General features: G+C 38.6%; 1 protein-coding gene across 2 annotated transcripts; it reads right to left on the reverse strand.

The window, feature by feature from the left end:
- Positions 1 to 24869: 24869 nt before the first annotated feature.
- HERPUD2 (HERPUD family member 2) lies at positions 24870 to 60353 on the reverse strand. Of its 2 annotated transcripts, XM_047849368.1 has the most exons (9): positions 59983 to 60353; positions 59385 to 59806; positions 49859 to 49936; positions 46213 to 46326; positions 44035 to 44189; positions 31290 to 31412; positions 27056 to 27379; positions 26221 to 26338; positions 24870 to 25736 (listed from the first exon to the last, which is right to left on the reverse strand). In XM_047849368.1, exons 2-9 carry the CDS (start codon positions 59529 to 59531, stop codon positions 25575 to 25577), a joined length of 1221 nt encoding a protein of 406 aa, XP_047705324.1. In that variant the 5' UTR covers positions 59532 to 59806; positions 59983 to 60353; the 3' UTR covers positions 24870 to 25574. The 2 variants fall into 2 exon arrangements, with proteins under 2 accessions (XP_047705324.1, XP_047705325.1); XM_047849369.1 differs by lacking the exon at positions 59385 to 59806 and having other exon boundaries at positions 59983 to 60352.
- Between the last annotated feature and the right edge of the window lie 595 nt (positions 60354 to 60948).

The following is a 60948-nucleotide window of genomic DNA, read 5'->3' on the forward strand; positions in this document are numbered from 1 at the left end:
AATAATGATGAAAATCTCAGTATTGTGAATTAATGTCCTATGGCCTCATTTTATCCACCCTTGACCAGAATGAGAATTTCGAAAAATAAATCTCTGAAAGTCCACAGCCGGCACTAACAGAAAGACCATGAGGTCCTACTGAAGATAAACGATTTCACAGAACGCCACCATCAGATGAGGTCATGCTGGGATCATGTCAGTGAGATAAAAGTGAGACTCCTTTGAAATTTTTTCTGCGTGCAGACAAAAACAAGGATACTGGCAAAACCATGAAAATAATCAAATATCTCCCTCCCTCAGCTACCATGAGTGACCACTGCCTTTTTGCCAATTTCATCTACAGCTTCACTCCATTTCTCCCACCTCCTAGATAAAAAGCATTAAGTTACCCAAGCATAGATTTAATTGTACTTCCTTACAGTATCCAATCCAGAAGAGAACTCGGCTTCTTTAAACACTCCACGAAATCACCTAACACAGGCTTACATCCTGAGTCGCTTCCTGGTGTGGTCTGCTTTGCTGAAGCAAGCAACAGGCAAATCTGTTCCACTACAGATGTGTTCTCAGGGAACTCTGGCTCTCAGGGAACTCAAGAGCTACACTGAGTCCTCCGACCCCAAAATAATCCAAAGACAGGGGAAACAGAAGAAATTAGAAACAGAAAGAGCAATGATCACTCACTAGATACGTGTCAGAAGGAATTTGCACAAGGTTGTCTTTGACACACCAACTCCGTGAGTTTTTTCCTTCCCTGACAGCCTCTGAGCAATCCCTCAGCAGGCCTTGTTAGCTGCACCTCACAGGACGTCCCAAACCTGACCCTTCCACACCTCCACTGCATATACCAAGCCCAGCCATCCTCAGGCACCACCTGCTCTATTGTCCCAGCCCGTGGACCTCAGCTGTGGCCCCCAGCCCCCTCCCACAGTCCCTTTGTCTCACCACAGCCAGGGGGCACTTTACAAACAGGAAATACATATGTATACACAATACTGAGTTTATGAAAAAGTGTTCAGTATCAACAAGCAACTCCACATTTTCAAATTAAAGTAACATGTTGCTCACAGGGTAGTGCTTGGCACAGAGTGACTCTGCAATGAATATTTATTATATACATGAGAAGCGATTTTTCATCTAACAATTGGCAAAGATTTAAAAATAGAAATTCACAGTACTGGCAAGGGCTCACAGAAGTAGCACTCCACACACTTCTGGAGAGATTGTGCATTTTATTAGAACAATTGTGTCAAAAGTCTCAAACGTCCATACACTTTGAGAAAGGACTTTCATATTTAAACTTTTGAGTTACGGATTTAATTAAGGACGTGCACAAAGCTGTATTTATATTCAGTAGTCCAGGCATTTTAACTGGCATTTTTTAACCTTACATGTCCAAGAATGGATATTTTTTAGGTTATAAAAACTCATCATGAAATTAAAAGATGTTTTTCTGTATTCATTCCCTATTGCTCCCATAATCGTTTACCACAAACTGTGGCCTAAAACACACAAACTTATGATCTTAAGTAAATGGAGGATAGAAGTCAGAAGTGGATCTCACTGGACCAAAATCAAGATGTCAGCAGGGCTGTGTTCCATCTTGAGACTCTGGGAAAAAATCCACTTCCTTGTCTTTTCTAGCTTCTACAGAGTCCAACATGTAAGATACCTACCTACATTTCTACATTTCTTGACTCATGGCCTCTCCCCCCCATCGTCAAAGCCAATAGCTCATCATTTTCAAATCTCTCTCCGGTTCCCACCTCCTTCTCTGCCTCCCTCTTCCCTTTAAGAGTGTATCAAGTTCACTTCCATAACCCAGAATAACGTCCTAATTTTAAGGTCAGCTGATTGGCAACTTAATTCTTTCTGCAACCTTAATTCTCCCTTGCTATGTAACATAACATAGTCAGAGGTTCTGGCGATTCAGCAGTGGACATTTTTGGAGAGCCACTATTCTGCCTACCACAGGGGGTAAGAAAATTTTGATCTCACTTCTAAGCAAATGATGACCCTTCCAACCAACAGGTTGGTTTTCAAACTTCAAAAGAAGTCTGGAATCTGCAGCCTCAGACTGCAGACAAGGAAGAAAACTTCTCAGCATGCAGTGTATCTTCTTGATGACCATAGTCATGGTGGCTGGGAATCAGCATTGCTCTTGTTGCTTGAAATCTAAATATTCAGGCAACTAAGGTGGCCTGACCAGAGACCTGGTGGGTATTTGATCCTCAGCCTGTAGGTTCAGTCTACTCGAAGCAATCAGGAGAGGAAGAAGTTCAGAAGTTGAGTTCCTAGGCCATCTGAGAGTCAAAACTGAGGAAATAAAATTCAAACACAAAATCCATGCAGCAAAAGTAGGGTTGATGCCATGAGGCCAAGCCAGTGGCAGAAGCCAAGTATAACTGGGATGGAACTGGAATTTAGTATCCAAAAAATGGGCACATTCAGCCCACTGTGCGCCTACTTGCCAACTGCTGTCATGGTGTTTTGGCAGGTCAGCCTGGCTTCACCTTTAGTGCAAGTTTGGCTGACATCATTTTTCTTAGGGCAGAAATGAAAACGGCACCATTGTTTTGGTTTATTTTCCTTTTTCTCCCACAGATTAAAGAACCCCAGAGTTAGAAGATGGAACTTTGGCCCCATGCCTCATAGTAACCCTAAAGTGAAAGTAGCATTTAGAGCCCCTGGCAGAGGCCTCCTCCCCCAGCACTTCTGCAAGTGACTTACTTACAGTGCATACAAACAAAAGGGACATGAGATGGAAACCAGCATCTAATGCACACCACTCACACATTTCCAAAGAATCCATATCGCACTGATCCCCTTTCCATCCAGGTATCACCATGCATTTTCTTTCTGGCAATAATGGAATGACATTGGTGAAGGAAACAAGCATGAAACTTCTAGCTTATTCTGTTGTGGTTCAGAGAAAAGAGATTTTGTGTTCAGCCCTCTGACTATCTGACTAATGTGTTCCCTTGATTTGAATGAATAAAGAAGCGGGGGGGGGGGGGGGGGAACTACAGCTAACTTCATACTAAAACACAAAAAGTGGGAAGGATTGTATGGGGTAGAGACGAAGGAAGAAAGGCAGCTCAGCTAATTCGGTTTTTCCCAAACAAAGGATCAAGAAAACAAAAGCCCAAATCTTTACTGTAAACTACTGGGTACCAGAATCCTAAAATTCTTAGGACTTTTGCAGCAAGTTACTAATAAGCGAAAAGAAACCAGGTCAGTGTAGAACAGTCTTGAGACTCCATCACAAACACTGGTCTCCCTTCCCATACCGTCTGTTGTGACTGGCTGGTGGGAAAACAAATTCTCTCCTTTTGGCTGTGAACTAAGCTGACAAAAGAAACATTTCCTTCTATCCCGGCCTCTGCTTTGTCCCAGTGCTCAGGCTCAGGGCCCTGGGGCCAAGCTCAGGGGTGAGACTTCTCTTCACCGCATGAAGGAAGCAGTGTTGAAAGCAAAGTATTTGATTTCAAGAGAGGAAGGCCTGTTCTCAAGGCCCAAACATTTAACTGCAAAATGTGTAAATGGTGCCATGGAATTCTGGCTGTGGTATGTGTCAAGCTAAGAAGGCAACATGCCATCTTGCCACTCTATGTGACACAGAGGTACAGAGAGGCTGAGATAGATAAACACATACACAAGGTTGTTCGTTGTGATATTAAAATAAGGGAGCCGCTCAGAGAATTTCCCTGCTGTTGAAAAATTAGAACCACCATTGTATAAAAGCCATGGACATTTTGGCTTGATATCATCATCAACTAAGCAGCGGTTATAATAATTTGTTGCTGGAAATGCATAAAGATAAGGGAATATCTTGGTTTTCCATTTAACGGGTTTCTGAAAATGTGGAAAGAAGGGTTTTGTACGTGAAATCATATTAGGCATAGCCCTACTTAATTTTTTCTGTAGCACATATGACCTTCTAGTATTTAATCCACTTATCTGTTGCATTTATTGTTTATTGATTTTTCCCTCCTATTGCAACATGAAGATCTTTGCATCTGGCGGCTACAGCCACTGCTGTGGTTGTCAGCCCAGGACCCAGCTAACACCTCAACCCCAGGGCTTCCTACTCCACATCTGCATATTTACCACTCTACCCCCAAAAGCCTGGGGTGCTCAACTCTAACACTTTATTATCCTAAAGGTGTTACAGGGATATTTAGTCCCCAAACAGGGAGAAGGTTATTGCTTTTACCAGCCCTTCTCTGCAACTGTGATCCTTCATTGACATGACGTTACCCACACGGACATGCCCTGATTTACTATTTCGACCTCAGAATTTTTCAACAACTAATGCTTATTGAGCACCTACTATGTGCAAGATACTGTCCTGGGTGCTGGGGATACAAATAGACAAAACAGACAAAAACTTCTGAATTCATTCAACTTATATTTCTTAAGTACCCATTGAAATTGATCCCATATGCAATACCCCTCTATAAATTTACCCTATGTCTAACTCCATGCTTACAATCAATCCCACATTAAAGTCTCAACCTGACACTAAGTTCTCATGTTTGCCTTTAACATAAGCAGACAACAGGACCTATAATACTCCAGATCTCTAGGGTTTTTGTTAAAGTATCTTACTTCACACTTAGCGTAAATGAACAGGTGCTCGCCTCCCATAAAGCCCTGGGGAAGGAATCATTGAATGTGAATATCACAGATTGCACAAACCTCATTTTTACTTCAGGGAGACTCCTCACACTCCCAAAGTAACCACCAAAAGGCCAAATTGAACTATTATGGAATTCTGGAATGTTTCCTAATCCTTTGAGAAAGCTCTGTCAATCTGCTTCCATCTGACCATACTGGTCCATGATCCACCCATGCAGACACCCTTACCCAGGCAAACCACTGGAGGTTTTTAGTTGGAGTGTCATTTATATGCCAAGTCATAGTAACTATCTCGAAAATATTAGGAAAAGTCAATACAATGAAAAGCTTTCCCTTGTCTCATTCTTGAAATTCTTCTCCAGCTTAACCCAATTGCGTAAGTCACTTAGAGGCCTTTAAACAAAATGAAATCCTAATGACGTCTCTGCCATGAATAATTAATTGTTCATGTACAATCTTCTCAATAAAATCCATTCTCATTAGATTAGAGGTTTCCTCAAGATGTGTGGGTTCATTATGGACATTTTTACCTCCTTCTTGTATCTTTCTTTCTTTGTCCATCTGGCAGCCTTCCAAAGAGGAAGAATTGGAAGGCATTTGAAGACCTTTGAGAAGTGGTCAAATGTCTTACTATTTCAGAACATAGTGGCTTAACTGACAGAGTAAACAACAGATAGTGAAGGACTAAACTTACCACAGTACTGAAGGGTAGTTTGGCCTTTGGGTGGGAAAGAGGGAGTAGGGAAGGCATGCTTAGCCGTCTTCTTAGAAACTGACTTTTTCGTCCATGAGTCTTCTGCCTTCATGAGAAAACCTTAGCGACCGGAAAGCCTTGGGAAGAAAGAAACATAATAAGATCTTGTGATTTCTTTTCAGATTATGGAATGTAAGGTCATAAACACAATGGCAGAAACATTAGAGGTCATCTTCCACTCATTTGACAAAGTGCTGAATGCTGTCATCTGTTACAGTTCTAACCCCTGGACAATAGTGAACCTTGTCTCTATCCCCTTCACAACCCTGCCTTTCCATTCTTCCCTCCTTCAGCCTCACACACAGATGTGTTCAATTCTTCCAACTGTATTGCCAAATTAAGTCAGGCTTATTAAATCTATGTTTGAATTTTTAAAACTACTCTAGGGGCGCCTAGGTAGCTCAGTCAGTTAAGCATCCAACACTTGATTTCAACTCAGGTCATAATCCCATGATTCATGAGATCGAGCCCTGCATCTGTGCATTCAGCACAGAGCCTGCTTGGGATTTTCTCTCTCCCTCTCTCTCTGCCCCTCCCCCACTCACACATGCATGCACACATGGTGCTCTCTCTGAAAATAAATATTTAAATCAATACAAGTAAAACTACTCTAGAAGAAGAAAGGATCTCATCTCTAACTTGAAACACACTTTCTATTTTTCTCCTAAACATTGGATGAGGCCTAATTATCATTCCTGCTCATAGTCATGGTCTAAAAGAACACTTAGGCATAAAACACACTTGGCAGATACTAGACACAGATTTTTCTTTCACAACTTTTTTACATAATTATATTCATCCGATAGACAAGATTTCATATTCTGTTCTGTCTTCTCTAGCGTGTCATACGCCATTTTTGAGGGTAACAACCACCATTTAGAAAAGCTGCATAATATTCTTCTGGGCGGACACACTCTAACAAACCATACTCTTTTCTTCCCATTTTTCATTACTATCAATTATACTGCAATAAGCAATGTCTTTCTGTATAAAACTTTTCCACTATTTAGTATTATTTCTATAGGTCCAACTCTTAGAAGTATAACTACTGGATTAAAGGATAACATTTAGGTTGTTGAGATATATTGTGAAAAACTTTCCCAAAACACTACTCCAATGTATCCTCCTACATTTCCTATTAAAATTAACTTTCAATTTAAGGTGTGTCAACAGAAGAGGCAGACTTTAAATGTTTATTGTGAAAGGTATCTTACATACAGAAAAATATATAACATACACAGTTTAAGGAATAATAATAAACACTTGTGTACCCATCACCCAGTGTAATAGAATATTTTGAAAACCTTAGAAGCCCCCTTCGTATATTGTAGCACCCACAGACATATCTCATAATCTCATTAGCTTAAAATACGTATACAGACACATACATTTATATTCCATTCACATCACAGCCTATGCAGCCTAAGAAACACTCTTTGATATAATTTTGGGGCATTTCCATCTTACAATTTTACCCTCTGAGATCTTTTTTTCTGCCTGTAGTCAAGTGTGACAAGTAAGAGAGAGGGCACAGAGAACTGACATCCACTTTTAACTGCCTTTCTCAAGAAATGACACATCTCTGCTTTCTTTGTGAGAACTGCCACATGCCCTCAACTTCACCATAAAGGAGGCTGGCAGACAAGGTCTTTCTTTACACCCAAACGGTGCTGTCTGATGCCTCTAGCTTCTGCAACAGCACCCTTCCCCAAGACAGAACCCCTTCCTGACTTTTGTTAATCACTCCCTTGCCTTTCTTTAGTGTTAAAAAAAATTGCCTAGGAAGCACAAACCTAATTGTGTGAGGGAAACACAGAAAATCATATTCATTCCAGACAAACAGCTATTGTTGATGGAATTCTCAGATGCATTCCTTCTGTCATCATTCTTTAAATTACTGCCTTCTATATGCAAAATCTATAAGGAAAGATGCAATTAATTTTCATGATGCCACATAGTGGCATCCATCGGTCCATCAGCAAAATTCCCTCATGAGAAAATTCTAACTGCAATCAAGGAAGCAAATATCTCCCAAGAGCTCCTGGGAGAAATAGCTGATTCTAGGGCTGGGGCAGGACATATACAAGATGAGCCTGGAACACCTTGTTTTGCCAGGAAGGCATAAGGAAATGTTCAAAGGGAAAATCTCAGTGATGAGAGAATGTCAAAGGGACACCGGAGCCAACTAAAAGCATTCCCAATGGCCAAAGCTGGAATAATATGAGCAACAAAATAAAGTAGTATTGGATTAAAACCCAATGTATAAGATAGGTAAAGGTCCATGAGTCCAACTGATGTAAGTAAATGATTGGAAAAATAAATGGGAAAGAAGAGACAAATATTTCATGTAGAAGAACTCTAAATAATTTATGTAGAGACTCATCTATAAAATGGTAGAGCAGACCCTACTATTTAAGTACAGGATGTACATGGTGACTTCCTTCCAAAGAGCAGAGTATGGAAAGGGAGTAACTCTACAGTGGAGAAATCTGACAAACACTGCCTCAACCAGGTGACCATGGTTAACATCAAGAGGGATAAGTCGTGTTGATAGTGTGTACTCTTGATGTGATGTGAGGAAAAGGGCAATTTACCTCTGTGCTCATCCCCCTAAACACACACAACCCTACTAAAATGAGAAAAACATCAGACAAGTCCTAAACGAGAGACATCCTAATAAACACCTGACCAGTACTCCTCCGACTGTCAAGGTCATCCAAAAGAAGCAAAGTCTGAGACACTGTCACAGCCTAGAGTAGTAGGCAGACATGAATAGAAAAGGGACATTAAATAACTATTAAGGAAATTTGAATCAAGTATGGACTTAGTTGATAACGACGTATCAGTATTGGCTTCTTAACTGCAATAAATGTACCACACTAGTGTCAGCTGTTAATAACAGGGGAAACTGGGTACAAGCTGTATGGGAACTCTCTGAACTATTGTTGCAATTTTTTTCTATAAATCTAAAATTTCTAAAATTACAAGTTTATTTTTTCAAGTTAAAGAAGTTCAACAAAAAGATCAACAGAAACATCAAGCAATTGAGGCCGCTTTTATCTATATGTTTGAGCTTTAGACAGTAATAATTAAACCCCTGTAATAAAAGATGAGGACTAAAGAAGTTTCTCCCAAGACAGCTGCTAAATAAGTCATGCAGCATAGATTGTTATCTCATTACCAAAAACGGTGGTCTTATTGGTGGATTTTCTGTGAATTTACCCAAAGTAGAGGCTGTCAGATTCAACCAAGAGCCAACTCTGAACATAGAAAGTGGGACACCAGCGCTTACTTAACTCCTTTGGGAACCACTCCTCTCTCTCTGGCGCCACCTAGTGCACATTAGAGTCACCTGCACAAGTGGTTATTACTCTTGGAAATTTTCTGTATGTTTGAAATGTTCCGTAATAATATTAGGTCGTGTTTTGCTAAATTTTTTTCCACTAAACTTTCAATTTTGAAATAATTGCAGACAACAAGTTGCAAAAACCGTGCACCCTTCACCCAGCTTCCCAAAACGTTAACATTTTACGTAGCCATAGGACAATGATCAAAACCAAGAAACTAACAGCAATGCTATTAACTAATCTACAGACTATCTTCAAATGTCACCAGCTGTCCCACTAATGTCCTTTCTCTGGTCCAGGACCACACACTGCATTTTTACCATGTCTCCAATCTGGGGCAATTCCTCAGTCTTTGTCTTTCAAATCCTTAACATTTTTGAACGGTCAAAGTAAAACAGGTAAACTATGGAGTTTATGGCAATCTCCCCAAAACAGTTTTATTGAAGGTAGCCCTTCAGATAACTGCCAGCGAATCAGGGAAGAGCCGTGATATGGGTTCTTAGCCGAGATGACTCTGTCATCTCTAGCAAGACCCCAGAAGCAATAGGAGGATAGGGAAGTGGCCGACAGGAGCAGGACTGTACCACACCAGGATTACAGAAAAACCAAGCTTTTATTTATTTTTTGTTTGTTTTTAATGTTTATTTATTTTTGAGAGAGACAGGGCACGAGTTGGGGAGCGGCAGAGAGAGAGAGAGAGGGAGAGACACACAATCTGAAGCAGCCTCCAGGTTCTGAGCTGTCAGCACAGAGCCCGTTGAGGGGGCTCAAAGTCGTGGACTGCGAGATCATGACCTGAGCCAAAGTTGATGCTTAACCAACTGAGCCACCCAGGCGCCCCAGACAAACCAGGTTTTTAAATCTAAGGTCCCCTGAGCATCTACCATAGTACCAAGTTCCTAGAAACCAGGAAACCTCACCTCATTTGCAGGAACTTCTGAGGTAAGGGGCCCCAGTGTTGACAAGTCCACTCAGCCGAGCTTGGTGAAGGAGTTCAACACCAAGCTGTGAGACAGACCCAGGCCGTCAGTACAGTGCACCCTGGAGCTGGCAGGGGTCCCAGTCTGCAGCCTTCCCAGAATTTAGCATCAAAGACTCTCTGGGCCAGGAGAGGGGTTCCTCTCTTGCATGCTTCCACATGCTACTGTAAAGTAGCATCCTGCCCTCCCCTGGGGCACCCAAACTCTGAGGAACCTAACTCCAGGACTCACCGCCATAGAGATATGTGGTGTCACAGCACCATCTAGTGCTGATGTAAGAAAGTGCACTAATGCTGCCCCTGCCTCTCTAGTCACCGTTCCTGGGGGGCCATAACACAAGGTATTTAGCAGAGGTTGACAACCTTGAAGAAGCAACATGACAAGATTTCATGAGTTTACTAATTTCATACTATGACAAGCCAGTGAGGTTTGTTAGGAAGAGAGACTTTGGATCAGATGGACCAGGAGAGAATCCCTTCTCTGTTCTTATTCAATGTGACTTGTTCAGTCTCTGAACATCCCTGAACTTCCTTTCCCTCATATTTAAAATGAGGCTAATAATAGTTACATTTAAGATTGTTATAACATACCTGGGTGAGCACTGGGTTCACATTAGGCCCCAATAGACACGTATTCCCTCTCACACTCCTCTAGCTCCTTGTGCATAATTTCCATGGCAACCAAGGTTGTCATTGAAATGGAAGAGGCAGTTCATGAGAGGTATGATAACATTTATCCAACAAGTCAGACACACTGTGAAATCCAGCAGCCACACTGCGGAGTGCTTAGAACAGAGACTCTGGCACCCGCTCTTTCACAGCAGCTCTGCCAACTGCTGGGCTTTCCAGCTGTAAAATAGAAATGGTAATAAACACATCTGCGTCCTAGGCTTGTTGTGAGAATTAAATAAATGAATACCTGCAAGGCACTTAGGAGAGTAAACATTCAATGAGCGTGGTCAATTATTGATCACAGTTCTTAATGTTGTTGACTCAAAAATGCAGCGGTGGGGGTGGGGAGACTCAGGGCCAGCATTTATTTGATTTAAGAAAAGAAAATGTTACATGTTAGGTTTCTTGTCCTTTTGAATGCTGCTACTCCAACCAGACTTGTGTTTTTCCCTAAACACACACACACACACACACACACACACACACACATATGCACACACTCTGTCTTCAAAGAGTCTGAGTCTAGAGCTTTTTGACTGTTGGCTTCCTGGGCCATGACCAAAGCATGGGGGGGCCTGGGCAGCCAACCTGGGCTTCATAAAGAGCCCAAATCCTTCAGCAAGCTGCGTATTCCTGGTAAAGGGGATCTTTTATCATTATGAAATATCCCTCTTATTCCAGCTATGCTTCTTACCTGAAAGTCCACTTTGGATACTAGATACACCAGCTTCCTGTTGGTTCATAATTGCATGGAAAGACTCTTTCCGCCCTTTTACTTTTCAACCTTCCCATATCCTTACACTGAAAGTATGTTGTTTTTAAGTCTCACAGAATTGGGCTTCATTTTTTATCCAGGCTGGCAATATTGTCTTTAATTGTGATATTTAGTCCATTTATGCTTGACGCAGATAGTGATGCATTCAGGTTTAAATCTATCTCCTTACTGTTTTCTCTATTGGTTCCCATGCTATGCTCCTTTTTTCTCCTTTCTTGCCTTCTTTTGAATTTTTGAATTTCATATTCCCCTTCTATTCTCATGTTTAACATTTTTATTATTCTTTTAGCAAATACTGTACAAATGAAATGTGCACCCTGCTTTATTTCTAATATAAATTAGTGCCTTCACCATTTCCATTTCTAAGACAATTTAAGGACCTCAAAATATTCAATTCCATCTACCTCCCGTCAGACTATTGGCTACTTACTCTGTCATGTATTTTAGTTCATTATACATGTACGACCCCATAAAGCATCAAATTACTGTTTTATGGCATTACCTTTTTAGATTTATACATGTATGTATCTTTCCTTTGCTTTTCAATTCCTTTCTGCACCTCCAAGTGATCTGTGATCATTTCCCTTATGTTCAAACACCCATTGGTAATTTTGGTACTTTCAAATGGTGACAAAGTCTGTTTTCACTTGCCTGAAAATGTCTCCTGAGGGATATTTTTGGCGCATATAGGCTCCCGGGTTGGCTATTGTTTTGTTTTTTTTTTTAAGTTCTTTGAAAATATTATCTATTAGGCTTACTATTGCTTCTTTGAAAGTTTTCCTCTGGCTACTTTTATTTTTTTAATTTTTTTTCAACTTTTTTAATTTATTTTTGGGACAGAGAGAGACAGAGCATGAACGGGGGTGGGGCAGAGAGAGAGGGAGACACAGAATCGGAAACAGGCTCCAGGCTCCGAGCCATCAGCCCAGAGCCTGACGCGGGGCTCGAACTCACGGACCACGAGATCGTGACCTGGCTGAAGTCAGATGCTTAACCGACTGCGCCACCCAGGCGCCCCGGCCTCTGGCTACTTTTAAAACTGGTCTGTTTTTCAGCTGTTTTACTAGGAAGTAATTGGTGTGATTTTCTTTACATTTATCTTGCTTGGAGGTCAACAGCATTTCTTACATCTGTGGCTGAATATCTTTCATCAATTTTGGAAAATTCTTAACCACTGTCCCTTCAAATATTGTGTCTGCTCTATTCTTCCCTTGTTCTCTCTCCATCAGTCACGATATTTGCTTACCTTTCAGTTCACCAATTCTCTCTTAAACTGTGACCATCAAAGCCATCTCCTGGTTTTTAAATTTCAGCTATATTATGTTTCAATTCTAGAATTTCCTTTTTATTTTTACTTTTTTTAATGTTTATTTATTTTTGAGACACAGAGAGAGACAGAAACAGAGCGTGAGTCGAGGAGGGGCAGAGAGAAGAAGACAGAACTCGAAGCAGGCTCCAAGCTCTGGGCTGTCAGCACAAGAACCCACATGGGGCTCGAACTCATGAACTGCGAGATCATGACCTGAGCCGAAGTCAGATGCTTAACCGACTGAGCCACCCAGGTGCCCCTAGAATTTCCTTTTTATATGATTTCCAGGTCTCTGCTGAAATATCTCCATCTTGTCATTTAAACCCTTGAACATTTTTTAATTTATTTTAAAATGTTTTTAGTTGAGTTTAGTTGGCACACGATGTTACATCAGTTTCAGGTGTACAAAATAGTGATTCAACCGCTCTATACATTACGCTCTGCTCACCTCACCTCAAGTGGAGCTACCATCTGTCACCATACACTGCTATTGCAATATCAGTGACTATATTCCCTATGCTATACCTTTCATCCTCATGATGTATTCATTCCATAAGTGGAAGCCTGTAACTCCCACTCCCCTTCATCCATTTTGCCCATGCCTGCCCCCTCTACTCCGGCAACCATCAGTTTGTCCTCTGTATTTATAGGTCTGATTCTGCTCTTTGTTTATTCATGTTTTTTTTTTTAGATTCCACATATGAGGGAAATCATATGACTTATTTCACTTAGCATAATACCCTCCAGGTCCATCCATGTTGTCACAAATGGCAAGATCTCATCATCCTTTTTATGGCTGTGTAATATTCCTGTAGGGTGTGTGTGTGTGTGTGTGTGTGTGTGTGTGTGTGTGTGTGTGTTCCATATTCTTTTGTCTATCAAAGGACACTTAGGTTGCTTCCATATCTTGGCTATTATAAATAATGCTGTGTATAGGGGTGCATATATTTTTTCAAATTAGTGTTTCCATTTTCTTTGGATAAATACTCAATAGTGAAATTATTGGATCATTTGGTATTTCTTCTTTAATTTTTTAAGGAAGGCTCCACAGTCTTCCACAGTAGCTGCACCAATTTGCATTCCCCACCAATAGTGTACCAGAGTTCCTTTTTCTCCACATCCTCACCAACAGTTGGTGTTTCTTGTGTTTTTCTATTTTAGCCATCCTGACAGGTGTGAGGTGATATTTCAGTGTCGTTTTGATTTGCATTTCCCTGATGATGAGTGATGTTGAACATCTTTTCATGTGTCTGTTTGCCATCTGGATGTCTTCTTTGGAAATATGTCTATTCGAGTCCTCTACCCATTTTTTAACTGGATTGTTTTTTTCATGTTGAATTGTATAAGTTCTTTATATATTTAAGATATTAACCCCTTATCAGATATATCATTTGCAAATATCTTCTCCACTTTAATAGATTTTCTTTTGTTTTATTGATGGTTTCCTTCCTAGGTTAAGGAAGTTTTCAGCTGTTATTCCTTCAAATAAGTTTTCTGCCCTTTTTTCTTTCTTCTACTCCTGCGACCTCCATAATGTGAACACTTGTTCACTTGATGTTGTCTAAGAGACCTCTTAACCTATCCCCATGTTTTTATTCTTTTTTTTCTTTTTGATGTTTAGCCTGAGTGGTTTTCATTACTGTGTCTTCCAGATTGCTGATATGTTCTTCCACATCTGCTAATCTGCTATTGATTTCCTCCAGTGTATTTTTTATTTCAGTTTTGTATTCTTCAACTTTGGATCTTTTTTACATTTTGTATCTCTCTAGGGAAAGTCTCATTGAGTTCTTCCACTCTTCTCTCCAGCCCAGTAAGCATCTTTACAATCATTACTTTAAATTCTTTATCAGGCATATTGCTTATCTCTGTTTCATTTAGCTCTTTTTTCTGAGGTTTTGTCTTGTTCTTTCTTTTGGAGCATATTCTTATGTCTCCCCATTTTGCTTGACTTTCTGTGCTCGTTTCTGTGGATAAGGCAGAACAGCTACTTCTCCTAAACTTGAAGGAACGGTGTTGGGTGTGGTCATCCCCTATGTAGACTGTGTGTGCTTGGTGACTTTTGTTGGCTGGCTGGAGCCATGGCTGGCACGGGCTAGGGGCCCCAGGGCTTTCCACATAGCAGGTGCCCTGGAAGAGCAGCTAAGGCTAAAGTGGGTACAAGCCAGGGTGTCCTGAAGCTGTACACACAGAGGGCACCTTGGCAGGATAACTGAAGCTGAAGTGGGTGTTATCTGGGGTGCCCTAGCAGGATGGCTGGAACAGAGCCAGGGTAGTCGGGAGGTCCCAGGGCTTTCTACACAGTGGGAACCCTGCCTGGAAAAACAGCCAAAGCTGAAGTGGGTGCAGGCAGGGGAGGGGGTCCTGGAGTTCTAAGTGCTGAGGGCACCTTGGTGGGAGAACTGAAGCTAAAGCAGGTGCAAGCCAGGTGCTCTGGGGCACTCTGTGCAGGGGGCACCCTGGTGGGGCAGCTGGAGCTGAGGCAGTGTGCAGACTGGGAGATCCCTGGGCCTTCTGCACAGAGGGTGCCTCAGGAAAATAGCTAAAACTAAAGTGGGTACAAGCCCGGGGGATCCAGGGCTCTATGCACAGTGGGCACTTTGGCAGAATAGCTGAAGCTGATATGAGGGTAAACTGGGGAATTCCAGGACTCTTCACACACAGGTGGCCTGGAGCCAAGGCAGGGCACAGGCCAGAGGGTCGTGGGGCACTTGGCTCAGGGGAAGCCCTGAAAGGACAGCTAAGGCTACAGTGGGCACAGGCCAACGTGCCTGTGTTTGCACAGGCTCTCTGTGCAAATTGTGTCCTGGCAAGACAGCCGAAGTGGTTACAAAGGGGTTGTTCCACTGCTCTCCACACTGACAGTGACCTGATGAGACAGCTAATGCCGAATTAGGTACAAGCAGGATGTCCCAGGGCGTCCCAGGGTGCTCAGCTCAGGGGGTACCCTGGCCTGATGACTGGAGCCAAGACCAGTGCAGGTGGGGGTGTTCTGGGGTGCTCTGCACAGGGGGGGCCCAGGAGAGGTGGCTGGAATTGACATGGGTGTGAGTCGGGAGGGAGGTTCTCGCCGCTAGGGGGCACCCTGGCAGGGCGGCTGGATCTGAAGGGTCCCGAACGCTCTACACAGGGGGTGCTCTAACAAGCCAGCGGAAGTCGAAGTGGTGTGCGGTGGAGTATTCTGGGGTGGCCAGCACCTCTGTTATCTCGGCAAGGAGGCTGGGGCTGTAGTGGGCGCTACTCAGGGGCGCCCCGGTGCGCAGCGCCCTGGGGCCACCTTGGAGGAAGGCTGAGGCTGGTGTGGGCTGGGGCCCGGGGCTCACGGAGGCGGCAGGCCCATCAGGGCGCCCAGCCTGTGCGCACCGGGCTGCATTTTCAAGGTGGGGGAGGGAAGGCTGACCCGGAGGACAGCCCCTCCCATCCGAGCACTCCAGCAGCTCCCCCCACCGGTTGGCGGCATTCAACGACTGACTTTTTTATACTAGTCGCTTTTTTTTTTTCCAATACAATTTATCAAGTTAGCTAACTTACAGTGTATACAGTGTGCTCTTGGCTTCGAGAGTAGATTCCCATGATTCATCGTTTACGTACCGCACCCAGGGCTCATCCCAACAAGTGCCCGTCACCCCATCAGCTAGTTGCTCTTTTAAAACCAGGCTTTTTTTCCCCGTGAGGAAGGACAGAGGGCTCTGCTCCCAGTCGGTCAGTACTAGCCCTCCCCACCGTGGTTCCAGGCGTGGGCCTGGGGTCTCCCGCGTTACCTTGTCTCCATCTTTCCTGCTGTTCTCTTTGGCCTTCTATCTTTTGTTGTGCAGGGGCTGTTCAGGTGGTCCTCGGTTCTTCCTCTGGAGGAATTGCTCACTAAATAGGTGTCGTTTGGCATGTTCTCCAGAGCGCTTGGCGAGTTCAGGGTCCTTGCACGCCGCCATCTTGGGAGGGAAGCTGTGATTCCTTGAGCAATTTTATTTGGAGAGAGGGGGGTGGGCAGAGACAGAGAATCCCAAGCAGGCAGAGCGCTGTTAGCACAGAACTGGGCGCCCGGCTCAATCTCTCCAAAACCGAGATCATGGCCCGAGCCCAAAATCAAAAGTGGGATGCTTAACCCACTAAGCCACCCAGACGCCTCAAATTTCTTGGGCATTTTAACCATAGCTATTGTTAACTTCAGATAATGCTAAATATCTGAATTTTCTGAGGGTCTGTTTCTATTTACTTTCTCACTTTAGTCAAATCCTATGTTTTTCTATTCCTAGTTATTTTTTATTAATTCCTACTTACTTTTTATTGTATTCCTAGTTTATATTGTATTCTACTTTAAAGTATCCTACTTTTTATTGTATTCCTAGTTATTTTTTATTAATGAACAGATTTCAAAAACTATTAAAAAATTTGGGAAACTGCATAATGTTATCCTCCTTGGGTGGGGATTTAGCTTCTGGCTGTTACTAGGTTTGGTGCAAATTGCCTCATTCATTTAGGGGCTGAAGTGATTTGAGACTAGGCTTCAGTTCCTGTGAGAACAGGCCCGTTTCCATTTTGTGTACTCAAGGGGTAGGTAGCCCTTTTGGGTTCTGACAGAAAGCTGGGGTATTTAAAAAGCGTTTCCACTCAGATCATCCTGGACTCTAATTTTTGTTACCTATGGGTCTTCCAAAAATTCTGCACAGCTTCCCAGTCACTACCCTTGAATGAACAAGTGCTTTGAGGTGGGGGAAAATGGCACCCAATTTAGATCACGTGTGTCTGCTTTCTTGGTAGTTCTGATGTCTTAATAGATAACACATGTTCTGACTTTTCTAGTTTTCTCAGCAGAAGGGTGGTGCAAAACAAGCTAATCACCTATTGCTGGAAGCTGAACTCTCCACATGCCTTACTTGAATAATTAACTTTAAAGAGTTCATGTTCTAGGGGCACCTGGGTGGCTCAGTCGGTTGGGCGTCTGACTTCACCTCAGGTCATGATCTCGCAGTTGGGAGTTCGAGCCCTGCGTCAGGCTCTGTGCTCACAGAGCCTGGAGCCTGCTTTGGATTCTGTGCCTCCTTCTCACTCTACCCCTCCCTGACCTGTGCTCTATCAAAAATAAATAAATGTAAAAAAAAAATTCTTTAAGAGTTCATGTTCTAAAGTAAAATAGACAAGTTCAAATCTTGATTCTGCCACTTACTAGCTCTACGTGACCTTACGTGAGCCATTCAACCTCTTTGACTCTTAGTGTCCTCATCTGGAAAACAGAAGTAACAGTAGCCCCTACCTTGAGTTGTTTTAAGGATTGGTTTTTTTTAGATGCAGATAGAGCACTTAGCACAGAGTCAGGAATATATTCAGATGTTAGTATTACCATTTTTACCATTAATTACCATAATTACCATAATACCATAATTACCACTAATACCAGATATTAGTAATACCCATTTTTAAAGCACTATAATAATTTTATTATTAATTAATTAAAACAAAACACCAGCCTCTCTCCTATGCACCCTCTTTGAGGAGTGGTAACTGGTAAAGACCCTACACAAATCTTAATTTTTCCAACTTTCCTATGGCTTTGGAACCATTGGAAAGAATGGCTTATTGCACCACATGAAATAGTTTACGCAGGCATTGGTATGTTCATTTTGGAAAGTAGACCAATTGGAGTAAGAAAGTCAGAATTTAGCAGCAGGAACAAGAAAGTAAGCTTTAGCAAGAAGACTCATGAAACTAGCCCCCCTAGACTATGGCCCCAAGGGTGAATCCAAGTAACTTCAAGACAGTAACCACTGAGGTTTGCTCCAGAAAAGGGAGACAGATCTTTTGCTGCCCTCCCCATATTAGGGCTGAGCCCTCATTGTGCTGGGAAAAGCTTACTACTTACTATGACTCCTGGATGATAGAGAAGTTCCAGATGCTTTGGAACAAGAACCCTAACTAATTATTCTGGGCTCTCTTTGTAAGAAAACCCTTTATTTCAAAGATTTCATAGTATCTTAATAAAAGGGTTACATTGCTTCACAACACTTAAATTTAAGAAGCATCATTATTTGTCTTTCAACTGTCTTAAATGTTTTGAAATGCTACTGTATTATGCACTTAAATCTGTGGAGACAGTGGATCTCATGTTAAATGTTCCTACGGCATAAAAAAATTTCAAAAATTTTTTTCAACTTTTTAAATTGTTGAAGTGTTAAAACATCCAAAATTAAATTTATGTAAGATACAGAATACAGTAAGCATGCTTTGTACTCACCATGCAGCCAGTTTATTTCACTTTCTCAGGTGGCAGTTAGGGCACATGATACCTACCACATGGCGAGGTGAGTCCAGCCAGTTCGGGGCTCCCAGGGAGACTCCATAGTTGGGAACACCACATTCCAGAGCCTCATGTGGTTTTGCAGACCCAGCAACGCAATTCCAGATACAACAGGCCTCCTGGTCTGATTTACATCAGACTTACAGAGAGCGGATATATAAATTGGCACACCTTAGTCTTTTCACAGTGAAGCAAAAACTGCCACTGGGACTGTACAAATGAGGATCCAAACACAGTCTTTTCTCCCCCAATTTGAAAAGCCAAATTTCAATAGTGATGATGGAACCAGAGAAACCAGTTAAAATAATGACGGGTGCTGATATTGAACAATGCCACCAAACTATGGAGAAAATGTCTCCAACTCTCCAGCCCTCAGGATCACCTTTTCCTTTTACCCACCTAACATAATCTCTCTCACCCATACTGTTTGGCTGTGGAAAGTCTAGTCTTTTTTGTGATGTGTAAGGAAAAGGAGTCGTAGGAAGTGTTTATGTCCCAGAAATCCATCCTGGCGTTGCTAGTCAGCATATGGCCTAGAGACCAGTGTCTGGGCTTCTGTGCTGGTCTTTTGCCATCCAGAAACCATCTCCAAGCTACCACTGCCCCCTAGGCGCCATCTGGCCACAGCAGGGACACACTTCTTCCCTTAATCATCCAAAATACAGCTGTCACTGGGCTGTAGCTTTTGATGAAGACTTACTAAAAGTGAGACTAACATGAGGGAATTAGTAACGTAGGAAAAAGAATTAAAATCCAGCAACACATTCCAGTGTTCTTAGAACTCTCAGCACTCCCCTTCACAGGAGGAGTCTATGACCAGCATTTTTCTCCTTAGGGCCCAATCTGTGGCTGGGATACAGAGACCTGCTCATGGGTGTCCCCCACAAAGCGGTTCCTCTCTATGAATTCTACGGCTTCCATTCTCCCATCGCAGGCTCCCAACAGAAGAAAAAAGACTAATCTGTCTCATAATTATCTCTGCATTCTTACCCTACCCACCCACTCTGTTTTAGGATCTGACCCATTGAAGCATTTCTTCCAGCTTCGACAGTTTATTTACTTAGCTCCCAGGTTAAAATCCAGACCCTCCTTCTGGATGCACTGACTCCATCAGCCTTGAAACAAGCCATCCCTAGTCGTGATCTAAACAGTATACAAACAAATGTACCGTAGCTCACTCTGTTGAACATCTGTCAGTTCTAATTCTTTCCTGTTAAAAGAACACAATATCTTACAAGCTAAATCTCACACATGCACCATACCCTTTCAACTTTTGCTGATTCAAAGGGTATGCACATTCTCAATCACTCATTCAGTATTGAACTAACTACTGGGCACTCTTCTAGGACTAGGGATGTAATAATAAGCATAAATACATCCCCAACTTCATAGCCCTCATATCTTGTAGGAGAGACAAATAAGGAAATAAACGTAAACTGCAACACTGTTAACTGCAAAGAACAGTGCTACTGGGGAAAAGCTTCTCAAAGCAACTGGCCATTAGCTGAGCTCTCATGAATGATTAGTAAATGTTAATGAGGCAAAAAAAAAAAAAAAAAGAGAGAGAGAGAGAGAGAATAAGAGACTGTATTGCAAGCCAAAAGAACACCAATTTTAGAAGTCCCTGGACTGGATGGAGAGAGTGCTAGAACTGGAAGACCAGCCCAGCTCAAACAGAGGCATCAAACAGAGGAACACAGATTAAGAGGGTGCAAGGACCCAACCTTTCAGAACTTTGTAAACAGGTTAAGGAGTCTGATCTTTATTCCAGGAACAATAAGATGACACCAAATGATTCTGTACACATTTTGAAATTTTGATACAAGCTGGAAAGGCTATATGCGATTTTATATTCCCCTGTAGTTTCATGGAGTATTCTCTTAAAATTTGATAGTTTAAGCTTGGGACTCTTTACATTTGTTTTCACATTTATTGCCCATGTTTTTATCTGTTACAGATATAATGTTAGTGTCCCCTTTCCTGCAAAATTCATGTTGAAATCCCAACCCTCAATGTGATGGTGTTAGTAGGTGGAGTCTTTGGGAGGTAATTGGGGCATGAGGACAGAGCTCTCATGAATAGAATCAGTGCCCTTGTAAGAAGAGATGGGAGAGAGTTTGCTACTCTGCTCTCTGCCGCATGAGAACGCAGCAAGACGGCTACCTACAAGCCAGGAAAAGGGCCTTCACCAGAAACCGTATCTACCAGCACCTTGACATTGGACTTCCCAGCCTCAAAAACTGTGAGAAATAAATGTGTAAGCCAACCGGTCTATGGTAACTTGTTACAGCAGCCCCAGCTAACTAAAGAGTATCCTTGCCCATTACCTACTGGGATATTGTCTTTGTTTCTTTTTAACTAAATTTAAGACTTACTTATCATTTTTATCTTTTTTTTTCCTATTTGCCTTTTAATTATGTTTGTCAAAATATTATAAATATACATTGCAACCTTTTCTTTTAGAGATTCTACCATAAAGGCATTTTGTCCCCCAGTATTATATATGTATTCATCTATATTTTCTATTAGTATTTGCATGTTCAACTGCTCATATTGAATCATGACGTATTGACTGACATCTATAAATAGAAACCTAATTTTACTTTTCAATTTTTTAAATATACATCCAAATTAGTTAGCATATACTGCAACAATGATTTCAGGAGTAGATTCCTTAGTGTCCCTTACCCATTTAGCCCATCCCCCTCCCACAACCCCTCCAGCAACCCTCTGTTTGTTCTTCGTATTTATGAGTCTCTTCTGTTTTTCCCCCCTCCGTTTTTATATTACTTTTATTTCCCTTCCCTTATGTTCATCTGTTTTGTCTCTTAAAGTCCTCATATGAGTGAAGTCATAAGATCTTTGTCTTTCTCTAATTTCACTTAGCATAATACCCTCCAGTTCCATCCACGTCATTGCAAATGGCAAGATTTCATTCTTTTTGATTGCCGAGTAACACTCCATTGTATATATATAATACACCTTCTTTATCCATTCATTTATCGATGGACATTTGGGTTCTTTCCCTACTTTGGCTATTGTTGATAGTGGTGCTATAAACATTGGGGTGCATATGTCCCTTCAAAACAGCGCACCTGTATCCCTTGGATAAATACCTACTAGTGCAATTGCTGGGTCATAGAGTAGTTCTATTTTTAATTTTTTAAGGAACCTCCATACTGTTTTCTAGAGTGGCTGCGCCAGCTTGCATTCCCACCAACAATGCAAAAGAGATCGTTTCTCCACATCCTTGCCAACATCTGTTATTGCTTGAATTGTTAATGTTAGCCATTCTGACAGGTGTGAGGTGGTATCTCATTGTGGTTTTGATATGTATTTCCCTGATGATGATTGATGTTGAGCATTTTTTCATGTGTCGGTTGGCCATCTGGATGTCTTTTTTGGAGAAGGGTCTATTCACGTCTTTTGCCCATTTCTTCACTGGATTTGTTTTTTGGGTGTTGAGTTTGGTAAGCTCCTTATAGATTTTGGATACTAACCCTTTATCTGATATGTCATTTGCAAATATCTTCTCCCATTCTGTCGGTTGCCTTTCAGTTTTGCTAATTGTTTCCTTTGCTGTGCAGAAGCTTTTTATTTTGATGAGGTCCCAATAGTTCATTTTTGCTTTTGTTTCCCTTGCCTCCAGAGATGTGTTGAGTAAGAAGCTGTTGCAGCCAAGATCAGAGAGGTTTTTGCCTGCTTCCTCCTCAAGGATTTTGATGGCTTCCTGTCTTACGTCTTTCATCCATTTTGAGTTTATTTTTGTGTATGGTGTAAGAAAGTGGTCCAGGTTCATTCTTCTGCATGTCACTGTCCAGTTTTCCCAGCACCACTTGCTGAAGAGACTGTCTTGGATATTCTTGCCTGCTTTGTCAAAGATTAGTTGGCCATATGTTTGTAGGTCCATTTCTGGGTTCTCTATCCTGTTCCATTGATCTGAGTGTGTCTGTTCTTGAGCCAGTACCATACTATCTTGATGATAACAGTTTTGTAGTATAGCTTGAAGTCTCGGATTGTGATGCCTCCTCCTTTGGTTTTCTTTTTCAAGATTGCTTTGGCTATTCGGGGTCTTTTCTGGTTCCATACAAATTTTAGGATTATTTGTTCTAGCTCTGTGAAGAATGCTGATATTATTTTGATAGGGATTGCATTGAATATGTAGATTGCTTTGGATAGTATCGACATTTTAACAATATTTGTTCTTCCTATCCAGGAGCATGGAATCTTCTTCCATTTTTTGGTGTCTTCTTCAATTTCTTTCATAAGCTTTCTATAGTTTTCAGTGTATAGATTTTTCACCTCTTTGGTTAGATTTATTCCTAGGCATTTTACGGTTTTTGGTGCAATTGTAAACAGAATCGATTCCTTGATTTCTCTTTCTGTTGCTTCATTGTTGGTGAATAGGAATGCAACTGATTTCTGTGCACTGATTTTATATCCTACAACTTTGCTGAATTCATGAACCAGTTCTAGCAGTTTTTTGGTGGAATCATGTCATCTGTGAAGAGTGAAAGTTTGACCTCCTCCTGGCCGATTTGGATGCCTTTTATTTCTTTGCATTGTCTGACTGCAGAGGCTAAGATTTCCAATACTATGTTGAATAACAGTGACGAGAGTAGACATCCCTGTCTTGTTCCTGACCTTAGGGGGAAAGCTCTCAGATTTTCCCCATTGAGGATATTAGCGTTGGGTCGCTCATACATGGCTTCTTTGATCTTGAGATATGATCCTTCTATCCCTACTTTTTTGAGGGCTTTTATCAAGAAAGGATGCTGTATTTTGTCAAATGCTTTCTCTGCATCTATTGAAAGGATCATGTGGTTCTTGTCCTTTCTTTTATTGATTGATGAATCATGTTGTTTTGCAGTTATTGAATCAGCCCTGCATTCCAGGTATAAATCCCACTCGGTCGTGGTGAATAATTTTTTTAATATATTGTTGGAGCCGGTTGGCTTATATCTTGTTGAAGATTTTTGCATCCATGTTCATCAGGGAAATTGGTCTATAGTTCTTTTTAGTGAGGTCTCTCTCTGGTTTTGGAATCAACGTAATGCTGGCCTCATAGAGTTTGGAAGTTTTCCTTCCATTTCTATTTTTTGGAACAGTTTCAAGAGAATAGGTGTTAACTCTTCCTTAAATGTTTGGTAGAATTCCCCCTGGAAAACCATCTGGCCCTGGACTCTTTACCTGGTTATGGGTCTGCTCAAATTTTCTATTTTTTCCTGTTTCAGTTTTGCTAGTGTATATGTTTCTAGGAATTTGTCTTTCTTCCAGATTGCCCATTTTATTAGCATATACTTGTTCATAATATTCTCTTATTATTGTTTTTATTTCTGCTGTATTGGTTGTGATCTCTCCTCTTTCATTCTTGATTTTGTTTCTTTGGGTCCTTTCCTTTTTCTTTTTGACCAAACTGGCTAGTGGTTTATCAATTTTGTTAATTCTTTCAAAGAAGCAGCTTCTGGTCTCATTGATCTGTTCTACTGTCTTGTTTTGTTTGGTTTGGTTTCGATAGCATTGATTTCTGCTCTAATATTTATTACTTCCTGTCTTCTGCTGGTTTGGGGTTTTGTTTGCTGTTCTTTTTCCAGCTCTTTAAGGCATAAGGTTAGGTTGTGTATCTGTAATTTTACTTTTCAATTTTACTTTACTTTTCAATTTATCCCTTGAAATGTCACTTTTATTGCTTTAAGTAAACAACTTAGAGAAGCATTCATGAATGTTTTCTTACTCTTCTATTTTGTTGTATTATCTAATCATATATTACTGGACCAGTACCTCATACAACTTTATAACACATTTCATGTCAGATAAAGTTCTTGCATAGTAAGTTCTCCTATCCTCACTGGTTAATTTTAATTAGCTACCCTATGAGAAACTTACACCCTTCTTATAAAATACTGAATTGGCCTTCACAGGAATTTTTAAAAAGACCAGCAAGGTTTCAGACTGAGAATGAAGAGATACCCATCTGGAACATAAAGAGATGAAAATGAACTTGAAGACTTCAGCAACCTTTCCCAACAACTACTGAAATGTATATAGATTTTGGCATGTAATGGGTACATTATTAAAGAATCTGAACAAATATCCCATAAGACAGTTTACCATAATTGACCTTTTATTTAAAAAAATTACAGGGAGCAATTTCCAGCATATTTTATAAAAGTACTGCCTGTATCAAACATTTATATCACTATTAATTCCATTGAAGAGCTGCCTTTTTTTTTTAAGGTACTAATTCCAATTGATGGGATACATGCCCTTAAAATAGAAAGTTTCCATTATTTATCCAAATGTCAAAATTAAGATTACTGAGAAGTTTATTGCTTTATGGCTGGGCAAGATGCTGCTAGCACATTTTAGGTAAATAATATTCTTTATTAAAAACTATGAGGTCATTCTGTTTAAAACTTTCAGGATAATTCACAGAAAATAGATATATTTATTCAAATTACACACTGAAGGGCTGGGCTATTAGCTATAGACATTTATATGTGAAGCAGCTCTTTAAAGAAATAAGACACACAAATAGATCTGCCTTGACAGAATATACATAATTGAAATTAATAAAATCTGGAAGACCAATATTGTTATACTATGTTCTGTTAGGATCTTGAAAAAAAAATCACACATTTAGTAGTCCATTTGTGCTTAAAATATTCATATGCATGAGAAGCTTAAAGAAAAAAACACCTCTGTACATGATGATGAAAAGAAAGTAATAAATTTGTTTGAAATTGCACTGTTATTTAAAACACTTTCCTAAAGTCAGACCCTCCTTCGGAGCTGGCACAGTTTTTCAGGTCTAATTGGCAACCTGGGGAGGCCCCTCTGGTATCAGTGAAGTAAAGAAGGTGGTGATAAAAGACCAAGCTGACGCCATTAAACCAGGCCTTTGAATTGCACTGGCATCTTCACCTGCATCTTCTCCACTCTCATCTTCAAGCCCATCATCCATAAGACGCTCCTTTCAAACAAAACAAGAAACATACTCCTAAGGGATATGAACAGCTAGCATTAACTCATGACAGAAAGAGAGAGAATTCTTCCCTACAGAGAGAAGGAACAGGAGCAATGTCACAAGGAAGTAGTATATACCTGGCCGTCAGAAATCTTTGTTAAATCCAAAACTGATAAATTCCTCAGTGCTCAAGTTCAAAAGGAACTTTGAGGTGAATGTAACTGCCAATGTAAAACAATAAATTCTCACTGTGTGCATAATTTTCTTTCTAGGCTATATTTAGGAATAATGTTAGTTCTTCCTGACCGTATTATAGTCTGTATTATAGTCTAAGTTCTCCCAGATAAAATCACACAATTTCTATGTTAACTTTTCTTCATGTGCCATTCCACAAAAACTTGTGGAACACCCCAAGATTCTTTAATCATGTTGGTCTCTTCTGCTGAGGAAATATCTATGTTTGAAGTATACAAAAACCTCGTTAGCATACCATTTCTTCAAGTTCTAGGTTGTTGGCATTTTGCCCATCATTGTTAACTTCGGCATTATTGTTGGGAGCCTGTTGCTGACCTCCTTCTTGCCTAAAAGGAAACCATCCAGCTTGGTGTCTGTTCAGTAAAATAAAGAGAAAAGAAAATAAGTCGCAACTGTTTTTATTTGCAATGCTATAAAACATTAGTGCCCTACAACAGAAAAATGATTTCAACTATAATAAACGAAAAGACTAAATCTCCTACTTCGGGCCAAGGACTACCCCTCTCAAAGCAATGACAGCAAAACAAGAATCAAGTTAAGTCTAAAAATCTACCATGGTCTTAACTGGCTCTATGCCAGATATCTTAATATCTAACCTACCTATCTTAATGTCTCAATGTACTGGGAATCATAACATCTTTTCTGATATTTTTCAAAATGAAATTCAACTACACATTTCTTTGCCTCTTGGGGGAAAGGGAGGCAAAAAAAAGTCTACTTACAAAAAGAAGTCTGGCCTATACCTACAGGATTTACTAGTGATAACTATAATTAAAAAGAACATCCTTATACAATAATGCCTCAGACCCTTCAAGCTCTAAATAATTAACAGAGCATGTCTAACTGAATTAATAATTTTTATGAAAGATGGTAAAGGAAAAATCTGCTTGTACAGTTCTGATAAACATTCTTACTCAACATAACCTGCTTTGATTTTGGTGCTAGATATATGGAGTCCAAGACTCATATTCCTTCACTCAACATTCAGGACAGACCACCATATGCCAAATTCTGTGCTATTCTAGAAAGTAATTAAAAGAAACCGCAAAAAGGTAATGAACACCACTCACAAATAAACCAGCAGCATGGCTCCCATTACCATGATAAAACGACTAAAAGAAGAATAGAAGTATACAATGCTAAGGAGAATTGCAGCTCGGGAGAACGTGTACATCCAGTCCAGCCAGTCTCGATTGAAGTCTTCTTCATTTAGCACTGGACCTCCCTGTGCATTCATTTGAACATTCTCATTCATGGGTCGATTTTCTTGGGCCACTAGGTTTGGAGCTGGTGGAGGTTCTTCTCCAGGAACATGTGCCAAATTTAGAGGCTGTGAAGCAGCAGGCTGGGCTGGGTTGGCATTTGATGTAGCCTGAGCTGAAACTGCAGCTTGACTGAAATATTCAACAAAAGAAGTATTAAAAAGAAAAAGAAAACTTTATCATACTATATTAGATTTTGTAAAACTTCCTTGGGGAGCCATACATTATTTTTCATAAACTTAGCACAAAGTATCACAACTCCTGTACCACATTTCTTAGGCAAGCACAAACCCCAGTGGAAAAGTAGAGCCAAGAGTGATGGTAGGAGTGAGGAGTTCAGGAAAAGATATTCTCTTAGCCTCACAAAGATGGTAGGGGAGAGGTGGAAGAGATGAGAAGGCCATGGTAATCACTGTATTTTCTCTCTTTCATTAAATTACTTTCTAAGGTAACGACCAAATCTTTTTCCAAACCTGTTCACTAACGGCCACTTTTGTTTTTCCAAATGGGATGACTACCACTGTACCCACCACCTCTCCCTTAGAGCCATGTTTTGAAACATAGGTTTAAAAATGTACATTAATCATTTACCCTGTGTGTCCATTGTCAGTGATAAATAATTTGTATTTTAAGATATTAACTAGATCTCAGATAACAACCCCCAATCCTGACTTTTGGGAAATCCATCTGGGAACCACTGGAATAGGTACTTGTAAACCTATGAATAACTGTGGTCCTGAAGTTTGCTTATAATTTGATTGCTTGAAAGAATAAATTTTCCTATAAGAGGCTCAAGTACAATAACAATGTATCCGGGATTTGCTTTAAATTATCCAGCACAGAAGGGAAAAGTTACAGAATTGATGAATATTGAAGCTGGGTGGTGAGTACACAGGGATTCATTTTACTATTCTATACTCTCACATGCTGAAATGTTTCTACGATAAAATGTTTAAAAATCAAGATAGCAAATAAAATAAAACAGAAGTTTCCCTGGCTACAAAAGTCTATTTAACATGCTAATACCTTGTATCTGTATAGGGCTTTTTAGTTTCCAAAACACTCCCTACTTCATAGATATTCTGATTGATAGGTGAGTTACTTCACTAAAGGAGAGAACCTAAGGCTCAGAAGGTAAATAATGTACGTAAGATTGTATGATTTAGGAAGCTACAATAAGCCCCACTTACCCTACACAGTTCTCAGGAGGTTATAAATGAGACTAGGGGTGGAAAGCATCTAGAATCTAGCACAGTACTAAGCACAAAGCAGTCACTCAAATGATAATTATTACCACAGCAACAGGTAAGGTACAAATAGCCTGTCTGCAGCCAAGGGATTATGCAAGAGAACATTAGGATATGAGGACCATGAAGCAGATCAGTTTAATGGGGTAAGGTCTGGAGTAAGGATAAGGATACAGACTTCACACTGTAGGTAAGGGAGTCATCAGACATTTGGGAGGATGGGGAATGACTGGCTCAATTTTGTGTGAAGTACATTAGCCTGGGATGAAATATGGTAGAGAGTCTAAAAAGAGAGAGAACAGTTGCAGTAAAGTAGGTCCAAAATGAGAAAATATCTAGGCAAAATATTGAAAGTAAGATATAGGGGAAGAACAAAAGTTAGAAACAACATATTGTTAACTCATCTTGGTAAGTTATTGGGTTCAGGGATAAGTGAAAGCAGAGTCAAAGCTGATGAAGGTTAAGAGCCTGGAGATGAATAAAAAGAGACTCTGTCACTGACAAAGACGTCAGGAAGGAGAAGACACTTAAGAGGATGGTGGTGTCTGAAATTCACCATTACCCCCACCTGTGCCTTGCAAGGAACAGGTAGTTAATGTATTTTGCTCCTGACTGCAGAGTGCATGTATCTTTTTTCTCTCCTCCATGTTTTCTAAACTTACACTAAAAGGACTCATCAAGTCATCTTGCTCAGATGGCTAAGGATTGTATTTCTTTCGCTTATGCTGTACTCTTGGATTCTATGGTATTTCTATAATTATGTAACAAAAATAGTGTTGCACTATAATCTATCATATAGAGCTATATGTAAGGGAAATTTTGATCAGTTTTTTAAGAAATGTATCCTGTTTGCAAAGGCACAATAAAGTCGCATCTTAGAGACTATAGGCAATAAAGCTAACAATAAACCTTATTGAACACACACACACACACACACACACACACACAGAAGATGGTGGTGTCAAATTTTAGACATCCTGAATTTAAAGGAAAGGCAAATTTCCCTATGGAAATCTTCCAGCAACCAGGATGAAGCATAGGAGATAAAGAATAGGGGTCATCCACAGAGAGCTAACAACTAAGGCCACAGATGAAAGAAATCCAAGAGGACTGGTCCAGGACTGAATCCTGTCTTCTTTATGAGACTGAGTGTCCTAAGGTACATGACAAGTATACAAGTATCTGTCTAACTGAACATGGAATGTTACCATTTAGAAGGGAAAAAATGGGCCCTCAAGGACACAACATGAGTGATCAGAAAGACAAAAAGAATGAAGAGGATAACAAAATCACAGAAACAAGGAGAGGAGAACATCAAAGAGGAGCTAGAAATGTTAAATGAATGCACAGAAGTCCAGAAGAATGAAGGCTGAGAAACCGTACTCGGATCTAAGTAAGATCTATGCTGACCAGAAGCAAAACTTACTGAAGTACTAACAGTCTGGAACCATACAAGCCTCCACTGAGACCCACATCAACATGAACCTCCCTGACATATGATTCCCTTTTTCATTCAACTTCCTATCTCTTCATGTAGATTTGCTGCCTTCCAGTAAAACTTTCCTAAGTTTTCTCCTCTTAAATAGATAAAATGTTATATTAAAGAAAGCATCTCAATACTGCTATAAATGTAGGGGAGAGAGGGAGAAGGAGAGAATAGGTTTAGCTAATGCGAACGGGATGTGAACCCTTTTCTCTGTAGCCTATTTATGTATGTATGTATGTATGTATGTATGTATGTATGTATGTATGTAATTTATTGTCAAATTGGTTTCCATACAACACCCAGTGCTCATCCCAACAGGTACCCTTCTCAATGCCCATCACCCACCCTCCCCTCCCTCCCACTCCCATCAACCCTCAGTTTATTCTCAGTTTTTAAGAGTCTCTTATGTTTTGGCTCCCTCCCTAACCTTTTTTTTTTTTTTTCCTTCCCCTCCCCCATGGTCTTCTGTTAAGTTTCTCAGGATCCACATAGGAGTGAAAACATATGGTACCTGTCTTTCTCTGTATGACTTATTTCACTTAGCAAAACACTCTCCAGTTCCATCCACGTTGCTACAAAAGGCCAGATTTCATGCTTTATCATTGCCAAGTAGTATTCCACTGTATATATATAAACCACATCTTCTTGATCCATTCATCAGTTGATGGACATTTAGGCTCTTTCCATAATTTGGCTATTGTTGAGAGTGCTGCTATAAACATTGGGGTACAGGTGCCCCTATGCATCAGTACTCCTATATCCCTTGGGTAAATTCCTGGCAGTGCTATTGCTGGGTCACAGGGTAGGTCTATTTTTAATTTTTTGAGGAACCTCCACACTGTTTTCCAGAGCGGCTGCACCAGTTTGCATTCCCACCAACAATGTGAGAGGGTTCCCGTTTCTCCACATCCTCTCCAGCATCTATAGTCTCCTGATTTGTTCATTTTAGCCACTCTGACTGGCGTGAGGTGATATCTGAGTGTGGTTTAGATTTGTATTTCCCTGATGAGGAGTGACATTGAGCATCTTTTCATGTGCCTGTTGGCCATCTGGATGTCTTCTTTAGAGAAGTGTCTATTCATGTCTTCTGCCCATTTCTTCACTGGATTATTTGTTTTTCGGGTGTTCTTTAGCCAAATAATTTAAAAGAAAGTATCTGCTAAAATGTTGGCAAACTCATTCTCATAATAATTTTTAAAAACCAGTGAAATATATCAGTAAATGAAATCCCAAATCAACTTACTTAGGATGAAAAACGAAATAAAGCAAGTGGCACACTGAGCAAAAAACTGAACTCAAATTAACTTACTATTGCATATAATACTGATGAGCATACATCTGTTGCCACCACAGCATCTGCAGCGGGCTGAAAGCAGGATACACTGGGAATCCAGCTGGAATAGCTTGCCCAGGAAGCTGGTTGTCCACATTTCTGCAATAAAGAGATAAAGAAATGTCTTTTTATGCTCTGAAAGTTGAAGGCATATCTCTGAATTTTCATTTCTTTAGTATAAGCCACCCATTGACAGAATACATTAAATCTTACTGAAAAGAAAAATATTTTCAACATTGTTCAAATAAGACATATTTAATGTCTTACATAAAATTGCTTATAGAAAATGACCCTGACTCCAAGTATATAGAATGACTAACATTTCAGCCCAATTTTAAGAAGAAAATAAAGTAAATCATCCACAAAATGTGTGACAAGACTAAACATTTGCTATCTTCTCATTTCAGCAGAAAAGGACAAAAATACTTTCATTATATCTTAAGTACATTCTCCTTAAGAACCAAAAGCCCTAAAATAAACTTCATGACCAAATGTTTTGAGGAATGGGGGTCCTACCCAAATGATATTTTTTCCCCAAATGATATTTTATATTAGTAATATTATTAAAAATATAGCAGCTGTTAGCTATAAAATAAAAAATAAACATTATACAATCTGTAAAAAAAAATTTAAGTTAAAAAACCAAGATTAGTAGTACATACTTATACACGCATTCTAAAAGTATGTTAAGTGCCTATTAACTTGGTAAAATTTGTGGAAGTCATATTTAAGTTCTCTATGTGTGTTTCCTTATCTCTAAAATGGGAGCTAATAACCCTCACAGGGTTGTTAGTCTGTACTCAATAAATGTTAGCTATTTTTATTTTTACTCTCCCTTACCCCTAAATCTGAATGCAACTCCAAAATACATAAATATTTGTGGAAATTCACATATATCAAGACAACTACAGGGATAAGCATATGGAGTAAATGCAGAATTTGTTAATTTTCTAACTCTCCTTTTCTTCATATCACTTGAACCTTATCTTTAGCTGATATAAGTAGGGGCTAACCAGAGTGAGAAAAAATCATTAACAAATTGATAAATTTTTAATATTATATTCAAAAGACTGTTAATGTACAATTGGCAATAACTGATTATAGAAATCTAATTCAAAAGAGCTTGAGAGGCTTATCTGTTCTTAAGGCAACTTGGTGCTAGGTAAGCCACCAACCTCCCTACATATTAACTGAACTTTTCTCATCCTTGGAGCAGTAGTGGGAGCCATATAGCGCTCTTATCCTCAGAAAATCCTCCTACTTCCTGAATAGAGCCCTGCTCCCCCTACTTTCCAAGCTTTCCAACAAACTGAATTAAGAGGGAAAAGCAGAGAAGCCTCCATGAGAGTTCCTCCCAGCTCTTGATAAACAAGTCCCATATAAGAAAAGGAAAAGAAATTTAACTCAGCTATTCCTTTACAAAGATACCAATCACTGATTAAACCTGGAGAGAAAGCCATACCACTGGAACAGAGAAGCATTATAAAATACTTGTATAAAGATCTTAGAATCTCCATCAGTAAGCTGATACATCTAAGCAAATCTGAAAGGCACCTAAATCAAGTCTTAGCAACAAGGGGAGTCTATATCTAGGTGTACACTTTAAATGTTCTTAGTTTTCCCGACTAAGAAAAAAGAAAAAAACCCATCCCCCTGAAAGTACAGCTCTACCAATCCCTACAGCTAAGAAACAGAACCTCACACAAGTCCATTACTTCAATTGTAAAACAGAAGACTGGGCTTTGTCACTGGTTTTAAAGATCAAGGGAAGAAAGAGCCACTAACAATCATTTGGAAAAAAGTTATTATAGCTTTCTACCTCACCCTACAGTGGTTGAGAACAGATGGTGATTATCAAAAATATGTTGCCAAAAACAAACAAACAAAAACTACTAAACTCCCCTAGATGATTCCAAAATGCTTCCTCCCTTACTCTCCAGTAAGTTAAAAACTACTGGACTATATACTTGCTAAGACACATTCCAGACCCAACCTGGCATACTACAACTTTCAATTGTGCTGAGTATCCTCAGACAAGATGTTATGTATTTATTTGGTACTCTCCAGAAAACAAGAAATAAAGGATTTACATGACACTAAATTACTAAATAATTTATTATTACTATAATTATTTTATTAAATATTATTTATTATATTTATAATATACTATTATAATTATTACTATTATAATATTGCTACTTATTAAATTCATATTTACTCAATAAGTTATTATTAAAATATATAGTTATAGATCAATTAAATTAATTAATTAATTAGTAAGTAATAAATAATTACTTACTAAATAATAAATAAATAAATAAATAAATAAATAATAGTAAATAATAAATAGTAAATGATAAATAAATAATAAATAATAATAAATAATAAGCAGTAATATTTATTAATAAACATTAATAATATATAATATTAATTAATTAATATATTAATTATATTATATAATTATATATAATATAATAATATATAATATATAATAATATATTAATAATATATGTTATTAATTAATTAATATATTAATTAATTAATATATATTATATATAATTATATAATATATATTATATATAATTATATAATAGTAATAATAAATAATAAATAGTAAATAATAAATAAATTAATTAATTAATAGTAAGTAATAAATAAGTAATAAATTAATTACTCAATAAGTTATTATTAAAATATATAGTTATAGATCTTATTAAATTAAATAAGAATTTAATATATTCCAGAGGATGCATCATTAAACAACATGATAGAGAATTATTTCATGCTGGGAAAAGTGATTACCAAATAAGTGGTGAAGAGAAAGGAGTTTAAAGCTTCCTCTCATTCCAAATGCTCAAGTAAGTTTCAAATGAACTAAAATAAAAGTATTAAAACTTAAACCACAGAAAATCTAGAAGAAACTGGAATTGATTATTTATCAAGCCTTTGGAGGGAAGAAGATTCTCCTAACTTATAAGCAATATTAGAAAGCATAAAAAAGGAATCCACATTATTTGATGACATAAAATTTAAAGAGACAGAGCTTACAAAAAAATGTTTTCAATAAATAAGTTAATATATTTTCTATATAAGGAATTCATAAAACTGGAAATAATCATTAGGACATCAAATAAAGGCAAGTTAAAATAAAGACTTTTGTTTTCGTCTGCCAATATTTGGTATTGGCTCTCAAGGGTATAAGTGAAACCCAACTCTTTTGCTAACAGGATGAACTGGAATAGACTTTAAAAAACAATTTTACAAAATTAAACACCTTTAAAAATATTCACTTTTACCCAGATGCCCAAGTAATTCTGCTTCTGAAAATTAACTTAAAGAAATACGAAACACAGAAAAAATTTTCACATCTCTGCCCTAACCAAGTGACATTTTATATTACTAATATTATGAAAAGCATAGCAACTATTAGCTATAAAATAAAAAATAAACATTATAAAAATCTTTTTAAAAAAGTGGGGGCAGGAAGGATTTAAGGATTAGAAGAGTTTTAAAAAGCATCAACTAAATGCAATATGTCAACTTCTCCGAACACTGACTCAATCAAGACAACTGTAAGACATTTGAGACAATCAAGGAAAACTGAACATGAACTGGGTAGTTGATGATATTAAAGAATTTTTGAGTATTCTAATGGTATTCTGATTAAGATTTTCTTATAGTCTATATCTGTCTTATCTGTTACAGATACCCAGTATTTACACATGAAATGATAAGATGTCTAGGTTTTGCTTTAGAAATAATCCAGCCCAAGAACAAAGGAGGAACAAAGGGAAACAGATGAAGAATGGTATGGTCTGTTGTTAACAGTTGTTGAAGCTGGGTGTTAGGTAAATGGGGATTCATTATATTTTCTCTACTGTGAATATTTAAAAAGTATAATCAAATTTTTAAAAATTAAAAAAGCAGTGACTAAAAATATTAACTATTTAGGGGCACCTGGGTGGCTCAGTCAGTTAAGTGTCCAACTCTTGATTTTGGCTCTAGTCACAATCTCACAGTTCGTGAAATTGAGCCCCGCATCAGGCTTCATTCTGACAGTGTGGAGCCTACTTGAGATTTTCTGTCTCCTCTCTCTCTCTCTCTCCCTTCCCAGCTCATATACACACGTGTACTCTCTTTCTAAATAAATAAATAAACATTAAAAAAAAAAAAAGGAAAACTAGAAGGTTTAAAAAAAAAACCTTCTTTAAAAACATATAGTAATCTATATAATGGAAAATTGCGTACTTCATAAAGAATGGGACAGGTCTTGTGTATTAATAGGGAATGATGTTAATATACTTAGTGAAAAAAACAAAATGTAGGCCAGTACAGGATGTACGCTACTATTTGTGTTAAATACACACACTCATGTGTGCACACACATATACCCACATATACACAGGCACACACACACACAGTTTATCATGGATAGCTTGTGTCATAGGGGACACAAGAAGGAAACTTTTGCATACATCGTTCACTTTAAAAATGGTACCATTCACAGGTACCACCTCTTAGAAAATAACTTAAAAAATGAATTACCTGTTTACTTTCCTGTCTCTCTGACCAGACTCTGTTCTCCTAAGAAAAGGGAATAGGCTCTACCTTTTATATGTCCAGGATTTAGCACAATAAATATGTGTCTAACAACATATAAATAGCAAGAAAACTCTGAAATAAAGTACTGTTTATAAGCAACTAACCTAGAAACTTATAAATTTCATTTAATTTTCAACATTAAATGAAAATGTAATGTTAACAAGGCAAAAATCACAACTATATTAAAGAAAACCATTTGCAAAGAAAAGAATACTAGAAGGAAACATTAAATGTTAACAAATAGCTGTCTTTAGAGGATTAGACAGGGATACTTTTTCCCCTCCTTGTTTTTTTCCCCAAACTCTTTAATATATATATATATGCTTTTATAATATAATATTTAATATATATACTTTTATAATATATATTATACTTATATATATATATATATACTTTTATAACTCAAAATAATTAAGTATTGCTTTTTTTGCAAAGAGCCAAATAAAATAGCAGGAACACAGGGAAAATCTAACTATTTGGAATCTGAAATATGCCTGTCTCCATACAAAATGTCATATTCTTTATTCAAGGAAAGTAAATGGATAACCTGGCCTCTCCCTCTGGCCTTGGCAAAGTCAGTGAGGAAACTGCTGATATACACATGTGGGAGGAAATCATTTGATAACACAAATTCTAGAAGCTTTTTTTTTCCTTTTCAGACAGACTATACCAGCTAGTACTATTCGATAAAAACACAGGAAAAAAAGGGGTCAGGGAAATTCACAGAAACACATGGAAATGGAGCACAACAGAGAAGACGACAAAAACAAGAACTTGAAAGACTGTCATTCACAAATACATACTTGAAAAGCTATACTAAAAGACATTCATTAGTATGTTTATTTTATTTTTTTAATGTTTATTTTTGAGAAAGAGAGAGAGAGAGAGAGACAAAGCGTGAGCAGGGGAGCAGCAGAGAGAGAGGGAGAAACAGAATCTGAAGCAGGCTCCAGGCTCCGAGGTGTCAGCACAGAGCCCAACGCGAGGCTCGAACTCACAAACCATGAGATCATGACCTGAGCCAAAGTTAGACGCTTCATCAACTGAGCCACCCAGTCGTCCCTGTACGTTTTTTAAAGTTAAGAATTACAAAGGAGAGAAGATAAAAGGAACTGCAAACTTCAATAATCAGGAACAAATTCTTTCCAAAAAACCTGTTAAGTCAGCCCCATTTCCCTTACTACTCCACACAAAGATGCAGCAGCTGCATGGAATACCCACCTTGCTCCCAGAATATGCCTTTTCAAGACTCCCCACACTTGCTTTGTTCTACCTGCTGAACTTCCCCTAAAATCAGCTCCAATTACCCCCAAGAAGCCCTCCCCACTCTTTCACTCAGAGACAGTCATTTCCTCAACCAGGCTCCTGCAGAACTTTTTTCAAGACCATGAGAGCACATCAGCACATGGTAATTTATTTGCCTATCTGACCTACTTCTACTGAGGGCAAGTACATAATTCATTTTCCTGTCTTCAATGCCTAGTATACAGCAAATTCTAAAGTAAACTTATACTGAAGAAAGTTATAAGATCCTCATACAGATTTGCTTACTTGGTCACCAATACTTAAAATCTGACCAGGAGATCTGACTAGAAAAAGGTTTTGCATGGGAGGGCGGAGAGGAGAGGGGCATTATAAATGAAGTCAAAATACAAATGGCAATCTAGGAAAAAATACTAAAACTAATGATAGACAAAACAGAGAGTCACTTCCAAAAGACTGTTAAGAACACAGACTTTCCATAAGAGACTCTTAAAAACAGAACAAACTGAGGGTTGATGGGGGATGGGAGGGAGGAAAGGGTGGGTGATGGGTATTGAGGAGGGCACATTTTGGGATGAGCACTGGGTGTTATATGGAAACCAATTTAACAATAAATTTCATATTAAAAAAAAAAGAATACAGACTTTCAGGTCAGATATGGATTTGAATTCTAGTTCCACTGCTGACCCCTTCTGTGAACTTAGGCAAGCTACATAGCTATCTTTTAAGCCTCATTCTCCTCACCTGTAAAATGGGAGAAAATAGTACCTAGACCACAGAGTTGATATAAAATTCAATGTCTAGCACTGAATTATAGCATGTATAAGTGCTTAATACAATGCCTAGCTTGTACTAAGTGCTCCATAAGAATTATTAATATTCTTTTACATGAAGAACTGTCACAAATCAATTTTCAAAAATAACAACACACCAACAAGTATTTCACAAACCAAAACAAAAAGAATGTCTTTTTATCATGTCTTAAAACAGGAACATTCCAATTTCTCAGACTGGCAAGTACATATCTGTGAAGGGATGGACAGCTGTTATTAGAATAAACTGGTACAAATTCACTGCACTTCTACAATAGTCTTTAAGAGTCTCAAAAAGTCTTAAGAACACTTTGACCCAGGAATTCTCTTTTTCACAACTTACCCTAAAAGAAAAACTGATAATATGTAAGTATCTAAGAATACTGATTATAGTGAGGTTTAGTGGGAAGCAATTAACCCAAAAATTTCTGATAGAATATTGTCCCAATTTGGGGCGCCTGGGTGGTTCAGTAGGCTAAGCATTCGACTTAGGCTCAGGTCATGATCTCACGGTTTATGAGTTCAAGCCCTGCGTCGGGCTCTGTGCTGACAGCTCAGAGCCTGGAACCTGCTTCAGATTCTGTGTCTCCCCCTCTCTCTGCCCCTCCCCGACTCGTGCTCTGTCTCTCTCTCAATAACAAATAAACGTTAAAAAAAATTAAAAAAAAAAAAAGAATATTGCCCCAATTCTTCACTCTTCTATAACAGGATTATACATGCACACTGTCTGACACACGGTGGCAAAGCTGGCCCATGCCAGCTAATACTGACTCACAAAGCTAATTGTTCAAGTTCAAAAATTTTGTAAGCCAACCCTTGGTATCTTGAATCTGCCATAGTGAAAGTATTCAAGACCAGAGAAATCAGCAAATGCTACAAATTAGCTTAATATCCCCCCTGGAAAAGCCAGTTACTAAGCACTTGCCAGCACGGCATTGGTAACTTGGCAATACCTCTCCAATCCCAATGCTACTGAGCAGGGCCATGTGATTCGTTTTGGCTAATGAAATGTTAGTGAACATGACACATGCTGAGGTTTTAAATGTGCTCAGTGGTTAGCTTCCCCTCTTGCATTCCCGTCATTTGTCATAAGAAGAACATGTCTTGGGGAGTTTCTAGTCCAGAGAATGAGAAAAACATGAAACAAACCAGAACTCAACCTACAGCCTGAGGCAGAGATGTCTCAAGTGACTAACAAGACTCGTGAACAAGAAAAATGAGTATGTTGTTGTAAGCCTCTGAGTTTTGAGGTTATTTTGCAGTAAAAGCAACTAAAGACATTCTTCATCAACAGAGGAGTGGGCAAACTGGCACATCCACATAATTAAAAATCATAGATTTTTTCTTTTAATAAATGGGACACCAGATGCTGAAATATGCAGACATAAAGCTGGAAAGATAAAATGTTCTGGGTACATCAAAGTAGTCTCCCTGGAAAGAATGAGCTTTGAATTGGGTGGTGCATAATAAGAATATGATTTGGCAAAGTGCTGAACCAAGGCTGTTTCAAACAAGACGTGGGTACAGAGGAAGATCACAGGGTGGCAACCAGGATGTTAAACTAAGGCATTACTAGAATATAAACAACTGGAGAAACTTGTACTTTTTGGATCTCCTCTCAGGAGAACTACACATTTGTGGAAGGACTATTTCAATAAACTGCTTGGGGTAGTGGGAAGGGGATTAAGGGCCTAGTATGCATGTTCACATTCAAATAACAATATTTGGTCGTTGAACTTCCTGGTTAGCTACAGGGCTTTCATTTTGCCGTTTGGGCACAGCCTTCTCGTCCCTCTTTTTTCCCACCCCCAAGTCTACTCCAGAGCTAAATCACCCTAAATGAATGTGGAACAAAAATCTAAAAAATATTAGTGTGTATGTAAGAACTCATCCAGAATGCCACATGTCTCAAGACTTTAAATGTGGTAGATTTATATTTGATCTGGAAATACGTCCAGGCTAAATTATGTTTTTAAAAAAAGTTTACAAAGTAAAATAGTACAATGTTTTATTTCAAAGTTTACTTAGAGGGGTGCCTGGGTGGCTCAGTTGGTTAAGCGTCCGACTTCAGCTCAGGTCACAATCTCATGGTTCGTGAGTTCCAGCCCCATGTCAGGCTCTGTGTTGATAGCTCAGAGCCTGGAGCCTGCTTTAGATTCAGTGTCTCCCTCTCTCTGCCCCTCCCCAGCTTTGCTCTGTCTTTCTGTCTCTCTCAAAAGTAAATAAACATTTAAAAAAAATTTTTTTTAATAATAATAAAAATTTTTTAAAGTTTACTTAGAAAAAAGTAAAAGGATATTACAAAAATGTTAGTAATAGTTATTTCTGGGTGGTGAACTAAAGCAATTTTTACTTTAAAAAAAAATCAAGCAATATAGAAAGGTACAATGAGTAGGCTTTCAGTTTTATTAACTATAAAACAAAGCTGTTAGTATCTCAGGGGGAAAAAGTGATGTACAAAGAGTGGGTATTCTATAACCCAACCAGCAATTTTTGGAGTTAAAGTAAATGAATGTGACAGCACAACAGACTGAGTCCAAAACAGTCAGGATTGATAAATGTGACATTATAAATGGACAGCCAATACGATGATGTGTATGTACCGCTCTGGTCTTCTCATGTTTCTTCAAGAGCTAGATATGGGTGAATAATCACCTGTATTAGGATTTCTCAAAGCAAGGTTCCCAAAGTCTTGTTAAGTTGGCAAATTCCTGAGTACCACCACAAACCTAGTGATTCAAAATCTCAGGGAGTAGACACCAGGATTTAGCAGTTTTAACAAGCTCAATAAAGATTGAGAATACTAACCTATGTGGTGAAAAACATGTGACTAGTTATATGTAAGCTGTAGTGAATTTTGAAAAAGGAATGCAGAGCTTCTATTTTGTTGGTGAATTCATCAAGGTCACTAAATCACTGACTACTCTTGCACATTTAAGGCTAAGGCCTATGTTAAACAAAATCTACTTAAAGAGAGATTTAAAGTCTTCATTAGTAAAAAATTACAACTATGAGATTAAGTTAAATTATATTCGTTATTAAACTAAACAACCTATTTACTAAACTTTCAATAAATTGCATTGTATATCACAAAGTGCTCTCCTCAAATATATTTATTTTCCAGCACCCAACACAGGCATTCATTCATTCAAATCTGTTTGCTGAATGTTTGTACAACATTCACTTGTAAATATGAATGAATTTGTAAGTAACTACTAATACATCACTAAAAACTTCACATACAAGAACTCTTTTAATCCACACAGAAATCCTGTATGATAAGTACTCTTATCTCCAGATAATGAGCAAACTGAAGCAAAGTAGGGAAAAGACTTGCCTAAGCTAGTCAGTAGATACATTCAAACCAAGGCAGGCTGGCTCCAGAATCTGGAGCCACTAGACTATATTGCTTTCCTGATTTAAAACCAAATGTTGGGGCGCCTGGGTGGCGCAGTCGGTTAAGCGTCCGACTTCAGCCAGGTCACGATCTCGCGGTCCAGGAGTTCGAGCCCCGCGTCAGGCTCTGGACTGATGGCTCAGAGCCTGGAGCCTGCTTCCGATTCTGTGTCTCCCTCTCTCTCTGCCCCTCCCCCGTTCATGCTCTGTCTCTCTCTGTCCCAAAAATAAATAAACGTTGAAAAAAAAAAAAATTAAAAAAAAAAAAAAAAACAAATGTTATTCATCTAGTAATAGATTCCTTAAATAAAGCTGTAACATCTTTAAAGTTTTATTGTTCATCATTTTAATACTTATATTTGGCAAAAAAAAGAGCACAATTATTTCAGATTTTTCTAATCTGCTTAATACACTGCTAAGAGCTGAATGCTTTTGTCTCGTTGATTTCCTCAACAGCTTAGCTTAGAGAAATTAATCTTTTCCCACAATATCTATGGTTTTATTCTAAAGACTTGCAACCTTATAGGCTTTGTTTTGTTTATTACAAAATACATTCACTATAAGTATGAGAGTTAAAAATCTTATTATCCAGGGGCGACTGGGTGGCTCAGCTGGTTGAGTGTCCAACTTCAGCTCAGGTCATGATCTCACGGTTCACGAGTTCAAGCCCCATGTCAGGCTCTGTGCTGACAGCTCAGAGCCTGGAGCTTGCTTCAGATTCTGTGTCTCCTTCTCTCTCTGCCCGTCCTCAGCTCGTGCCCTGTCTCTCTGTCTCTGTCTCTCTCTCTCTCTGACTCTCTCTCTCAAAAATAAACATTAAAAAAAAAATTTAAATCTTATTATCCAGAGATAACTATTATTAACATGTCATCATCTATTCTTCCAGATTTATTATATGCATAATACTCTCACTTTCCACCAATACCACCAAATAAAATAAGTAAAATCACTGTATAAATTGAGAGGAACTGAAACTGTTTTACTCTGCAAAAAAAGACAGGAAATGAATTACTGTCATAAGATAGAAAATATTCTAAGCTACCATTCCATAACGTAAACCCTGAGAACATTGCTTTTTACAAGTAACTAAGTTTTGTTTTGCAGTAATCGTTTTCTAAAAACAAAAATAGTTTCATCGGTGCTTCATAAAAGTCTACAATTAGCCTTATCTAAAAACACTTACTTTCAGAGAAAAAGCTTCACATTCAAGAAATGTGATACAATGCGTTGGGATGAGCACTGGGTGTTGTATGGAAACCAATTTGATAATAAATTATATTTTAAAAAAAAGAAATGTGACACAATGAGTTTCTTACATTTTGCTATATACTCAGCTTTGATTTTCAACATTAAGAATTAAGTTTTGCTATACACCTTAAATTCATATAATGTTTTACATCAAATATAACTCAATATAAAAGAAAAAGAATGGAATTAAGTCTAAAGTTCTAAGTAAAAAGTACTCCTTGGTTATGTCATTTATACTACCATTCTGAGGTCCCAGCCATTTCCCTATTTCTTCTATCTTCACAATCGTGGGTCTGGAGCACTGCCACACACTGCATCCCACAGCACGATATGCAACACAAAACGATCTCAATAACCTATTACTCACGTTTCCTTTACTTCAAGAGCACCCCAGTAAAGTACCCTGGTTTCATATATAAGCCAGGTCCAAACCACATTCTCCGTGATCCTACTCTCTGAGCTGTCTGAAGGATGTGCTGTGGCTGTTGGCTGCATTTCCCCCTAGAACTGCCTAATCCAAGAGGCCTGCTACAATTGCTAAATATAAGGTAGCCATACGCAAGCTTCTTGCATAAACTCTAACAAAGACTCTAGATAACAGACAATGGTTAGTATGTCTTTATTAACACATCACAGTTTTACCCTACCTCAGATGTTACCAAGCCTAGCTGATCAGAAACACCTGTGGAACTTTTTAAGAACGGATTACGGGGCCTTCTACTCTTCCAAGAACATCCTCACTCACCCATCTGCTTCCCAGAAGACTAATTTGAGTAGATCTACAGTGACATTGGGTTTAAAAAAAAAAAAAAAGAAGTTAAGAAACTGTTTTAGTTACCTAGATCCTTGCTATTCAAAGCATGAGAAGCATCAATATCACCTGGGAGCTTGTTGGAACTACAGAATCTCAGGCCCATCAGACCTACTGAATCAGACCTGCAGCTTAACAAGATCCCCAGGTGATTAGCACAAACATTAAAGTCTGGGGGCGCCTGGGTGGCTTGGTCGGTTAAGCGTCCGACTTTGGCTCAGGTCATGATCTCACGGTCCGTGAGTTCGAGCCCCGCGTCGGGCTCTGTGCTGACAGCTTGGAGCCTGGAGCCTGTTTCAGATTCTGTGTCTCCCTCTCTCTCTGCCCCTCCCCTGTTCATGCTCTGTCTCTCTCTGTCTCAAAAATAAATAAACGTTAAAAAAAAAAAAAGTCTGAAAAGCACTGCCCTAGATGATTCTGATGTATTGCCAGCTTTCAAAAGCACCACTCTATTTAACTCCCTAATTCTCAAAATGTTTAAGGAAGACTATGAATAAATTTCCAGTGTAGTTTGGTTATTGCAAAGGGGCTACCAAGAAAGTCAGGAGTAACAGATTTTTAAGAGCCCCACCGCTACGATTTCACTCACCCTTGCATTACATATGGGAACTGATGAGTCTGTGCTGGGTCGGTTTGTGCTTGTGGAAGGGTACGTTGCCTCAATCCTTCCGAGGAAGAACTGGCAGATAAAGACAAGGTTTCTTGACTGGATGATGGAGTTGTTGATCCTGACTGATCTGAATTCTACAACAAAAATGTAATTATTTTTCCAAGGAGATTTAATTCATTGCAATCAAGAGATTCGACACACATTGCTAAATATGTATTGATGAAATACCTCTGCAAAGAGTGAACTTTAGAAATATACTGACTTGAATCATGTGCCCATAATAGGTCGATATTTTAATTCTGATGAGATTAAGAGTTCAGAAAATCAACAAACACATTTTTTCAAAGAATGAACAAGATACCAATTAAGATTTTAAAATTCTCATGTTCCGATGATGTTATTAACTCCCAAATTCAATAACTTTAAAAAATATGACCCCTTGAAGATGACCCCAATTTACCTTTTGAAAAGTGTGTCACAAGTTTTACGTAAATGTAAAACACAATTACATTTGATATAAATTGTAGTTCTCCCACTTTAAATAGCTGGAGACAATATAATTTTAACATCCTTCCAAGCTCATTAAAATTGTATTTTACCTGTACTGCCTTCCTACCGAATGTCTTTTTATATGTCTACCTTTCTAAGTCCTGCCACGTAAAAGGTCCTAAGGACACTGGTCTTTTTGCAAAACTAACAAAGCTTTCTTTAAGAGGTTATTCCACATAAAACAGCGTCAAATATCTTACGAGAGAGTGTGATTCTTAGGGGCATAAACTGGTAAAGGCTTCCTTTTTGTCAAGATTGCTCACTAAATGGACCAGCATCATATGATACTCAGTTTAAAAAAATCATAGGAGAAAGGCACAGCCATTTGGCAGCACAGCCTAATTTTGCTAGAACTAATGATTTCTGACCTTATTAACTCTTTCATGACTAGATTGTTAAGACATTCTCAAATCCCACTGAAATTTCTCAGCCATAAAAAAAAGGAGAATTCAACTTAAGTTTCCCTTGATACTTTTCAGATTTTCCTAACACACCTTGAAAAAACTGAATATACATACTCATGACATGAAATCATGGCTGAGGAACCACATGACAAGTTGAAAGGGGTCTTTCTGAACAAAAACTGAAGCAACACAACTGCGTCCAAAGACTCTGTGCCAATGCCAATGTTTTGTCCCTTCTCATGAAAGGTAGGAAACATATGAAGACCCCTTGGCCTTTGTTGACAAACCATATCTCAGTTTAATGCAAGCTAAATTCCCACAGCTAGTACTAGAAAATACTTACCACTAAGGCCATGCTTAAGGATCTATTTTCTTAAAGAGGCAGTTAACTAGTAACTACTGAAAGATCCTCCAACTAGTTACCACCTCTGCGATCCATCCCCTCCTTAAAGTTTTGGCTCAACTCTTAACAAGAAGGAAAGTATACTTGGCAGAGTATGTAAGTTCCCTGCCCATGAAATTTAAAGCAAACTTCCACTCATCCAATCATTTTCTCTCATCATCAAAGGTGTCATATAAAATAATGGGAAAACAAAAATAATTTAACATAAAGGATTTGTCTTTCAACTGGTAGAGTATAACTAGGTTGAAAAGTTCAACTATTAAAAAAAATTCCAAAACAATTTTAGTCAGATGAAAAATAAGAAGGGAAAAATGAATACCCAAGTCTGAAAGAATTGAATAAGAAATTTTTTTTCCTGACATTGAAATGCATGCCTAAATCCAGTCATTTTAAAAAACAAAATTCTTGAGCAATCTACTTGAAGATGATTTAGCATACTTAAAATTTAAATAATTTAATGAACCTTGAATATAATACAGTATATCAAATACCTTTAGTATTTTTGAAACTGTACTGGTCTTACATTTTAAATTATATAACCATATCATCACTCTGTTTTCTGAGTATTTTAGTAATTAAAACCTTGAAGATTGGATCTTCAGCCTATACACAAATTATAACTCATGGAGAACAAGCTTCAAGGAGTAATACTCTACACTGGATCTCTAAAAACAAAGTTTAGATGCCTAACTCAAGCTGTTCAAAACACAGTCTCACAATGCACAAGCTCCAATCGTTCTGTTTTTCGCTTAAAAGGATAATCAGAAAATTTCAACATTTACTCCTCCCAAAACAACTCACAGAATTGCTGCTGGATGCCAATGCTTCATGACTTTCTCTAGTGGTGCTGGATTTTGGAGAACTGGGAGGAGTCCGAGAAGTACACACTAGATGAACCATATGATACTCATCTTGCTAAAATTAAAGAAGATTACATTTAAAGGGTAGTATTGGAAAATGTTTAGTTCAAAAAGTCAATAGCTAAGCTGAAATATTTAACTCAAATTTTAAGTTCCTTTCTAGCACAGTCATTTTATTAGTAGTAAATTTTTGCCACTTGAAGGTACATTTACCATTTCAGTATTTGGTACTAACACCCTTCTGAATTCAATATATTCTCCATGCTTAGAAAATGGTCTAACTACTCAGTACCTGCTATATGAAAAAATGATTACTTTGTATATCAAGGAATCTTGAAGCAAGAAGTGCTGTAAAGTTGCATCAATGCAATCTATTACTTCAACATAAAAACACCTAGCACCTTAGTACCAAAACTATGTAATAGTCACATTGAAGCTGAGGCCTACAAACTTTTGAGTATTAAAAATATTTCCATTACAAGAAAACTCAATTTCACCATGCTCTCATATGCCTTAATCCTAGCAAGGTAATGTATAGTTTGTTTGGTTTTTTTTAATTCAAAAACTAGTTTTACCTATAACAATTATACACAGATTGAAAGGGTATATTTGAACTATATTCCTTACATATTCCATGTGTTTCCATAAACCTACAACTATGACTAAAGGAAAATATTCTAATACTGATTAGGATTGGCATTTAAGCTTAGTGATTTCATGAGTATATTTATAGTCAGACATAAAGCTAGGATAGAAGACAGAGAAAGGAAAGAAAATAAAGGAGGGCAGAGCAAAGGATGGCTCAGCAATTTAAAGACAGAAGAGAAAACCAGAGAATGATAAAGAAAAGGGGGCAGGAAGAAAAGAAAGATGCCCAGTTGTGAGAAAGAGAAACAAAGCTACCAGAAACTAAAAATTTATCAACTATCTCACATAAACCCAGAATTGGGCTTAATTCTGAGGTGAATCCAAAAAAGGGTAAGAGTCAGCCCCTCCCCTAAAGAAGCTCACAAACTGTTAAGAGATCAGACTAGCATATCAGAGCACAATTAGGGAATATATAAAACAGTTTTTGGCACAAAACTGAGAAGCACGAATTGCAATTGCTTGAGTTTAGAGAAAGGAGTTAACGGGATTGGAATGCTAGGGAAAAGGCATCCCCAGAGACAGCATGACATGAGATGTGCCTAGCAAAGTAGGTAGAAAGCACGCCTGATTTACAATGTCATCTTAGCTTTGGAATGCAGAATACTAAAAGGCATCCAAGTATAAGATGTTTATCCTTAAAAAAAAAAAAAAAAGATGTTTATCCTTAGAAACCTAGTTTCAAAGGTCACATAAGTCACAAGTAACAATTTTCATTCACCTTTGGGAGAAATATTTCTGCAAAACATTTTATAACTAAACAAGTAAAACTAATGGCAGGACCTATCTGAATAAAAGCAAATACACTGACTTTAACAAAAACGCTTTAAAGATCTATTCAAAATATAAACATACTGTTCAAAACATTTTCTGTGGGGGTACAACAGTCCTTGAACTGAAGCGTTTTTATTTGAACTCTTCTGGTCAGAAATCATTTCTGGAAGCAAAAACCTTCTAAAAGGTATTCACATGCCAAGTCTAGCCATCCTTGGTTTAAAAATAATAAATAAATTTGTATTTTTTTTAGTTTATTTATTTTAAGAAGAGAGGGTGTGCACGCACATGGATGGGCACACTAACAGGGGAGGAGCAGAAAAAGAGGAAGAGAGAGAATCCCAAGCAGGCTCCATTCCACCAGCGCAGAACCCAACGTGGGGTTCAATCTCACAAACCATGAGATCAAGACCTGAGCCAAAATCAAGAGTCGGACACTTAACCAACTGAGCTACCCAGGTACCCCAAAAATGTGTATTTCAAAGAGCATATGGCAGAAACGTTTTTAAGCATAAACACAAGAGGGAAAATGAACAGGTGGAGCACAGAGGATTTCCAGGGTAGTGAAACTATTATTTAGGATACTATAATGATGGATACATGTCACTACACATTTGTAAAAACCCACAGATTGTATGCACACCACCAAGAGTGAACCCTAATGTAAACTATGGACTTTTGATGATAATGCTTCATCAGTGTAAGATACTGTGCACAATGTCAATTGTAACAAATATACCACTCTGATGCAGAATTTTGTTAGTGGGGTAGCCTCTGCATGTGGAAAGACAGGAGGCATATGGGAAGTCTCTATGCCTTCTGCTCAACTGTGCTGTGAACCTAAAACTGCTCCAAAAATTCATGTCTAGGGCACCTGGCTGGCTCAGTAGGTAGAGCATGTGACTCTTGATCTCAGAATGATGAATGCAAGCCCCAGATTGGGGCATAGAGCTTAACATTAAAAAAAAAACAAAAAAAAAAAAACCAAATCTATCAGCGAGAGAGGCAAAAAATCTGCCACAAATTCCACTATTTTTGAGGGAGACCAGGGAGGAGAGGTTATTAAACCACTTTGCCAACCTGAAACTACATGATTAAAATGAAAATTACAGCAAGAAGTCACACTGGCAAAGCTAAAATTTCAACTATCTAAACAAAAGGAACATACCAATATAAGATTTTTTAAAGTTTCCCACAGATGATCATAAACATACAGGAGAGTGACATAGACCTTCTAAATCAGATTAGGGTTATCCAAAAGAACATTAAAAGTTAAGTCAAAAAGTTAAGTTTGTGAAACACAAAAGCTATGTATCTGATTCTGCTCAAATCACAAACAAAAAGCAGCATCTCAAATGCAGAAAAGTTATGAAAGTATAAATTCCACAAATGAACATGAGCTAAGACGAGCTGCCATTAAAATTACTAGCATTCAGGGGTGCCTGAGTGGCTTAGTAGGTTGAGTATCTGACTTCAGCTCAGGTCATGATCTCGTGTTCATGGGTTCGAGCCCCCCATTGGGCTCTGTGCTGACAGCTCAGAGCCTGGAGCCTGCTTTGGATTCCTTGTCTCCCTCTCTCTCTGCCCCTGCCCTGTTTGTGCTCTCTCAAAAAATAAAATAATAATAATAAAGTTAAAAAATTACTAGCATTTAAGCTGATTGTCAAAAAATTACTTTGAAATATATTTTAGCTCTGAGCACTAGCATTCAAAGTTTGCTAATCGATGGGCCAATTGTACTTCCTTTCATCTCCTGTCCTGAAATTAAATTCCTACCTCAAGCAACTTGTATTAAAATATCATGCAGTTTGGTCAAAAGGGGATTTAAGAGAGAAGAGATTATCAATGAAAATCCTTCACCACTACTTGAACACTACTCCCGCACTACTGGTAAGTCAATACTGCTTTCTAATATGACAAATACCTGAACACATATAATCTTATTTTAGATTTAGCCATCAGATGGATATACAAAACTGTTTACCTAAACTAATTAGAATCTATCATTATGTTCTTTACTTTCTAGTTCAAGTTTACCTGTTATGCTCCCCAAAAGGGTTGATTTTAAGTATCTAAAAACTGAACCAGCTAAATATCAGTAAAGCTTCAGAACATATCTCCTCTCACTCTGAATGTATCTGGTATCAAATAGTTGTAGAAAAGCTTACTTTTCTGAGAATGTCTTTCAGCTGCAGATGATCGGGAAGCAGTCTGCCTGAATACACCAATCTTTGATCCTTCGTCAACTAAAAAATGGGACAAAGAAAAGATTTCAACTTTTTCTAATTATACAAATTGGAAATTGGGAATAACATGCCTAAATATGAGTAAAGTAAAACTCCCTTTAGGCACAGATAAGCAGAAAACTGACATAACTTAAAATTATTTTTTCCAAATTCGACATAAGACATTAAGAGCTCAGCAAATGGTAGTCTACCTATTGTAGGTACAATAAAATACAGGTAATTAACAATGTTTTAAAAGATAAGGAAAAAAAGGTAAATTGGAAGTTTGCCTTTCAGCCATAATGCAATGCATGTGTGACTATCATTAAAGGCCTTCAAGACTGTAAATAAGAAGGTGGTTGGCCTTCTAGCAGTAATAGCTAACAATGGGATATACCTTCAAGGTCACCACAATTAGTCTGTATTGTTTTGTCAATATTTTTAATCTAAAAAGATACATAAGATTTATTTTCTTATTTACTAACATCATACAGAACAATTTATTGGTTTTAATTCAAGAGCCATTTGGATTCACAGTTTTACATGATAACTATTCTAGTTTTTATTATTCCTGCCACTCTCACAAATACCTCTATATATTTTTCAAAAACACAAGACTAAAGAAAAACTAACTCAAGTGCATGGAGATTCAGCTGCCATCTCCATATGCAACCAAGAATAGGAAATAAGTTCTGGTTGTCTCTGCCTTATTTTGTACGTATGATAAATCTGCTAAGTGCTCACAATGCTAGCATTAAAGTATTTAAAATCAAAGCATTTATGTACAGTCCCCATAAGACCTCCCCAGAAAACAGGCAAAGGTTCCATGAATTCTATTAAAACAATTAAATATTAGCCATATCAACAATTGGTAAATATGCCGAATCCAAACAACTATAACAATTTTCAAACAAAACATATGTATTCAACATGGCTACTAAAAAAGGGTCTTATAATAAAAATAACCATAATAGAACCTGTCATACTGAATAAGTAAGATCTGTGGTTCAGGGGTTCTTAGGTACCAAAGATGAAGGGAAAGGTATAACTGTCTTTCCAAGATATTTAGCTGTTAGATATAATCTAGCTTCTCCTGTATTTTTGAGTGTGCCATTCCTAAAAGGCACAAGTTCAAATTCCTGTATATCAACAACCAAACAGAATACAGAAGGTTTAAAAAAAAAAATACATATCACAAATCTTGAAACTTCAATCAATACATTTAAATACTGAGTGAGGAATAAATAGTAAATTATATAAATAAAATAAGTTAAAAGCTAAGTAGATAATAATTGATTTAACCCTTGAACTAAATGAATTCTATAATACAAGTTTCCGTAATGCATTTATTAATTCAGCTGGAAGCTAAAGTTTCTTTGACAAAGACTACAGCCATCATAAGCTATCATTTTTCCACCAGTCCAAACATTTAATAGATACTTCTATGTCATATCATCATTCTGCACAAAGGACATCAGTCTTATGAATTTTTTACTTAACTATGAAAATTCTCAAACACACACAAGGTAGAGAGAACAAAATGAAACCCCAGTTATCATCATCAAAACTTCCCAAATATTCAACTCCAATAATTATCAATACTTTGCTATTCTTGTTTCATCTATCCCCCGCTGCTTTTTTGAGGGAAAAGAGTTTCAAAGCAAATATCACACATCATTTCTTTCCACCCGTAAAAACAGTATGTTTCTGGAACAGATTTTTGGTTTTTGTTTTTTGTTTTCAAATAACCACAATGTTACCACAATCAACAAAATAAATATTAATTTGGTCAACTTCAAATAAACTTTTATCTTTTCACAGCAAGGGAATATCAATTTTCAAAAAGGCAGAATACATAAAATAACAAAATTACACAGTACCCTCCCATAAAGTACACTGAAGCAAAAACAAGCATGGATGAGGATGTAGAGAAACTTTGGAGAACTCTCACACACTGCTGATAGGAATGTAAAATGCAACAGCCTCTGTGAAAAAGTTTGGCACTTCCTCAGAGTTAAACAGAGTTGCCTGATGATTCAGGATATACCCCGTTCCATTCCGAGGTATATACCAAAGAGAACTGAAACCATGTCCACATGCCTAAGAATATCCATAACAGCATTAGTCATAATAGCCAAAAACTGGAAACAACTCAAATGCCCATCAATTGATAAATGAACAAACAAAACATGAAATATACATATAATAAATATTAGTTGGCCACTAAAAGTAATGAAGAATTGATACATGCTATATAATGTGAGTGAACCTTGTAAACATTAGGCTAAGTGAAAGGAGCCAGACAAAAAAGACCACATATACTATGATTCCATTTATATGAAATATCCAGAATAGGCAAATCTTACAGAGACAGAAAGTAGATCAGTAGTTACAAGGAATGAGGGAAGAGAGAATGGAGAGTGGCTACTAGGGGGTGTAAGTTTCCTTTTTTGAGGTAACGAAAATGTTCTGGAATTAGATAGTGGTAACAACTGCACAACTTTGTGAATTACTAAAAATCACTGAGTTGTACATGTTACAGAGCAATTTTTATACTATGTGAATTATACCTCAATTAAAAAATTGTTGCTTGAAATTATTCAAATGCCTTCAAAAATCAGAAATTTTAAAAAGAGAAAGGAATTCTTTAATTTTACTGGGATTGAAAACAGAAAAAAAGGAATTTTCATGTGCCTAACTTAGGTGAGATGATCTGAAAATTTTTTCTATGTCACTAAAAAAATTGCCTCTTCACTTTAAATATTAATGAATTAATTTAGATACCTGGAAAACCAGTGGTTAGATATAGTAACAACCCAATAATCAACTGAGCTTTCAACTAGCCATTTTGGATTATAGACTACAGTATCAGGAAAAATAGAAATTTTGAGATTTCGATTCAAATTCAATTTCACTTATAAAAGTGATACAATTTTTTTTCTCCAGACCTGCTAATAACAGTACCTTTTACCTTGATTAAAAATCCATTTCTGTATTATTTAGGGTAAGTAATGCTAGCTGCTATAACAAACCCCATAATCTCAGTAGCTTGACACAATAGAAGTTCATTTTTCTCTCAATTAAAAAAAATATTACATGGTACCCCTTTCAATATAAAAATCCATAAGACTCAAGATTGGTAAATCTAAAACAAAGTACTGATTAAATTGTCAATTAAAAGTCTACTGTTAACATACTGGCTACACAGATACATCTAAATATACTTGACCATTTATGTTAACACTACCATCATTCTTCCCATTGCTCATATGCTACATCCAATAATAGGCAGCAATCCCTATCAGATATGCTATTTTCACTGCCTCCACTGTCAATAGCAGACGAAGTCCAGGGAAATATGTATGGTACCTGGTGTTATATGGTAGAGCAGAAACAGCTAAATTACCAAGTTGGAAACATCCTGATGATACTCTGAGGAGCCCAAAGGCAGAACTATGCCACGCCAAATAAATACCTGCTTAACTAGCTAGCCCAAAAAATTCTGCCATCCACTTAACAGACATTACTAAAAAACATGGTGAGGAAAGCTCACCTACTAGTATAATACGTAAAAATCATAAACTGGGGATATTTGTTTTCTACAGGGCTTACATATACTATCTAAAGTATCTGACTTTTTAATGTTCAATCAGATATCAGAAAGAGATAAAATTCTATGTATCCCTGGGGCAACTGGGTGGCTCAGTCAGTTAAGTGTCCACCTTTGACTCAGGTTGTGATCTTGCGGTATGTGGGTTCAAGCCCCACATCCGGCTCCTGTGCTGACAGCTCAGAGCCTGGAGCCTGCTTCAGATTCTGTGTCCCCCTTTCTCTCTCCTCCTTCCCCACTCATGCTCTCTGTCTCTCTTTCTCTCCCAAAAATAAACATTAAAAAAATTTAATTCTATGTATCCCTAATCCCTAAAATATTCACAAGAGTCTGATAGATGAGCTAAAAGGCCAACAACAGTTTCATATTTCTAGAAAATCACCTAGTTGGTATCAAAAGACTAAATTTTTTACATGAAGAAATAGGTCTCTCAATATGCATGGCTTAAAAAAAATCATGTTTAGTATATCTAACATCAACATAATCAAATAGCTTAGTAAAAAATCTTCATCTTATATGTTAGTTCAAAGAACTATAACCCAAGTCCTTTGAAAGTGGTCATAATTAGTATTTCAGTACTTACATATAATATAGTTCAGTCACAAGTGTCCAATAGCTTTAAAGAGGTGGTTCCCAGAGGTGGGACCTTCACATTTGTGGAAAATGAATTCTCTGAATTTGTACTGCGACATATCTTCCTCCCACTGCCACTGAATTCACCCAATTTATAGCTCCAGAGAATTCAGAAATACTGTAAAATGGAAGCTTGGTTTACCCAAACTGCCTCCACCCTTTATCTCTGTGCAACAACAGTATACAAAACCAGCATTCAGGAGCTTAAAAAGTAATTTTCTCTGGAACTCCAAAGGGACATTCCCTGCTTAGCTGTTTCCACTTATAGGCCACTTGCAAATCAGAATGCCACAATACCTGACTGCTATGGTTCAAACAGACAAGCAAGAATGTGAAAAGATAAAGCAAAACAATGTGCTTTGAAGTCTTTTAAGATGCCAAGTTCCCATATCTTCCCTAAAATGTATCAAAATAAACAGAATCACACACTAAGATGACATACATCAGAACAGAATTAAGGCTGTGTTATTATCCATTCATTTATAGCCTTTAAATGACACACCATCTAAACGCATACACCTCCTTTTACAGTTCACTTACTTCTTTTCAATTTGCAAGTATATAAAAACTAAGATGGCCAGATCCTTAAAAGCCTTTCCTCATCTTATTACACATAACCATCATATACAATGTAAATTATAATAGTTAAGCGCTGAGGCTTGAAAGACCAACCTGGGTTCAAATTCCAGTTCTACCACTTAAGGAATTCTATGACCTTGGGGAAAAAAGTCACCAAGCCTCAGTTTCCTTATCTAAAAATAGAGCTAATAATAAAACTTACCTCATAAGGTGTCTATGAAGAATAAATGTGATAAAACATATAAAGTGCCTAGTAGAATGCCAAAGTGCCTAGTAGAATGCCTAGTACACATGGCAACCACTTAGTAAATGGAAGTTTAAAATTTCAGCACCAAATATGACGGTTAAATAAACGCATTTGAGACCATCAAATCACTATCTGTTACATAAAGGAGAAAAACGTAAAGTTCTAGAAAAATTCTATTTTAAAAAGACTTATGCATGAGGGGCATCTGGGTGGCCCAGTCGGTTAAGCATCTGACTCTTGGTTTCAGCTCAGGTCATGATCTCACGGTTCATGACATGGAGCTCCCCATCGGACTCTGCACTGACAGCACAGATTTTTGATAAATTTTAGGGAAGATATGGGACTCTCTCCCTCTCTCTCTGCCCCTCCCCTGCTCATGCTCTCTATCTCAAAATAAGTAAATTTTAAAAAACTATTAAAAACAAAAGACTGATGCATGACTAAACAAAACACAGTACTGTTATTTCCCCAAAAATACATTAGGAAAAAAGGCTACAAAGGAGTTAAATAAGTTAGCACTCATTCAAAACTTTTAACTTTTCATCAATCTTCACATTCAATTTATTATCTTTTGTTTGAAGTGTTTTAAAAATATGAACTATATTGCTAGGTGACATGAAACCCTCTTAAACACATGCAGTAAGATTTTAAAGACAAGTCTTATAAAACAAAAATTATTTATGTATATGGATTAAAGCTCCTTTAAGTCAACAGTTCTGAGATGGTTAAGTGAGTAAGTTTTAAAAATGACCTGTCTGAGGAAGGTAATAAAGAATCACAAAACTGAAACAGATATAAACCTCAAATTATATTACATAAGCTATTTCCACGGCTAATGAAAGTAATACTTCTATCTGAACTATAGGCAGTTTGGTTACAGAATGTCATATTCTCAGAGCAGAACTTATACAACTGGTTCTGTTCCTATTTCTTTAATTCCAACAGAATCACAGAGCAGAGTAACAGTTTGAAAAAAGCACAACAAACCTCCTCAGCTGAGCAGGACAGCTAGAAGACCTAGGCAACGAAACTGCTGCCTTAGTTTAACAGTATAAAGCACCAAGATAAAGGAAATCTACATGTTCAACAGGTATTTGCCCTCAAGACTGAAAAAAGGAGAGCCACAGCGTACAAGCCCCAGAAAGGTTTGCCTTAAAACTGAACTCAGGGTGAATCAGGTCCATCTTAGTTGTTTGTATGTGAGAGGAGAGAAAGAAAGAGATAATGAGAAGGTTGCCTAATCAGACTTCGAGATTCTTACTTTTTAAGTTTTCTCTAGGATAGTCCATTCTCTGAATAACATTAAGTCCAACCATTTTGATATTTACATCTCTAGAAAATAAGTCTAAACTAGATCAAAGTCTGAAACTATTCAAGTAAAAGTGGCCTTCTTGACAGGCATCTTCACACCCCAATGGCAGTTACCTAAATTACAGAATAATTTCACACTATAGGCCAATTTCAGTATCTGACAATCTAAAGTCATAAAGAGAAATGTCACATTAGAACATGATTCACAATTATCTATATACACTATCAGCTTGAACCGATGGTATCTTCCAGTTCCTAAACCAGGTCCTAAACCAATTATCAATACCATTCAAAGTTAAACAAAACTCCAAAAGCCTTCAATTCCACATTTGAGGTTTTTAGTGATGACACTGTAAAGTTGTACATAAACATGGCAACTGCCTTACTTCCTAACTGGAAAACACCTTCCCCTTTTTAGCCCATTATGAATCTGTAATCTTCATACATAGTACTATATTACATTTAGAATCATCAGTGCAATGTTACCTCTGAAATAACAGGGTTAAAAAAAAAAAAAAAACAGGTATCATCTTGTCTGCTTAAAACTGTTATCAACTCTTGAGGTGCGTGGGTGGCTCAGTCAGTTAAGCGGCCTTCTGCTCAGGTCATGATCTCGTGGTTTGTGGGTTCGAGCCCTGCATTGGGCTCTGGGCTGACAGCTTCGAGCCTGCTTCAGATTCTGTGTCTCCCTCTGCCCCTCCCTCACTCGCACTGTCTCTCTCTGTCCCTCCAAAAATGAATAGAAACGTTAAAAAAAAAAAACTGTTTTAAACTGTTATCAACTCTTTGCAAAAAATGTCCCTGTGAACCTTTTCTTAAAAAGCTACACATTCCCTTACCTACACTTCAGAGTTTACCACTCTCTCCCTCTGCTCCTACACCATTCAGTACCTCCTGCTTGTGTAACACTAGTCACATAATATTACAGTTTTTTACTTACATATCTGTATACCCCACTAGACTTGAGCTTCATAACAGCAAAGGAACCATCACCACCTTCATGCTTAGCATATAGACATCCAAATGCCAGGCCAATAAAATCCTAATTAAATAAATAAATGAAGCCCAAGAAAGTATGCTTTGGTGGGAAGGAGTATATTTGCTCTGAGCTTACTGAAGAACAGAGAATTGAATTAAAATATCCAGGTGGAGATTATCTGTGATTAAGTCAAGTCAATATCTGACCATAAAGCTAGAATCTTAAGACTTAACACACTATTGCAGTTTGGCTAGAATTCTATTAACAGCAGTAGACATGTGACCTATCCTTTTAGACATCCTAAAAGGACAAATTCAAATCTCCATTCTTCTCACTCTAGTAGCTCCTATTTATTTTCCTAGAAGCCAGTGCCCACAGGGACCAAGGCTCTCCACCTACCCTTGGCTCATCAGATCTATCAGAGCCATCAACTTTTCTACTTCTTACCAGAGAACACCTGCTTCTACAAGACACTGGAATCCTACTTGGATTCCAAGTCACCCACCACCACCAGGCAGATCAGATGTACAAAGAAATCAGGCATAAGAAATAATCTCTGTTAAACACCAAATAGCACTTGAGATTCTGTGTTTCGGTAAACACAGAATCAGTGTTAAGTAGTCATTGTGGGTGGTCATAAGAACCCAAACTTCCCCCATAATATTTTAATAATAATATTGTCTCTATTACAAAATGTCCTCTGTCCTTTGTAACCGTCTTACAAAGTTAACTTTTAGTCCCCAATCCTATGTTTAGGACTACTTAGGGGGTATCATTAAACAGTTGGTCATTAAACAGATGCTTCAAATCAGTCTTCATGTGATCAATAAATTAGAATGTAAGCCTGTCAAATCTAATAACCACAGGAAGTTTTCAGTGACATTCTAAGACAACAAACACATGGTCCTCACCCCCAGCTCCACCCACTCTCATTAACACAGAAATAAACTCCAGTTTTTACAGTTCTCTTAAGAGATGACTTTCTGGAAGAGTAGAAAAGTCAGGTTTGCCACAGGTAATTAATTGGCTGCATGTCATTTTGTACAGGCTCTGGAAGTGTGTGCCCAAGAAGCAGGTGGGTTGGGGCAGGGGGGTGTAGGAAAGTTTGCAACTGATCTGTCCTCCAGCAGCCAAATGATCCATGTGGGCACTGGAGATTAGTACTAGGAGGGCAGAACTCCTGCCAAAAGCTGGCTTCTCCCGTGTGCAGGTAAGGCAAATGGGTTTCACACTCTTAGATACCTTTTGAAAAGTGATACCTCTTGGTCTATCACCGTGCAAACCAAGCCCCTTTTGGTTTAATCATACAATATAAAGATCTCACATAAACACAAATTTCAGCATATATATTTAGCAATGGTATTCATGCTGTTATGAACAACACTATGGAAGTCTATGACTTTCAATTCTGACTATTCTGAAAAGCTATTTTCCAATTTGAAAACATGTAAAATGAATCATATGCAATAGGAAATGTTCTGTAATGCAGAAAATTTTAAAACAAATTGTCACCCCCTATATAAATCTTAATTTTCAAACAAAAGATCTGAATAAATGAGAGTTCCAACTAGCTTGTTCCAAGTACTTAAATACCTCAGGGTTTTCATTTCCCCTACTAAAAATATTTGTATCAAAGAGTACTGACAAACATAGATAACGCCAACTGAGTTGTTTTTCTAAGCCTCCTGTTTTTGCAGTAACTGCCCTATTTCTGTACTTCTAGAAGCCTAAACGCCTAAGGAAAGCAATAGAAGCTTTTATATGGGTTGCAGTGTTTATCTTTTCTTTTTAGGGTCCATCTGTCACTCCTATACTAGGCCGATGACTTATGTCCAATGAAAATGGTCCTTTTTTATGCCTGTCAATTCTTATGTCCTTTTATATTTTTGTACACAGTACTCTCACTAATTAACTGAACCTCAGGAGGAAGATATTAATGATGGCTGGGAAACACTCAAGGGACACACATACACTTCGAAACTCAAAATACTTCGTAGTCTAGCAAGAGACCTACTTGATTCAAGAGGGCAGGGAATGAACAGAGAGACTGGAGTGCATGGCACGGAAAGTTGCTGGCCAGAGCAGCTGCGCCCAGCTTTTAGACACTTACTGGTTTGCTAGGGTACACGTTAGACAGATGCGTTTTTAGTTTCCCCACGGTCCAGTTCAAGAAGCAGCTAATAGTCTGATCACTGTATTTCTGATTCGGTGCTTTAATGATGAGGGTCACAGGAATCTCCATCCCACTTTGGTCCATGGTGCCCCCAAAGTTGAACAGAGTCAAGAGGAGCAGTACTTAAGCCCAAATGGGCCGAGGTGGTAACTGCCGGCGCGACTGGTATGGGGAGGGCGGCAAGTAGGTTCTTAATATTCCGTGTCCAAGTCAGTCACAAGTGCATCGGGTGATACAAAGGCCATTGCCGGTACCAAGGATGATGGACAGTGGCGGCGGTGGTGGCGGCGGCGGGGTCTGGGGGGCCCGGCCGTGGGTGCAGCTTTCCCCGCCAGGTCCGGGCTCCGCCGGGCTCCGGACTGCGAAGGGAGGCCGGGAGGAAGAGAGAAAAATTGATGATAACGGAGAGAGTCACCGCCCCGCCCCCGCCGCGACCCCCAAGCTGAAACGCAACAAGGCCCCTAAGCGACGGCCCTGCCACGCGGGCCGGAGAAGGGGCCGAGCCACTCAATGCGACCAGCCGGGGCAGGAGTACCTGAAAGAAGGCCGCGGGGCCCGCCACCGTCGCCCTTCGAGCCCGGGCAGGGCCGCCGGCAGCACAGTCCTGCCGGGCGTCCTCCGCAGCGGCCGCTCCCTTCCTGCTGCTCGACGGCGGCCACGGCACGGCCCAGTGTCTCGCGAGGTGGCGCGGTGGCCGCTGGAGAAGTTGGCCAAAGGGCGCGGCCCGCTCTCAGCCTGACCCCTCGGGCAGGACACAGCTGCGCGGCGGCGCAGGGCCGGGCGCGGTCAAGGCGGCTGCAGGTGGCGGGAGGGCGGGGACTAGAAACCGCGGCGCCCGGCGCGAGCGCGCCGGTTTTGTTGTTGTTATGAGGAAGGTCTAGCTCCCCTTTAAGCCGGAAGACGCAGGACGGAAGTGCGTCACGCGCGGCCCGCCCTGGCGCGCGGCCCTCTCTGTCCAGCAGCTACCGCCCGCCGCGCCCCCGCCGCCCCGGGTACCGCGGGCCGATTTCCGGGTTGCCCCGAAGCCGCTAGTTGTTGGAGTCCACCTGGCCTGACCAATCGCTGGGTCCCGTCCCGCAGCGCACTCGCGCCTCGCCACTAGCCGAGCTGGCGCTAGCACATCCTGTTTTGACCACACCCTGAAGATTTGAGAAGCGTTCTTCCATCCTAGGAGTTGTCTGCAAAAGTTAGTGCCCTTTCAGATGTCGAATCAAACTTCTCAAATTTTCTGGTGTCTCCTGTCTGAAAAGCAGGGTACCAGGAGCTATGGCGGAGGAGAGATCATTAGGAGCATTGACTAGAAGCACTGCATCAGGAGCAGGGGCTTTCAGTTAAACCTGAAGTCTACCTCTACTTTCCGTGTGACCCTGGCTATCCTTTCTGAGCCTCGGTTTAGTTGTCTACATAGTAAAAGCTATCTAACTGCGTGTTGATGAGCAAATGAGCTATGTATGTAAACCATCTAATACTGTTCAGGCATATGACAGTCTCTCAAATCTCA

The sequence above is a fragment of the Prionailurus viverrinus genome, chromosome A2 (assembly GCF_022837055.1).
Source record: "Prionailurus viverrinus isolate Anna chromosome A2, UM_Priviv_1.0, whole genome shotgun sequence".
NCBI classification, from domain to species: Eukaryota; Metazoa; Chordata; class Mammalia; order Carnivora; family Felidae; genus Prionailurus; species Prionailurus viverrinus.

Coding starts and splice junctions, on each gene's coding strand:
- HERPUD2 (XM_047849368.1), bottom strand. CDS start 59,531: ATGGACCAAAGTGGGATGGAGATTCCTGTGACCCTCATCATTAAAGCA. Junction 49,937..59,384: donor ACGTGTACCCTAGCAAACCA/GTAAGTGTCTAA, acceptor CCCATTTTTTAG/TTGACGAAGGATCAAAGATT. Junction 31,413..44,034: donor TTCCCATATGTAATGCAAGG/GTGAGTGAAATC, acceptor TCTTTATTGCAG/AAATGTGGACAACCAGCTTC.